The 72,089-nt window shown below is 39.6% G+C and overlaps 1 protein-coding gene across 1 annotated transcript; it reads right to left on the reverse strand.

Annotated features, from left to right (window-relative positions):
• Window positions 1-10,727: 10,727 nt before the first annotated feature.
• LOC128515567 (alpha-tectorin-like) lies at window positions 10,728-39,790 on the reverse strand. The gene is made up of 26 exons (XM_053489656.1): window positions 39,745-39,790; window positions 30,560-30,586; window positions 30,034-30,060; window positions 29,189-29,310; window positions 28,807-29,085; window positions 28,536-28,631; window positions 28,265-28,418; window positions 27,901-28,154; window positions 27,660-27,806; window positions 26,988-27,567; window positions 26,297-26,883; window positions 25,635-26,190; window positions 24,920-25,518; window positions 23,409-23,967; window positions 23,065-23,258; window positions 17,031-17,240; window positions 16,586-16,771; window positions 16,206-16,495; window positions 15,660-15,934; window positions 15,111-15,230; window positions 14,796-14,980; window positions 14,475-14,635; window positions 14,108-14,353; window positions 12,907-13,069; window positions 11,361-11,463; window positions 10,728-11,046 (listed from the first exon to the last, which is right to left on the reverse strand). The coding sequence occupies exons 1-26, from the start codon at window positions 39,788-39,790 to the stop codon at window positions 11,039-11,041; spliced, it is 6,174 nt and encodes a 2,057-aa protein (XP_053345631.1). The 3' UTR covers window positions 10,728-11,038.
• Window positions 39,791-72,089: the final 32,299 nt, after the last annotated feature.

Here is a 72,089-nt window from a genome sequence, read left to right on the forward strand (position 1 = left end):
CAGACTTGTAGAGCATTTTCAGAGTTTTACATCCAAAAGGCTTTGCTTGCCTATCAGGCAGTGCTGCTTTGTTAATTCGTTTGTTTTCTTTATTTAAACATCAGGGTTGATTTTGTTTGCATGATTCCAAGAAATTTGGATTGAGAGTGCAAAAAGTAACTACAAGCAAATGAGGAGAGTCTTCGCTGCGTTTAAGGGTTAATTGGGTTAGAAATATTGAGCAAGTGATATTTGTCCTTGAAAAGTGTTTGCCTGCAGAGTGCAAAGGAAACTACTGTATATGGATTCACAAAAAAAAAAAGAAAGTACATTTCCTCAAATTTGGCTTCAGAACTTGTATTTAAAAATCTCCAGCAGCAAACGTTCCTCTTAATTTCAGCCTGAACTGGGTTGCTTCTTATACTAACATATTTCTTTTCTTACTCTGTACCTGATAGTAATCTCAGGGCAGTAATGATTTTTAAGGCATCAGGAGAAGCTGCTCTTTTGTTTGTGATGGAGAGTTCAGGCATTGCCATATGTTTATTATTATTATTATTATTTTATATAATGAGTGGATGTTATTTTCCACTAGCACATATGAGGGATATACTCTGGATCCATTGCCACCTTGACCAGTAAGTGTTTCCTCAATGAATAGTGTCTGGATGTCTTCTGTTTGAGGTAGAATGATGTGAGAGATTAATACTCAGTCAGGTATTTTCTGTGCCACATCTGAAGTTTCACATCTGAGAATTAGGGGAAATAAGACAGGAATGAGGGGGAAATGCAGCACTAAAAGAACACACTCCTGATATTTTCCTGTGGTGATGTGTAATAAAACTCGCTCTGTCTCTCACACTGCATCTCACTCCACTGCTCACTCTCCAGTGCTATTTTAAGAAACAGTTCATTTCCACTGCGGAATCAGCTGCCAGGACAGATTTGCTAAAACGCCATTATGAGCTTTCCCCTCGGCAAGAAGCCGATTGTTCCCCTCTCTGACGCGAGAGATGCAGTCATGTGAGTCTGTTCCAGGTTTGGTCATGTGATTTAATTACCTCTACCCAGTGTGATCTTTTTCTCCATGGAGACACACTGCTGTGGATCTTCTTGTAGGACTCAGCAAGGACAAATATGGATGAAGATGCCATTTTATCTTTTAAAGCCATTCCCCCCCCCGATTTTCTCCCTAATTTAGTTGTGTCACTAGGGGGCTCCACATTAAGGCTACTACTACCACTTAGTCTGGAGGGTCAAAGACTATCATGTGTTTCCTCCGAACTGCGTGACGCCAGCCAACCACATCTTTTCAAACTGCTTGCTCACACACAGTTGGGAGTAACACACTCGGAGGACAGTGCTATCCGCTCCTTTCGCGTGCGTGAGCTCACAGACTGGCTGTGATGATTGGCTGTAGAGACGTGATTAATGTGGGAGCACGAAGTACCTCTCATCCCTCCCGTCTGAGAGAGCTCGGCCAATCAGCTCTCTCTAGACCTCCGGCTGTGAGAGGTTACAGCATCACCCGGGGATCAAACCAGAGATCTCCGGATGATAGGGCGAGGGCTTTACTACTGCGCCACTCAGAGGCCCTGTAGGGCCGCTTTTGTCCTTAAATAGCCATGTATGGGAAGTTAGGTCATGTTTGGAAAATTACAGACTTAATAATAAAATTTGCATCCTTAATAAGTTTTGTTTACACAGAATTACTGTGCATATTGTTGGCTGGATTCAACATAAAAGACTGGTGCAGTATGGTGAAGCTTACAGGCATGATATCTGCCTAAAAGTAACATCAACTTAGCATGCTAGCTATTTAACCATGATGTCTTCTGGGTATAAAAATTGTAAGTATGGACTTATATTTCAATATTAATGATTCATTGTTCCAAGGTCTTTCTAAAAATGTCTTTATTAATACATATCATAAAAGAAAAGTGCTTCCAGAATTTAAAATGAATTTTTGACCTGATGTCTTTCACATTTTAAAGATGTCTTGCCACGTTTAGAATTTGTGCTGCATGTAGCCAATGATGTTTTATATGTAATCATTTTAATAATTCCCTGTAAGTGTTCTTGTGTAGTGTATGTTTGATTGCTACTGTACTATTTTACCCTTTACCTGTAAATAATTGTGTAATTGTTTATATAATAAGGGCTTAGTAATCTGGGATAATCTGATTTTATATGAACTAACCAGCATGGAACTAAACTGCAGAAAGCCATGTTTATGTGTACGGGATAGACAGCATGCCGAAGCACTGACATTATCATCATTAATTACTTTTCAATCTCAATAGTTTGACATGAATTTTAATTAGATAAAGAGTGATGCAATGCATACTGTATAAATACTGGTCTACAGAAACACAGCAAAGTTTATGTATGCAACTTTCTATATTGTATCTACGAGCATGTGCATTTATTTAGCCTAGATTTGTGTGTGTGTGTGTGTGTGTGTGTTCCCCAGTATGGTGCAGATTCAAGTTTATGCTTCACATACTGGACAGTTTATCAGGTCACTCAGTGGGTGCCTAATGACTGCCTGCTTATTTAAACAGAGTTTCAAACTTTTGGAGTGATAATAATAATAATAATAATAATAACTGAACTAATAATTAAACAGCCAAAAAAAACTTTCCGTGTTAGAATCCTGTTAATGCTAATGCAAACCACTCACCATGAACTGCTAACACTGAGTGAGGTGTCTCTGTAGACTTTTCCAAAAGATCCTAAAATCAAATACATCATAAGACATACAGATTGTCAGTTCCGTCAGGGGTGTGTGTATGTGTATGTGCATTTGAAAAGTTACTGTGAAGTGCAACTTGTGCAACCTGTTTTTTAAGCATTTGGTAGCATATATTATTTCTATGTTTTCTGATGAATTTGATAAAAAGAATAAATTCACATTGATGTCACCCAGATATAGCATGTGTCGCTGAATCAGTTCTATAGCAGATTGTGATGATGTGTGTGAACAGCGTATGAAGATCAACTTGGTCCCATTTATATCACAAAGTAAGACGCTCAACACTCCTCACTTAACTGTCATGACCAGATCATGATATCCTGAGTGGATCATGTGATATGGAGCTCCTCCCACTAGAAGTCATGTACACTTCAGAATTGAACGAGGCTTGTGAGTGCTTCACAGCATGCTCCCTACATTTGAAATCATATTCACTACTGAATGCCATTAAATTCTTATGAAGAAAACCCCTGGCCTAGTAAGTACTATATTCTATACCATATCATGTATGTATGTTGCCCTTTTAGGAGTTGCCGCCCGTCCCCCAGTGTGTGTGCTGCGGAGGTGTGTGTGTGAGATGGAGAGAATAAAGTAAGAGCTCAGGTGTGCTGCTCACCCTCTAACGATTCATTCTTTTATGGCGTTATAATTCTGCCTTAATTCTGAGTGTGCGGTTTGACATTTTGAGAGCAGACCAAAAGCACTCTATGCAAGTCGAGCTATTGAGCATGCAGTGGAAACAATGCATGTGCATATAGTCTATGACACAGGTGACACAGAATAACGAGAATTTTATATATAAATTATATATATATATATATATATATATATATATATATATATATATAATAATTCAACCAAGAACCCTGGATGAGTCCATCAATGTTTTGTAAATGGCAAGTTTTAGGTTTCAATAACTATGAATAAAATTAATTTCTTTAATCACTTCTAGTTTTATTGGATTGTAAAAAAGTTTCATTTTTTCTTTCGTGTCACCTTGTATATATGTATTGTGTGCTTTCAAAATGTCAAACCGTGCGCTTAGAATTGTGGCAGGAACATAACACCATACACGCTCAACTTTCATCTGGATTCTGTGCGCGCTCGACTCCTCCTGTACGCTCGCTCAACATTGTCCAGCGTTACAACACTGTCAGAAAACCAGCCAATCACACTTAAAATACCGACGGTTATATACGCATGCACTTAAATAAAAGGCTATGTAGCTTATATAGTTTTATGTTGTTTTTTAACATTAATCTGGCAAACTTTTTCTGATGCACACCCAGAGTCTGTTTCCCGGCTATGCGCTTGTGTTACACATGATATAATCTAAAGGCTAGATATAAAGGTATACATTTACTTAAATTCTATGCAAATGTAGCAGGATGAGCTGTTTCATCATGTTGGTTATATTTATGTGGGTGCCTTATTCACAACCGGTTGTATTGTCTTATATACTGCCATACTCCTGGTTAGAGGACTTCTGGGGAGGGCGGGGGGCACAGTGTACAGTTCACTTTTCCCAAATGAAGCGGACAAGGAGGGACCGGGAATAAATTATGTCAGTGACAGCTGACTTTCTTACAAATAACGCAGATTTTATTCAAAATATTATAAACACAGACCAATAATTAGCACTTTTTTCCTTTATTTAATTCTGTGAAATGGCTAATAAAATAGTTAATAAAAAGGATTATAATGTGGAGGTGAATTGGTTTAGTCTTGACTTATGGTCGTGAGTGACAGCGTTGGGGGAAATCTGTTGATTGTCGAATCCTCGATTACAGAGTAAACACAGCGACGGAGAGAAAAAGGCCAAAGCTGTCAGGTGACCAAATTAGGAAAAAAAAAGAAAAGAAGATGAGGAGAAACGGGCAAAAGGTATACAACAATGTTCTCTCTGTATGATTAAGGTATTCATGTCATTATGGTAATTAGTGATATACCATATATAAGGTTTGTTAGACTTCTTGCTTATGATGCTTGCTATGCTTACCTTGCAAAAAAAAAAAAAACAATTAAAGCATAATATACAAACCATTACAGAAATTCTAATGGTTTCTATTAAAAACCATTATGAAGATTAACTTTTAGAACCAATAGAATTCATCATATACCAGCAGACATTGTTATACTTACCATTAAAACCAATACAATTCCCATTATAACCATTAAATCCATTACAATTTTTATTATTTTTAGGCAGGGTTCTATTGTTTTTTTTTCAGCAGTGTATACAACATGAGATCTAATTAAATTTAACCACACTCTAAAAAATAAAACTGTGCTGTACTCTTTTTTTGGTGAAACATTTTTACACTTAACAATATTGAGTAAATATAAAAAAATATAAAAATCATGTAAAATATACTTCATGAGTTGAGTACAAGTCAGTAAAAAAATTAAGTACAGTAGACCTGAATAACTATATTTAGTACAATGATGTACAAAATTAAGTAAACGTGATGAAAATCAGAAGTTAATGCAAAGTGAAAATGAGTAAAATAATTGAGTAGATATAATTGAAATGGAAGGTAGAAGATACTGAAAATTATACTATTATTTAACAAACAAATGTGCTACATTTACTAAATATTTTAACTGAATGAAAAACAACACACACATTACCATTTTAATTAAACATTTATTTGCCAAATTTGACAAGACATGAAGTCATGAAGTGCAAATGACATGTAACAAGATCATAAACAGAGAGCTGGATTTATCTTATTAGTAAACAGTCTCAGAATCAATACCTCTGCCACAAGTATTATACAGTTAACATGTGGAAAGTAGACTTTTGTATTAGAATCTAATGAGTCACATTTTACATCTGAAAGATTGCACACCTTCACACTTCAGTTTCCTGCAAACTGTGGGATCCATACAAATGTGTGTGCAGACCTTCTCAGGTCTTAAAGAAGCAATGACAGTCTAAATGAAGACAGGACACTAAATATCCATGACAACCGGACCATGCTTCACTCGGTAATGATCGAAATTCCTTTTGATGATGCGACAAATGCACACAGTTTACACCGCCATCCCATAATGCTGGCACCTAAAAAAAGAACAATAGTATACAAGTAAGTACAAGTGTGACTGTTAATATAAAGTCTACCAGACTGGTAAAATAGTACTTCTGTTCAAATACATACTTTTTGGACTAATATACATCATCACACTGATCTACGAGTGGTGTTTAAGTCAAAGCGGGACTTGTGATGAAAATTCTCTAAAACGCAGACGTAAAACTGATTTGATTTTACGTAGCCCATTGCTGGTAAAATTCCGGTGAACATTCCAGTGGAATGCTTTTACACAAAACGGACTGCTTTGATCACCAAAGGCATTTGGCTCTTACAGAACAATGCACAACCTCATACATAGAAAAAAATAGAGAGAGAAATAAAGGTGGTGTTCTGTTATTCTGCACAATCAATGGTCCCGCTTTGACTTGAACGTCCCTCGTACATGTTTTTGTCCCTTGTATAAAAATGATACCCAACTTTATTTATGCATGACTATCAACTATATCAATTTTTTACTTTGGTTAATGGAAAATCTAGTATACTCGAGTGGAAAACTTGTATAGTCCAGACTTATTATAGGTAAAGTGAAATATTTCAAGCCTTGTTTTAATTTCTATCTTTGATTCAATGGTTACACATTTAATACTTCTGTTACATTTAAAAAATTGACATTTACCTCCTGTTTTATCTCCATTTAACTTCTCTTCATTAGTGGTGTTGGTGCTGTGAAAGAGATATAGAAAATATATAACATGTTTCACACAAACACACAAAATCAATCAGTTTTAGTTTCTTTTACTTACATATCAGAACATACATAACATTTCACTTCAATATTTTAATTTCATATTACTTTCTCCCAATTCTAATTCTGAGAGAAATTTTGTATTTTCACTAAATCTTTATATTTCATAGCTTTAGTTATTAGTACAGTACTTAGCACATTTATTTTATAACATCTGCTGCTGCGTGCTCAGTGTTTAATCATGTTAAAAATACTCATATACAGTAACGGATAAAACAGTACCAGAACCCGGACACTGCACCTCATTTCTGCTGTTTAAACCGGATTTGTTCTGAGTTTCCTCCTTAAAGTGTCGGAGTGAAACGAGCAGACTCGCGGTTCAGTGTGTGAGGTGTGTAATGTTACACATGCGGTAATTATTTGAACATGTTAGTTTTATATCCTCGCCACAGTGGCGGTAGGCTGCGCAAAATCACCGCATTTGGCGGGAGAAATTCAAATATTGCGGCACAACCGCGGCCGTTTACACCGAGAAACCCGGAGGAAACCCGGACATGCACGCGCTGCTGCTCGGTGTTAAATCTCTCCTTTTACACCAGATTTTAAGTGTCTGTATTAACGCCGCTTTAGCTCAGCAGTTTGGTGGTTGGAACAAACAAGCTAAATCACACTGAACCCCAGGACTGGCCTGTTGCTAGCTATCGTTAGCTCTGGAGCTCGGCTGTGACAGGATTCAGAACAGTAACTCACACCCTATAAAGTTGTGTGTGCGGGCAGTCAGAGTCATTATTACAGTAACTTGTGTTAGCTGTTTACTCACCAGGATTTGTAAGGAATGTTCCAGAATGTTCCAGGTCTCTCTTCCCTCTATTAAAGACATCTACACCACACGCTGCTTCCGCAAAGGCACCAGCATTGTGGCTGATTGGACACACCCCTCTCACACACACCCCTCTCACACACACCCCACACTCTTGCCATCTGGAAAAAGGTACCAAAGCATTCGGGCACACACATCCAGACTTTTTTCCACAAGCCATCCGTCTTTTCAACAAAAAGGGACTGAACTGATAAACACACACACACACACACACACACAAACATTATCACTCAGCTTAACTCAACTACATCAAAATATTGGGACTGGACTGACTAATTAACACAAGCGCAGACACACTGACCTACACCACCAAACTCTCGCACACACCAACCTGTAAATGCTCTTTTACACAATATTCATTACTGGACTACTTTTTGTACTAACTTAATTCTTGCTGCTACGTTAAGTTAAGGAATGTTTACTGTTTCTCCACCACATCAACACCTTATGTTATGTTGTCGCACTGTCACTTTGTTTGCACCTTTGCACGTGCACTTTATGCTGTCCGTAAAACCTGTAGATAGTCTTAGTTTTTGTTAATTTATGTTGTAATTTATGTTAGGTCAATCTGTCCTGTCTCTGCTAGCCAGTTAACTAGGCCTCTTGGTTAGCTAGTTTAGTGTCTCTGTTAATTTATGTTGTAAGTTTATGTTGCATGTAGCACCTTGGTCCTGGAGGAACGTTGTTTCGTTTCACTGTGTACTATCTGTATATGGTTAAAGTGACAATAAAGCCTACTTGAACTTAAAGCCCTTGTTGCTCCTCCCACCATAGCACAGCAGTTAGCATTTACTTACATCTAAATAGAGTCGTTTACATAAATCAGTGATCAATACCTCATGATACATACATTTAAACAATTTATTCATACAGCTCCTGTTTTACAAATACATTTACAAGGTTGTCACTGCAATACTTTACCCTGACAAAGCGCCATATAAGAACAGTGTTGGCTGGCACACCTAAAAATTGATGCAGAATTATAAATAAAAACAATTCTAAACTTGGGCTATTGCTATTTACTTACAATATTTGTTCATTACATTTTAATTAAATGAGGTTTGGGCTCCAGGATATTGAGCAATCACGAGCCTCTCCTTTTATTTCCTATAGTCTAATCAGCATTTAACCACATGCATAAAGTTTTCCAGAGCGCACAGGCAGAAATAGACTAATGTTTATGAATGCGTCAGAGAAAACTCCACCCGTGAAAACTAAAATTAAGATTCCTTCAGTAGTTATTACGATGCTTGCACAAACCGGCAGACAAAAATTCCAAAATCTTGATGTGTCCCCCAAAATTATTTTTTACAAATATCTTCAATACATGTACAAACACATCAACTTATTTAAAATATTTAGAGAGTAAATGTTTGAAACAAAACAGTAGAACAGTGTTGGACTGTGGGCATGGTGTGGCAAGGCATAGATGCAGATGGGGATGAGGTGTAAACAAAGAGTCTTAATAAACAAACCAAACAAGAACAAAGGGAGTTGGCTTGAACTTGGAGCATACTATAACTAAAACCAATAAACAACTAATACACAGACAAGGGATCACACAACCTAATATACAGTACAAACATGGGACACAAACCAGACGAGACAAGATGCACCAAACAGACTAGAGGACTAAACATGCAAGGGGCCACACACACACACACACACACACGACAGGCTTGGCTAAAGGAAGTTACTCACATGAGAGTAAACACACAAGGCTAATTCTCCTAGAGGCTAATCCTGCTAGGAGACACAGAGACAAACTAAATAATGACAAATATAAACTTCAAGCTCCATAAACCAGATACCAATTAAACAAACTAAAACCAACTTAACAGAACTCACATTAATGCTCGACCCAGTTTCCTAGAACTAACAGCTATTTATAAGGAATCTAATGAGCATCCTCAGTTCAGGTGAGCATCCGCGTCACCTGACCGAGGTGCATTCTGGGAAACTGAGTCTACAAACAAAAACTACAAAAACAACATATTGCCCTCTAGTGGTGAACCCTTACAAACAGTTGGAGAGTTCAAGTTCATTTCCAAAGAGTTGCGGAATGGATGTCTTTTTCATTCTTTATTTTGAGGTTAAATTCAATTCAATTTTATTTGTATAGCGCTTTTAATAATTGTTATTATTGCAAAGCACCTTTCCAAAATCAAAGGGATTATGGACGTTTGTATGAACTGTGAATGTTTATGAATCAAGATGATAAGACAGTGGCAATAAAAAAAATCCCTGAAATGGCAATAGGAAGAAACCTTGAGAATTGTTGACCTTGAGAGTTAATTGTTGCTCACTGTTGTTGTGTTTTAATGATTGATTTATAGTTTGCAGTATGATTGATAACTAATTTATATTAGTTATGATGGATAAATATTGTGTTATACATAATATAATAATATAATATAATACACCACATATTTTGGAAAGCTTGAGTGAAACAGAATTTAAAGCTACCCTGGTAGTAGATATATTACCCCTCCAGTCACGACCTCTTCCCAGTCGTGTTGGACTAATGGCACTCAGTTATTACCCCAGTTAACCCAGTGTAAGTATGTATCCAGTGATGTAAACTTTAAAGCACTTTTTGTAAGTCGCTCTGGATAAGAGCGTCTGCCAAATGCCTTAATGTAAATGTAAATGTAAATGTGACTAGACTCTTTCTACCTTTTTTCCTTTATTTTTTTCCATTAAAGGATCAGCCTTTAAGCAAAGGTAACTGTTCTTGAGAAAAACATTCTTTACTATAACCAACAGGCATGATTGTGTGCAAGTCCATTGATTGTATGTTTGAAACTATAATTTAACTTACTGACGGTTCAAATACACACTTATTCTTTCACCAGTAGTGGTGTGATTGCAAATCAAAACTTTATGTTAGACAGGAGCACTGGGTCACATGTGTTAAAATGATGATGATAAAAATTATGCAGTGACAACCTGTCCTCCATGACAGAGATGAGACTAAAACTGCATTAAAAAGTAATATCCAAAAACAATAAAATATGACAATGTTTAACATTTTTGATTAGTGAATAAAAGCTAAACTATTTTAAATCAATATAATTCTTCCAAATATTCTGCACACATGTATTTTACAAACTGCAGTAGCATGAGTATGATTGGTGGTTTAAAAATAAAGTTTAAATAACACACACACTCACAACCCAAACCAAGAAATCTTTCAAAAACACACCACTCATCTTACTCCATAAGTAGTTTTAAAGGGCTAAATGCACTGAAGCTTACTTTGGTTGGGAAAAAATGTGAGAAATACTGCAAAAAAAAAAACAAAAAAACCCACAAAAACTAAACTCAATTTGCTGGAAATTTTTATTGAAACTGTAAACAGGCCAGACTGTAAAATGTTTTAAGAGTTTTAAGGATTTTCTGTCAATCATTTCATAGAGTAAAGTGTTTTATTTCATACAATTTAAACATCAGTAATGCTATTCATATTATTTACTTTGCGATTAATGTTGCTAATGTAATAAATTACATAAAAGATTAAGAAGAGGAAAGAGAAGAGTTAATGTAAATGTAGGTATAGAAACTCAGTAGAAGCAATAAAATCTCTAGAATAATCCAGATGGTCAGGAAATGCAAGTGAAAGTGCATTGTCATGTTCTCTTTGGCTACACACCTGTAAACAACAAAAACATTGCATTAGGAATAAGAGAACACAAAATAAATCAGATTCTATAACACTGGGGATAGAAATTGCACCATGTGGTCACTGCATTGTGAAGCTATAGAACTGATTTTTATTTTAGGTTTAGTGAAAATTCCAGCGTTATCCATTTCACTACTGCTAATCTAACTGAGTTGAATTATGACAATTTCCCCCTCAACTGGATTTTTATACAATGAAATAATGAAAAACTTTCATAAAATAAAACTTTAATTGAATACAATACAATCTCTCGTATAACCAGATTTACGTAAATCAAAGTGTACCTCTGCTTTTTGCAGTCCATATAAAGGGCCCCACAGAGATTGAGGCACTGTCATGGGCATCTGCAGATCTGCCTGAACGGTGGTGATATCCAGGAAAACAGCGCTGCACAGAAAATAATAATAAAGGCAAATGTTTAAATGTCATTAAATAATGTGACATCCAGGTGAATGTAAACGTAAAAGGGTTCAGGATGGATGTTGGGTCCTGGAAGCTTTTGCTGCCGTATCTTTAGGCTGCTCTGAGTTCTGTAATGTGTAGTCAGAGGTCATGTGTATAGGCTTCTCTTTCCTAGAGATTTGTAAACATGATGTGCAGTTTCTAGAGGAGGCTATTTAATGGCCAACTATCTATCTAGTATCCAGTGGAAATGTAGTGAGTTACTGTACATGTAGTCAACCTAGCTGAGACCCTGGATAATTGTAACATTAACATTGATGGTCCTTACATTTTAAACCTATGGAATTTATGGATGTAATTCTGCAAGTCATGGCTACTCTCACTATACATCATTAACACACTATAATTATAACCAGGAGATGTTCAGTGAGGAGATACATGTTCATTATGGGTCAGTGTAATATGGTGCAAGCTTTTGCTGCCATGTCTTTAGTGTACAGGCCTCTTTTTGTTACTAGGACTGGGAAGCAATGCCATTTTGGACAGTGATGAGACACTATTTTAATGGTGGTCTAAAATTTCTTTTCTTTTATTTGTAAACATGATGTGCAGTTTCTAGACTTCTATTTTAGTCCATTTTTGTTTAAATTCCCTATTATGCAGTGAAGCCATATAATAGTGTTTTCTTTTTTAATTATTATTTTAAAGTGTCCTGTTTTACAGAAATTTTACTTTAGAAAAACTAGAGAGATTAAGTGTTTTACCTAACTTTATTGACTAACTCTAACCTGCTATGTAATTATTCCTGGAGTTATATATATATATATATATATATATATATATATATATATATATATATATATGTTTCATATATGAAAAGCTGGCTATGTGACAATGGTGTTGAGCTTGAAGCCATGGCCTGGGTCATCTCCAGACCTAAAACCATAAAAAAAAGGCTGAATAATGGTGAAAAATGTTGTACATGATCTTCTGGAAGCAATTAAAAAGGCATGGACTGAGTGAATGACACTAGAGTAATTAAGACTCTTCCCGGATCCAGCAGGTTTTGCCAGTAAAATATGTCACATTTAATATTAATTCTTGCATAGCATATTAATTACATAAAATAACAAATTATCCCTATTATCATTGGGTTCAAAAAGCATTAAAACATTAAATTTCACTTTTGTCCGAATACTTTTACCAACATTGTATATTTTATGATATTTTTTTTATTATATTCAATTGTTAAGAAGGTGAATCCCTACCTAATTATCTGACTAGCTAGTTATCAGCCTGACCAGTGACCATATACATTTTTATAGGGTAAATATTACTGTCTGTAGTCAGTCAGACTTCATAGCGTGTATAAATAATCCTCATACATCTTTGGAGATAATTAATTAAAAGGTTTTTTTCATGACTCACCGTCGCACAGTTTTGATTTCTCAGAAGGCAAAGGTGAATGCTGCAGTGTAGGAAAACCCTGGATTCATCTGCATAAAACGAAAACATTTTGAAGGAGAATCGTCCAGTTGTGGAGATGCCATTCTCCAGAATCTCCACTGTGCCATCATTTGGATTAGGACACCTGAAATATTTCATATTACATCAGTTTCAATCAGGAAAAGGTAGGAAGGAAGGCTTTAAGAAAATTTATTAAGAGCAAAGGTGTTCTTCATCAACAAACATCATCTAACTGTTATCAAGATGCATCAGTAAAAGAACCATAAAGCTTCTAACATATGTGTATATTCCAATTTCATGATTAAACAAGCAATAAACACAACACGCCACTTAAAGCTGTATGTCAGCCAGAAGAGAGGGGGCAGTTGCAAATCAAACAGTTTTTTATCAGGCAAACAATTTCACAACATGTGACACATAAAAGAGAGACAACATGCAAACTGTGTTAACTGGGCAAAAGACAAAATCATATTTAATGTGACATCCAGGTGAATGTAAACATAAAAGGGTTCAGGATGGATGTTGGGTCCTGGAAGCTTTTGCTGCCGTATCTTTAGGCTGCTCTGAGTTCTGTAATGTGTAGTCAGAGGTCATGTGTATAGGCTTCTCTTTCCTAGAGATTTGTAAACATGATGTGCAGTTTCTAGAGGAGGCTATTTAATGGCCAACTATCTATCTAGTATCCAGTGGAAATGTAGTGAGTTACTGTACATGTAGTCAACCTAGCTGAGACCCTGGATAATTGTAACATTAACATTGATGGTCCTTACATTTTAAACCTATGGAATTTATGGATGTAATTCTGCAAGTCATGGCTACTCTCACTATACATCATTAACACACTATAATTATAACCTGGAGATGTTCAGTGAGGAGATACATGTTCATTATGGGTCAGTGTAATATGGTGGGAGATTCTATTATATAATCTAAACCTGGACAATAATAAAGCTAGCCAAAGCAAAATGAACCTGTACCAAGTTATTCATCTTTTCTCTGGACATATTTCATGTTAACACAAAATGATCCCTGAAAAACCCATTTAGTGCATCACTGCTGCTATGCTAGAACAAGTCGTTAAGGTTCATATTATTCTTATCTTTTTGATTAACAGTAATGTACATTGTATATGTTGTATATAGAAAGGGATGACATCACTTACTTTCTTGTGATAAGGTCCCAGCGGACTGTGTAGTTTCGCTCATTTGTAGGTGTAGCCCAACATGAATCTATCACTGTGGCGATCTGACGACTGTCTACACCTTGAACAAAGACTCCGATGTAGATTTTCTGACCCACCTCTACATGCGCTTTACCAGAGTAAGGGTGGGAGAACCCAGCATCCTCAAAGGGAATCATCCTGACCTGGTACATGCCCTGTCCATTTGGAAGATTCTTGTGCACAATGCTTTGAAAAAGTATAACCGTAGACAAATTAGATGCTAGCAGACAAGTCTGGTGCTGACAGACCATGCAAAGCCTAACCTACATCCCTTATTTAAAGGTTTATTAGTGAACTATACCCTTACCTCTGAAGGGGATTCAGCTCTGTGTCCATGCTAAATGTTTGGGTGAGCTGGTAGATGCAGGAGAAAACAAGTTCAAGTTTTTTCTTCCGGTGAATAGCACCATTTGGTGAGTCCACCTCCGCTTGGATTAGGTTTTCATAAATAAAATGAGTGCCATTGGCCTGTAAGAATCGTTGAGAATGAGGCTATTATTATTATTGTTATTATTATTATTATTATAAATATAATTATTATTAATCTATGATATATTATAAGTCTATGACTTTTTCATTTAAAGTTTTAGTTAAAATTTCAATCATTCTTATAAAAGAATTAGGGTACCATGAGATTTGTGCCACAGATGTGGTTATCATTATCAAAATGGAACACTACTCTGCCATCGTGGACAGTTCCATTGCAGTTAGGATCGTTTAAATGGATTCTGCTGGAAGAAAAACCAGCTTCAAACAGCTGACAGCGGGAAAGAGACATGTTGCCGGAGCTGCTTTCACATGTTTCAATAGAGTCTAGAAAATAAACAAGAAAACAAACAATCATATATCAATAATAACAAATAATAATAATAATAATAATAATAATAATAATAATAATAATACAGGTCTTAGACAGTTTGTGGAAATTAAGTAACTGATTTACCATAGAAATCAGGGTTTCGTCTGGGATAATTCTCATTACAGAAGCAGCCATAGATGCCATCTTTCTGCCCACACCACTCATCCTCATTACAGTTGAGCCCTTCACAGGGGTCCACTGTTGCTAAATACAGGAACGATACAAATGATCCATATTAGAATACTTTAATAGTATTATACCTATAATGATTTTCCTCAAATTATTACTATTGTGTGATCATTTATAATCATAAAATAATAAGTTTCAATAATTTGCCACATCTCCTTTACAGCACAGTTTTGTTTTGTTTCTTCGTTTTTTTCCCTGTATATCCCACTTAGGAACCTGGGATCAGAGTGCAGGTTCAGCCAGGAGCAAATAGGGTTAAGATCCTTGCACAAGATCTCAATAGTAGCAGCTTGGCCATGCTGGGACTTGAACCCCTGCCCTTCTGGAGCCACTTGTTTGAGAGCCATTTGTTTAAGCTAGGCCCAATTTAATTATTACAACTTTTTTTTTTCAAATTCTTTAAATGGTTAAACATTGAAGTGTGCATAAACATAATATACTTACAACAAGCTAGATCAGAGCGCCAGTCAGGGATCTGGAGCTCCAAACTGGTGCAAGCAGCATCGTAAGCCTCCACAGCTGAGCAGAGCAAGTCTTGTCCCAATGTCTGTGGGTAGGCACACAAATCATACACACAGGAACTGAAGTAAGATTCAGGGTTGATACGGAATTGGCAGTGTTGGAATGGTCCACTGGTATTAGTGATGATGCTACAGAGTTCAGAGTACTCGTCTCTGAAGGGGCAGTCATTATCATCAGGCTGGTCATTAGCACCGCATCTAGGTAGGACACAGATAATATGAAGATCTTTAAAAAAAAGTATATTTAAATACTTAGAATTAAAATGTAAATATTTCATTTTGCAAGGTATAGATTTTAAAGTATGATATCTAGATGTGATTTACATACAGTCTAGATGGTCAGTGGTTAAATGTTATTAAATTGGGATATTACAAATGTTGTTTATTGTAGAGACTGAGTTCATGTTAATCCATGAGTCATTCTTAATTTCACATAATTATTTTACTGTTATCTTATTAAAATAACTACCCTGGGCTACTGATGTTTGATTTCCAACTGTTGCCAAAAACAGCATCATTCATTGCAAGCGTTCCATTCGGCAGGGTCTTGTCATCTCTAGGATCTCCATTATTGTTACCACACATCCCACATACAGATCCACGGAAGCTTGGGCCCAATTTCACTAAAAGTGTAAATCGACCATCAAAGTAGACCAAGAGCTCATTAGATGCATTCACAACCACAAAATTCTGTTCATAATATATTTCTGCAAGGTGACTGATTTGATATGTAGATGCCTCCACTTCATTCCCATCAACCTGTAACAGCAAAAGAAAAAAAAGCATCTTAAGCATCCATGTCCCACACACATATACACCTGGATACAAGGGTATAGGTACATGTTTTACCTTTACTCTCCTGTTTTGTCCAATTGAAATGTTTGTTTGCTCCTCATCTTTAGTTAGCCACACATCCACTACTGATACAAAAGAAACCGCTGTGCTCCCACGATGCATGTTTGTTCCAACCACCCTAAACTGTAGACCATCAATGGCATTCCCACATGTCTGAGAAATCTCATATGAGCAAGTGCCCTGTAGAATGTTAAATTAAAAAACAAAAACAGCTTTAAGCGAAACATGATTTTACGTATGCAACTACTGTATGCAATTTTAAAATTAATTCTTGCTTAATCGTATTTAACGTCATAAAATATTACATTGCTTTTTTTTTTACTTTCTGCTTTCCCTATTCATAGATCTAGAACCTGTCCCAGAAACACTGTGTAAATACATCTTAAGTCTTGAAACATTACCATTGACAATTATAGGAAAGTTAATAAATATTTCTAACCTGGAAGTGTGCCACAGCTCCATCAAATGTATAATAATGGGGGTCACCTGACACCATGCAAGTTGACATAGGGCTGTAGCAGCCGAGTGCACCGTTCTTGACTACACATTCCTCAGTGGAAGAGCAGGAGGTAGAGATGCAACGCAGGTCTTCGGGAGCAAAACACTTACAGTGTTGTGAACATCCTTCATTCCAGAACTGTTCATCAATCTGCAAGAAAAAAATATCTTTATAAAGGGGGAAAAAGCAAGTTATAGTCATTCTAGCTATATACTTTACACGCATAAAATAATAAATGGTGTGACATTGCAACAATGAATACACCAACACCTGTTAGGTGAAAGCATCCACCATATTACAGTTAGTAAAATAGTGCAACATACACTTAATTCAGCATTATTAACTGTGTTTGGTAAATAAAGCATCATCATTAGCAGTGTAGAAAGCTGTTAAAAATCATGCGACTGTTATACTGCAGCCCATCTGCTGCCCATGTCTGCATTTTGGAATTCCCTGACTTAAAGAATGAAACACAGCAAACGATGGGATTTAGCTGGAAAAGCAAAACCAATGATTTCGCTCAATAACATACACAAACGCAGCCTAACCTTCCATTCACCAAACAGTTTTAAGATCCCTATTGGCAGGGAACAGCAGAGTGGCTTCAGTGCTACTGCCTTTAATATAATGTTATTCCAGGAGGCTTATCATAAACAAATTCTTCTTCTTTGTCTTTCGGCTAATGCCTTTCAGGGGTCGCTACACTGAATCATCTGCTTATCATTAACCAATTGCTGGGTATATAGGAAAAGACCATATCATGCCCAATTTTGGTGATCAGGCATAATCTTAGGATGGTGTGTTGCAGAGACACTCTTTCACATCTACCTATTTGTGATCCAAAATAGATCCTGCCTGATCAAGAAATGTCTTCTATGTCACATTCTCTTTGCAAACTGTATATACATGTAAACTGTACAGTGGTGTGAAAAACTATTTGCCCCCTTCCTGATTTCTTATTCTTTTGCATGTTTGTCACACTTAAATGTTTCTGCTCATCAAAAACCGTTAACTATTAGTCAAAGATAACATAATTGAACACAAAATGCAGTTTTTAAATGAAGATTATGTTATTAAGGGAGAAAAAAAACTCCAAATCTACATGGCCCTGTGTGAAAAAGTAATTGCCCCCCCTTGTTAAAAAATAACTTAACTGTGGTTTATCACAGTTAAAAGTTCAATTTCTGTAGTCACCCCCAGGCCTGATTACTGCCACACCTGTTTCAATCAAGAAATCACTTAAATAGGAGCTACCTGACACAGAGAAGTAGACCAAAAGCACCTCAAAAGCTAGACATTATGCCAAGATCCAAAGAAATTCAGAAAAAAATGAGAACAAAAGTAATTGAGATCTATCAGGCTGGTAAAGGTTATAAAGCCATTTCCAAAGCCTTGGGACTCCAGCGAACCACAGTGAGAGCCATTATCCACAAATGGCAAAAACATGGAACAGTGGTGAACCTTCCCAGGAGTGGCCGGCCGACCAAAATTACCCCAAGAGCGCAGAGACAACTCATCCGAGAGGCCACAAAAGACCCCAGGACAACAACTAAAGAACTGCAGGCCTCACTTGCCTCAATTAAGGTCAGTGTTCACGACTCCACCAAAAGAAAGAGACTGGGCAAAAACGGCCTGCATGGCAGATTTCCAAGGCGCAAACCACTTAAGCATAAAGAACATCAAGGCTCGTCTCAATTTTGCTAAAAAACATCTCAATGATTGCCAAGACTTTTGGGAAAATACCTTGTGGACCGACGAGACAAAATTTTAACTTTTTGGAAGGTGCGTGTCCCGTTACATCTGGCGTAAAAGTAACACAGCATTTCAGAAAAAGAACACCATACCAACAGTAAAATATGGGGGTGGTAGTGTGATGGTCTGGGGTTGTTTTGCTGCTTCAGGACCTGGAAGGCTTGCTGTGATAGATGGAACCATGAATTCTACTGTCTACCAAAAAATCCTGAAGGAGAATGTCCGGCCATCTGTTCGTCAACTCAAGCTGAAGCGATCTTGGGTGCTGCAGCAGGACAATGACCCAAAACACACCAGCAAATCCACCTCTGAATGGCTGAAGAAAAACAAAATGAAGACTTTGGAGTGGCCCAGTCAAAGTCCTGACCTGAATCCTATTGAGATGTTGTGGCATGACCTTAAAAAGGCGGTTCATGCTAGAAAACTCTCAAATAAAGCTGAATTACAACAATTCTGCAAAGATGAGTGGGCCAAAATTCCTCCAGAGCGCTGTAAAAGACTCGTTGCAAGTTATCGCAAACACTTGATTGCAGTTATTGCTGCTAAGGGTGGCCCAATCAGTTATTAGGTTCAGGGGGCAATTACTTTTTCACACAGGGCCATGTAGGTTTGGATTTTTTTTCTCCCTAAATAATAAAAAACATCATTTAAAAACTGCATTTTGTGTTTACTTGTGTTATCTTTGACTAATAGTTAAATGTGTTTGATGATCAGAAACATTTAAGTGTGACAAACATGCAAAAGAATAAGAAATCAGGAAGGGGGCAAATAGTTTTTCACACCACTGTATATACATGAATATATATATATATATATAAAGGGGACACTTTTGACATATTGGACTGAAATACAGACCAATTTATTGTTGGAGGTTTCATGGCTAAATTTGACCAGCCTGGTGGCCAATCTTCATTGATTGCACATGTAAGACACATTAAGACCCTGCTGCCCCCTCACTGGACCCACTGCAGTTTGCGTATCGTTCAAACCGTTCGACGGACGCCGCCGTCTCCACCACACTTCACCTGACACTGACTACCCTTGACAAGAAAGACACTTACGTCAGAATGCTGTACATAGATTCCAGTTCAGCATTCAATACAATCATCCCCCAGCACCTGATCAGGAAGCTGAGCCTGTTGGGTCTGAACACCTCCCTCTGTAACTGGATCCTGGACTTTCTGACCGAAAAACCCCAATCAGTGTGGATCAGGAACTGCACCTCCAGCACTACCACAATGAGGCCCCAAGGGCTGTGTGCTCAGTCCCCTGCTGTTTACACTGCTGACTTATGATTGTGTAGCGACACACAGTTCCAATCATATCATCAAGTTTGCTGATGACACAACCATGGTGGGTCTCATCAGCAAGAACAACGAGTCAGCATACAGAGAGGAAGTGCAGAGGCTAACGGACTGGCGTAAGGACAACAACCTGTCTCTGAACGTCGATAAAACAAAAGAGATGGTTGTTGACTTCAGGAGTGATCACTCTCCGCTCAACATCGACAGCTCCTCTATGGAGATTGTCGAGAGCACAAAATTCCTGGGTGTCCATCTGGAGGAGAACCTCACCTGGTCCCTCAACACCAGCTTTCTGCACAAGAAAGCCCAAACGTCCTTTCTTCCTGAGGAAGGCCGAGCTTCTACCACCAATCACTACCTTCTATAGGGAGACAATCGAGAGCATCTTGAGCAGCTGCATCACTGTCTGGTTTGGGAATTGTGCCATATTGGACCGCAAGACTCTACAGCGGATAGTGAGGACAGTTGAGAAGATCATTGGGGTCTCTCTCCCCTCTATTGAAGACATCTACACCACACGCTACATCCGCAAAGCCACCAGGATTGTGGCTGATCAGACACATCATTTAAGCACACTCTTTACCCTCCTGCTATCTGGAAAAAATTACCGAAGCATTCGGCCACTCACATTCAGACTATGTAACAGTTTTTACCCATAATCCATCCATCTCCTCAATACAAAGGGACTGGACTAATAAACACACACACACAGAAATCACTCAGACAATCTAACTAACATCGGTAATAAAGTGGTTAGCTGTGTTATTTTTGGCATAATTAATTAATGAAACATTATGAAATAAAGTAAAAACTTGCACACGCATCCTGTTCTTGGTTTGAGTCGGTAAAACTTCATTTCCATTGTAATTAACCCAGAATGCGCAAAAGGTTTGTAAAGCTGAGCTACTTGAGTGCTGCGCTCCTGGAGGGCTGTGATTGGTCAAATGGTGAGGTCTCATCTGATTGGCGTATATATTGGACATATATATATATATATACGCCAATCAGATGAGATGTATATGTATTTTGTGCACGAGTTGTTTTTTTGTGTATAGATTTTTTTTCGTGCACATGAATTTGGTTTCACGCATGTGAATTGGGATACACCTGTGTGCATCGTGTCTTTGGTGTGAATTATTAATGAGATTATGTTGCTTCCATACACTCTCCCTTCCCTCCGGTATATTTACAACACCCACCTCACATGCTAAGCTCTCAGCATCGCCTGTGACCCTACCCACCCAACTCAGAGCTTCTCCAGGACCAGCAGACTGAAGGACAGCGTCATCTATCAGGCGGTCAGGAAACTCAACTCCCTCCCAGCTCTGCCTCCCCTTTGCTCTTCGGCCTCTCCCACTCTTGAACTCTGACCCCTCCATTTCACACACACTCACCTGCACCTGTCACTTTGTGCAGCATTGGACTGTCCACTACTTCAGCCCAGCGATAAAGAACTGAACACATATGTCACTTGAAACAAACTGAAAGCTCCTTTGCACTACACTTTATTCATGTTTCCACTTTGCACCATATCGACCTTCTGTCATGTGTTATCTGTCCTTTTTTGCAGATAAAGTAACTCTTAGCTACTGATAATCTTAGTTTGTGTTATTTAAGTGTTTTTTTAATTAATATATCTTTTTACTATTTTGCTCTTTTACATTGAACGTTTTGTACTTAGTGTTGTTTTTAAAGGACTGAGAGTAATGTCCTTTAAATTCTCTATATGTATGTATTGTACACCTAGCAGAATCGACAATATATACTGAACAAAAATATAAACGCAACACTTTTGTTTTTGCTCCCATTTTTAATGAGATGAACTCAAAGATCTGAAACGTTTTCTACATAAACAAAATAACCATATCTTTCATATATTGTTCACAAATCTGTCAAAATCCGTTACGATGAAAAACTGGAGTCAAGTCGAGACCCCGATGAGGATGACGAGCATGCAGATAAGCTTCCCTGAGACTGTTTCTGACAGTTTGTGCAGAAATTCTTTGGTTATGCACTCCGATTGTTTCAGCAGCTGTCCGAGTGGCTGGTCTCAGACGATCATGGAGGTGAACCTGCTGGATGTGGAGGTCCTGGGCTGGTGTGGTTACACGTTGTTTGCGGTTGTGAGGCCGGTTGGATGTACTGTCAAATCCTCTGAAACACCTTTGGAGACGGCTTATGGTAGAGAAATGAACATTCAATTCACGATCAGCATCTTGATATGGCACACCTGTGAGGTGGGATGGATTATCTCGGCAAAGGAGAAGTGCTCACTATCACAGATTTTGACAGATTTGTGAACAATATATGAAAGATATGGTTATTTTGTGTATGTAGAAAATGTTTCAGATCTTTGAGTTCATCTCATAAAAATGGGAGCAAAAACAAAAGTGTTGCGTTTATATTTTTGTTCAGTATAGTTGCCTTTGACTTCGTCTTTGACAGGACTAAATGATTGGACTCACTTAGTTTCCTTCTGATTCTTGTGTCTTTTTCTTCCTTATCGCTTAGTTTCAATCACTGTGTTGAAGCGCATCACACACACACACATACACACACCTCATTTCACACTTCATGGGCACCCGTACCACTGCTGGCATATCAATATGCCATCTTTCCCTTTTCACATTCCATAAAATGTATACAATTTACACTTTTAAACTTACATTTTATACATATCTCTATTTTATATTTTATTTTATTTTAACTGTATATTGTATATTTGTAAATATTATATTTAGCATTCTGTACTAGTGGAATTTGCCTCTTCTTACCTTCTAAAAATTTCACTGCATATCATACTGTGTGTGGTTGTTTATGTGACAAAAAATCTTTAATTAAAAAAAAATTTTCTAGATACATGTCAGAAAATGTGCAGAAAATGTGCACTATCCAAGTCAATGATGTCAGAAATATACCTGGACGTAGAACCCATTGTATGAGCATCCACACTGGTGAGCAGGCACACAGTTTCCTCCACTCCTCACAAAGCCTTCATTACAGAAGCAGCCCTCTCTGCATGCACATGAGTCATTTACACTGCTGGTACAGGTGTGTCCACAGTCTGAGCCACACAGCTCATAGTGACTGTTCACATCAGTACAGTTCAATGCTGGGGAATTAACACACATATACACAATAAACATGTACTTATATTGTAAATGACTTATAACTTGTTGTTATTATTAAGGAGAAAATACTGGTTTCCACATATTTTGGTAAACTAATGCAAACTATTTACATTTTCTTTAAATTCACTTACGACATGTTGTATTCTCTCTCCAAGGATAAATCCTAACATTGGCAGACTGGCAGGCACTGACATAAGTTTCAATTGAGCGGCACAGTACGTCATTTCTGTGCTCAGAGAGGCATAGATCAAAGACGCACGCATCAAAATAGGCCTGTGGATTAACATAGGCATGACAGAAACTCAAAGGACCCTGATTGTCCGTTATGATTGCACACAGACCCTGTGCTCTAGATGGGTCTTGGCAGGATGAGCAATCTTCATCTCCACATCCATGATTACATTCCGTATCATTTCCCACTTTCCAGCCAGCTCCAAACTCCGAAGCAGAAAGAGTCAGTGCGCCAGATTGCAGACGGAAATCATCACTGCTGTCACCATTAAAGTTACCACAAAGGCCACATGTGGCTCCACTGTAATTCCCTGGAACTGTGACCTCCGCCACCCAAGAGCCATCATAACTCACACGTAGGCCAAAATCAGTTGTAATATATGTGTTCCTTCCACTGGAGTAAACCGACACATTGCCAGAGTCCAGGACAGCAGGAAGGGTCCTGGTTTGACTGTCAATCTGGTGCAAAGAAAGGGAAATCATAAATCACTTACTACTGTATTTCAGTATTTATACAACTGTTATTGTCTTTCCTCCTTGTACAATCACGTTTATATTTATTAGAGTTATTATCACACCTATTGTCTTATTTATAATGTTTCAGGGTTTTAAGCTTATGGAACTTTTATCATGTTATTTTTCTGTTTGTTTGGTTGTTGTTCTTGTGCCTTTCTCATCTCTGAATTTTGCCTCAGCCTTACTTACATAAGCCCCGTTTACACTGCAGGTGTTTACACTCGCCATACCATCTGAAACATCGCACATACTTAAAGGGAGGTTCCTGCACTACACACTAGCCAAGATAGATGAAGGTAAAGTATGCTTGACGCTCTGCGATATATGCAAAGTTTGCGAAACGTCACCATGGTTTTGAAATAGAGGAGGAGAAAAAAACATAATTGCAGCCTGTACATATGCTTCATTCACCAAATACTGATTTCTAAATGTTATTTAGCCTAATTAAGTATTAACACAAGCCGGGGGACCTTTTCCTCTTCCATGTCACCTGCGATGTCATCATTCCATACACGCTTCCACCAGAGAATAACATTACGTCATTAAAGCACGAAGTGATCTGTCTGTTTACACAACAATCACATTAACACATATTTGATATAATCTGATATTTCCACATATGAAGGAGGCCTGAAACCGATCTCGAAATATCGGAATGCATGCGTTTTTTTCCTGTTTACATGGACATAGAACATATCTGATATGTGTCACATATGAGCAAAAAAAATCAGAATTGGGTCACATTTCCCCGACAGTGTAAACGTAGCCTTAGACTCTTGTGTTTGACATGTTTGCCCTGCCTTTTTTTTGTTGTAAAAATGCTTTAAAGCCTGTGCATGTATCCTCCTCAATTTTATTTACCATGTGTTTCATGCAGAAAAGTATTTTATCTCACCTCTGCTGTGCCATACATGTTGTGTGAAACACGAACCAGGTGTCCTGACACATTGACTTGAACTTCAACAGTGATCGACACCGAGAGTCCATTCCATGGTTCATTTCGTGCAATGACATGGAAATATGGTAGCTGTCCAGTCTCATTACATACAGTGGCCAGTGTATAGTAGCATGTGCCCTGGAAGTCAAATCTATGTCCATCAAAAGAGGTGTAATGGGGGTCTCCTGAGGCTGAGCATGTGGCACTGGGTCGAGAATGGCAGCCATATTCTCCTGCAGTAACAGTGCATATTTCCTGTGCTTGGCAAGATGATGAGGTACATTGGACATTACCTGATGTCCCATCACAGACACAATAGAACTGGCACCGCTCTCCATACCAGAACTGCTCTCCACTCTGCCTGTAGCGGCCTTCATGAAAACAGCCGCAACCCGTAGGTGGAACACACTGGTCTCCACTTAGGAGCAGCCCATTATCACACTGGCATCCCTCCTGGCATTGTTGAGTACAAGGGAATGGAAAAGACAGACTTGGACATGCTGCGGGACAAGAAGTGCCACATCTTTCATAGTGGCTGTGGGCTGGGCATGTGAAATCTGAAAAACAGCAAATATTCCTTTATAGCTGATTGATGTGTGATCATTGAATACTTTCAATAAAATAATTTGAGTAAACAATAGCCTCGTTTTGAGCTACAATTTCAAGTACTCACGACAGTTGGTGATATTTCTCCATTCTCCCACACTGATACCATTTTGCTGACAAAGTAGGGAGTAGGATTGTAGAGCCTCACACATGGCCTCTCTGGCACCATTGGTCTGTTCCAAATTGTGTCTGCAATCTGCTAACCATATTCGCGGGTCCAGGCTGCTGTGGCACTGGGCAAAAGGCCCATCTTGACTGGTGATGATATTGCAGTATTCACTAAAGTCACTTTCGTTCTGTCCTTGTCGGATGACATTTGAATCTATGCAGAAGGCTGAAAGAGACCCAGTCCTCCAACTATCCCCGAACTCCTGTGCAGTATTTAACAAGACTCCATCAGGGCTGTAAAATTCATCTTCTCTGTTTTCATTGAAATTCCCACACAGACCAGCAAGTGTGCCATTATAAGTGTTTGGTGCTTTAATTCTAATTAGTTGTGACCAGTCAGATCTCACAGTTACACCAAATGATGTTTCCAGGATTATACTGTTCACACTGCCGTAGTAGATACGAATTTGACCATTGTTCACATTGTATGGTAGAGCAACCAGGTGTCCATCAACCTGAATGGGGAAAACAATTGCTTCACAAATTAAGCAGCTACTTATTTAGATTTTCTACATCAGATTCCATAATTAATATTTAATGTATTGTATTAAATATGTTTACCTGTACATTTCTTCCTTCCCCGATGTCTATAGAGATCTGAGATCCTCCTGCTTCAAAATTCAAGATTTTGGAAAAGCCCAAGGAACCTGTGGGGACTCTCTGCAGCTTTACTGTAAAATGAGGTAAGGTAGGTGATCCCCTTACTTGAGTGAGTGTAAGTTCACAGGCTCCTTGATAGCTGAAAGACACTTGATCAAAGGTGTGATAAAAGCCTAGATGGTCAACTGAACAGGTGGCATAACTGGTAGGTCTGCAGCCTCTTACACCATTATTTATGCCACATACCTCTTGTGGACCACATTGATATTGGTGACACGTCATTACTCTGTTGCTGCAGGTGCATTGCCTTCCACAGTCGCTGTCCAATACCACTGATTGACCCTCAGTATAGTAAAGTCCTTCAAAAGTGCAGCCACAGTTACTTTGATTAACACATTCACCACCACTTAGGACATAGCCATTATTACAGATACAGCTTTCCTGGGTTGGTAAGGTGCAGTTCAAAGGTGAAAAGGGGTCACTGCATGTTGCTGGGCAGCCTGTTCCCTGGAACTCATAGTGACTGTTTGGCACAGTGCATATAGTTTCTGGGAATTAATTGTAGCAGAATGGTATGATTAGATTTTAAGCCTAAACATAAGCTAAAGGGCATGGTAGACTTTTTACACTACAAAATTTTATTTTTACTTACCACAGAATCCTGTTCTTCTCCATTGGCCTAGCTGTACACCTAGCTGCTGGCACTGAGTAGCATAAACACTTATTGCATGACACAGAATGGGTTGATATCCACCTCCTACACATAGATCATAGACACAGCTGTCTATAAAAGTTTGTGGTGACAGAACTGAGTGACAATTGGCAAAGGGACCACTAGCATCTGACAGGATGCCACAGTTGTTTGAGTTATGAAAACGATCCCTCTGATAGGTGGTACAACGTGCACATTGGAAACCTGAGCATGAGCGATCCTCACAGCCAGGATCCGTGTCTCCATATGCTTTCCAGGAGTCTCCAAATCCTACGTCTGAGCTCAGGATTTCTCCTGAAGGTGTGCGAAAGTCATCATCTGGATGGTAGTTGAAGTTACCACACAGACCACATGTGGCATTTTGGTAGTCATAAGGTACATTGATGGTTACATAGGAATATGCATCATATGAAACGACCAGTCCAAAAGCTGTACTGATTACAACGGAAAAGCCTGACCGATAGACTTGAATAGAACCATTGTGAAGACTGAATGGTGTTGCTGTGAAGGTTCCATTTACCTGAAGACACAATTAAATTTAAAAGCTAAATTAAAGGCACACAAACAAAAAATAGAAGAAAACTTTCATTGCAGAAAAGCAGCCCCACTGACCTTGGCCTCATATGGATGATCTTTAACTAATTCCACTTCCTGATCATAGACAAATACCTTGACCAGCCGTGTCCATGATACATATGTACTACCTCGATGCTCGTTTTTTCCTTCTACACGATAGTATGGCACGTCATTGCTACAAGCCTGCAAAGAAAATTGTTTAGATATTTACATAACCTATTTTTGTGACAGCGAATGACCCAAAAATATATTCCAACAACAACATCAAAAATTCAACCTCAGATAGGATGTAGGTGCAGGTTCCTTGAAAGTGAAAGAGTTTATTATCAAAGGTGTAGAAGTGGGGGTCACCAGCAATAGTGCAGGTTCGGCGTGGTACATTTTGGCAGCTATACTGTAAAGCAGCTGGACGGCAAGCTTGAGAAAATGTGCATGGTTGTGAGGTGCACTGGAGACCGCTCCGTGTGCAAGTGCACTTCTGCTGGCAGGAGCTATCTGTCCAGAATGTGGCGCCTTTTGGTACAAATTGATCTGAAACATTAAGGCAGTTAGATTAATTCTAGATTCTAAAAATAAATCTTTACTATGTGACAAGTGATTTGTCAAGAGTATTCATTAGGCGTATACTGCATTTGCTTTACCATTAAACTGACAGGTGTTTGTGCCATTATCTACACGAAAAGCCCATCTGCCTGGGACATTCACATTGCTGCTATAAGTGAAACTTGTGTAGTTGTATTGAAAAGACCCAGGAATTGAGAAATAATAGCTGGAGTCAAAGGTGTCATATCCAGCCTAGAAATAATAATTAAGTAGAGAAATGTATTAACTAATGAAATAAATGTATTCACTTGAATTTTAAACATAAGAGCTTACAATATGCGAATGGATATTCCCACTAAAAATGCATACCTGAACAATCCGGTTTGTTGGAGCAATCACACCATAGTTCATAAGAATAAATGACAAATGGCCATTGGAAATCAAAACCACTTGGAAAGATGTTTCCTGGAACATGAAGGACAAACATCAAAACACTCAATAAAATATTTCTTTATTTCATAGATTAAAGTTTTCGCAAAATGTTCGCAAAAAAAAAAAAAATTAATTGATAGTTGGTAAAAATTCACACATGGTGTTCATTCTAATCATGAGAAGATATTTTTTAAAAAAATCATCTTACTGTTCCAGTGTAAGAAAAGTATGCTACTCGGTCCCAAGTTGCAACAAAGACCCAAGTAGCACTGAATCTCACTTGAGGAAAATATTGATTAATGTCGTGAGTAGCTTGAGATAATACACTGCCGGAAGTGTACTGTTGATAAGAAATGATACCATTTCCACGATTATCAATATCTGTCCAAAATGGAGCAATGATGTCCCGTCCACCAGCCAAAGGGAACTGGTAGGGACTGTAACTATACCATGGTTGATCAAAGGTTAGGTCTCCATTGTTGTTTACCTAAAGGAAAAAAAAACATATTTATTATGTTGCTTTTTTGCTCTGTGGGCTGTATTTTGATCCTCCCTGGTCTTTTTCAAATATTTAAACAAGTTTTACTTACATACATGTGGTTATATGATGTTCCAAAATATAAAAATGGTTGCTGAAGAGTGATAAGAGATGAACTTCCATCATCTGACCGTGCGTTTACTACGTCTCCAGCTCCAAATGGGTAGAAGTGTCCTAAGACATAGAAGATCATATATACTGTTATATAGTTTTAGCATGTGTGTGAATTTAAAAATAAATATAACTTAAAGAGGTTTTTGTTTTAAGAATATGTAAGGTTTTTAAAGCAATTGGATCATGCAAAGCTACTGCTAATCTGAACATGTTTAAAAAAAATTATTAACTCAAGCAAACAGGGAAAATATATATAATAATTATTGATTAAGAATCTCTAAGTTTAAAGGAAATATATAAACACCACTATTGAGTAATTATATTTATAATACCCCTAATATATTTCTTTATTTAAAAAACATTTTAGTTTCTAGCATACATACTGTATAATTGAAATGTATTTATTTATTTTACTCTTCAAAAGCATATTAATGGAATGTGACTGCCTAATGTTTTTCATAACATTTTCTACATACATACAATATGACTATATGAAGTTTACATTTAACTAATTTCCTTGTAATACTTTCATTAGTAACATCTGACTGCATTAACGCAATGTGAGTATATAAAAAGAATATATATTCATATAGCTGTGAAATTTGCTTTAATTTATTTTTAACAAATTAAATTGACTGTTTAAACATAGTTTCCTGCATTGAGTCAATTAATCCATCAATTAATCAAATAATAATTAATTCATGAGATTATATATTACTTGACTAGAAAAATCTATTCTTTACTATTTGTTAATAGATAAAATTGGAGTTAAAGTTAATTCACCTGGCGGGTGGCTCGTAGTACGGCCAACTGCAAGAAATAAAACATAAAAAACTCATATTAGGGAAATACGATTGCATCCAGTTTAAAATAACACAGTGTGTTTATTAAGGCTATAATGACTTCAATGTTACTAAAGGGGTTTTATGGAAGGTGTTGTGGTATTTGTGATTCAATGTGTGTTTGGCTCTGGGGGCATTCATGGTTTAGCGTGCATTTACCTCTCGAGGTACTTGTAGTTTATTATGTGTTGAGCTGTGGGGTGTTTGTGGCTAAGCAGGCGTTTGGTTTTGGGGATATTTGTGCTCGGGTGTGTGTTAATCAAGTAATAATTAATCAGTTTATGAGTTTATATTTACATTTGGCAGATGCTCTTATCCAGAGTATACCCAAATAACTAAAGTTTTTATTTAACTATTAAATTTAATTAAAAATGCAATAATTAATTAATAAGTTTATACGTCTTACTTTAAAAATTTTATTGTTTACCATTTGTTTATAGATACAATTGGAATAAAAATAAATGTACCTGTTGATTGGGTCGTAGTATACACCGCTGCAAGGAATAAGACAAAATAATTGGACGTTACTGAAATGGGATTAATTAAGGCCATATTGAATGCAATGAGTCTGAATGTGGTTTACAATATCAAATAGTGTCTGCTAAGTTTAACATTAACACAATCTACTCTGTACATACTTATGCTGAAGGGTGTGTTTAGATATGGATTCATTTGGCTAATTATTAGGTAGTTGTGTGTTAGTTTGTGATTTTGTGACACACTGTATTTGTGTTTGAGCTTGTGTTCATCCCTGGGGTACAGTATCACCCAGATGGGGATGGGTTCCCTCTTGGGTCTGGTTCCTCTCAAAGTTTCTTCCTATTATCATCTCAGAAAGTTGTGCCTAAAGGGCCTCCGAGTGGCGCAGTGGTAAAGCGCTCGCCCTATCATCCGGGGAGCGCTGGTTTGAACCCCGGGTGATGCTGTTTTCCTCTCACAGCTGGAGGCACAGAGAGAGCTGATTGGCCGAGCTCTCTCAGGGGGGAGGGATGAGAGGTACTTGCGCTCCCACATTAATCACGGCTCTACAGCCAATCAGGGGCGTCTGTGAGCTCGCGCACGCGGAAGGAGCGGCTAGCGCTTTCCTCCGAGTGTGTTACTCCGCCCCTAATGGTACGTGAGCAAGCAGTTCAAAAGATGCGGTCGGCTGACGTCACGTGGTTCGGAGGAAACACGGGATAGTCTTCGCCCTCCCGACTGAGTGGTAGTAGTAGCCTTAATGTGGGAGCCCCCTAGTGACGGGGAGGAATTGGCTACGACTAATATTGGGGAGAAAATTGGAAAAAACCAAAAAAAATATATAAAAAAATAAAAAATAAGTTGTGCCTAATAACACATGCTCATAACTGTAAGGGCCATATTTCATTCTTGTGATTTGTTGTTGTGTTTATTTCATTTCAGTTTATTAGTTTAAGCATTTAGTATTATACTCGTAAGTTGTATTGTGACATCATTTCATAAGTTGTTCTGTGACATCATCTTACAGTTGTGTAGCTGCATGTCTATCATGCACGTTAGTTGTTCAGTTGTTGTTAAGACACGGAAGAATACAGAAAGGTGTGGAGAACACAAGCTTTTGACCGTGATACTGAGAGCTAAAGGATACAGTGAGATAAGTTGTTGTAACTGTAATCCACCGAAGCTACAGAACACAGCAAACGACTTGTCGTGACTACAGTGGATTTATGCAAGAAACTGTAACAACTGTTGTACTTTGATGTTGAAAATAAAACAAGAGACAAAGAAATCAACAACGTCTGGAGTCATGAGTGACACTGTGTAACAATAAAGACATGCGTCAGAACTTGTGAATAACATGCACATACATGTAAAGTCAAAAGCTTACTCCGCTGCAAAAATGAAGACAAGTGAATTAAGAGTGTGAAAGTGGAGTGAAGAGCGCTCGTGCGATCTCAAAAACGCACATCGACTGTCGACAAGTAACCGAAACCGAAAGCGATAAGAGGACTTGCCTGCTTTAAATTTCACCATGTCAGACGGCGAGGACAATGCCGCTATCGTCGAATCTGAGCGGATGATGGTGCTCGACAAAAACGATTCTCCAGACAAGCTTTACAAACTGTATTATACAACGAACTAGAGACGCTTATGGACAATGCTTGTAATTTGAATGATGTTAAAGCCAAGCGCCGCGAATATAAAGGGCTGCTAAATGACTTTATTGGAAGCAATGTAAAAGTGCGAGTGTGCGCAAAGGATGAAGAGCGTGAAACCGATCAGCACCACTGGTATCACCCTAAATTGACGCGCTGCACAGAATTCATGGTAAGAGTGAAGTCGTGGATTGCGGAAACTAGTAATCGCTTTAAGTTGTCCCAAACAGTTGACGATGGAGTTTCGCCAAACGACAGCGTGTCAATGTTGGAGCTCAAGACGCCCGCCCCTAAAAGGCACGGAAGCGTAACGTCAGCGGCATCCAAGAGGTCCTCAACATCTACAGCATCCTCAGCTCGACTAAAAAAGGCAGAAGCTAACAGAGCAGCTTTGCTGGCTAAAGCAGCAACCTTAGGAGATCGGCAGGCGCTAGAACTAGAGGAAGCACAATTAAAGGCTAAACAAGCACAATTAAAGGCACAAAAGGAAAGGCTGGAAATGGAAACGGCGCTTGCAATGGCCGATGCTGAAATGAAATTGTACCAGGACTGTAAAAAAAACATCCTGCGAGACGGAGTGTGGTCATCGAAACGAGTGGTGCATGCCCCCCGAACTGGAATACAATGAACACCACGACCACAGTTCGGCAACGGAATACCTCGAACTGCCATCACACCTCTGAGCAACCCACTTAAGCATGCCCGTAAGTGCCAAACCCATAATGTCAAGCACCTTAATGGAACGGCCTACCCAAGGTAACGAACACTCACTTTACAGTACTGATACAGTAGAGTCTCAGGGTAGGATGCCACTTCAGGCAGATACAGAAATGTTTGCGAAGAGTCAAAGGCAATCTTCCTTACCTCCGCGCGACGTTTCTTTGTTCGATGGTGACCCTCTTGAGTTCACGTCCTTTGTAAGAGCCTTTAAACACGTCATTGAAACTAGAACTGATAGCAATGCGGATAGGCTGTACTATCTTGAGCAGTATACTAGAGGACAGCCTAGGGACCTTGTGAAAAGCTGCCAGCTCATGCCAGAACATCGCGGTTATGCAGAAGCTATGAGACTGTTACATGATAAGTTTGGAAATAGACAAATAATCGCTACAACGCTAATGCAAAAGGCACTCAACTGGCCGGAAATAAAGTCAGAGGACGGAAAGTCGCTGACCACATTCTCCCTGTTCCTGGTAAACTGTCACAATACTATGTCAAGCATCGATTACATGGATGAGCTAGATAATGCTACCAACTTGAGGACTATTGTCTCAAAACTGCCTTACAAATTGCGTGAAAGATGAAGGAACCATGCATACTGTACATGCACGAAAGGTGCACCCAAACAAGAGCCAAGTTTGTGCAGTTGATGGAGTTCGTAGAGCAAGAATCAACGGCAATATCCAACCCACTTTTCGGCGACATGAACGTTTCAACTAGTGATAAAAAACACTGCAACAAATCTCCGTCAGGACTCAAGCAAAAAATGGAAGGAAAAAGAGGTAGCAGCTTTGCAACCGGTGTAAAACAGGTTGGTAAAAATCATAAAGACTTGATTGTAAAGAGTAGTGGTGCATCAGTTATCAGTGCCTTTACTAAACCTTGCGCATTCTGTGTGAAAGATCATACCCTAGACGAATGCTACCAGTTTAACGATGAGACATATAGGGACAAATTGGACTTTTTGAAAAGGAATGGATTTTGCTTTAGATGTTTAGTAAAAGGACACTTAAGCAAAGACTGCACAAAGAAAATTACATGTCAGTTGTGCTCAAAGAAACATCCTCGCATGCTACACATTGTAGCACAAGACACAGCTCAAGCGATCATAAAGGCTGACGAAACTGAACCAGTTAAAACACTGCCTGTTACAGTGAGTCATGAAACAAGCGTATGCACTGGGGCTGGAGATGATTGTATTCTCTCCATAGTACCTGTTAAAATAAAGTCTAAGAAAGGTAATAAGACAGTAGAAGTGTACGCCTTTATGGACCCAGGTAGTTCTGCTACTTTTTGTACCGAGTCATTAGCAAGGCAATTAAACGTACAAGGTAAAAAAAACTGACATCATGTTAAGCACCATGAACACGAGGAAACAAGTAGAAAAGTTATGTGCTTACTGACTTGAAGGTTAGTGGTCTGGAAGAAAACACTTTTGTTGAACTCCCCAAAGTGTTCACACAAAAGAGCATCCCAGTCTCAGTGGAAAACATTCCACAACAGCACGACATTGATAAGTGGTCATATCTCAGAGAAGTAAAATTGCCTCAGATTAATGCTAGAGTTGAAATTGTCATAGGTAACAAAGAGCATAGGCTCCTAGAACCATGGCGAGTAATTAACAGCAAGCACAATGGGCCATATGCAGTAAAGACTGCTCTCGGATGGACCATAAATGGACCTCTTCGAGAGCCGGTCGAGGAAGGCACGTGTGACAATAAGCAAGCGAGCGTTGCAGTCAACAGAGTCTCCATCGAAAGTGTAGAACAAATGCTGATACAACAGTACAACCATGATTTTCCTGAACGGAATTATGATGACAAAGCTGAGTTGTCACAAGAGGACTATCAGTTTTTAGACTCTGTAACTAACTCTCTGCAGTTTACCGATAATCACTTCTACATTGGCCTTCCATTTAAGAAAGCAGCTATTCAAATGCCCAATAACCGAAGTGCAGCCATGCAGCACGCACTGAACCTCAAAAGGAAGTTTAAGAATAACCGCTCTTTTCATGAAGAGTATTCAAGCTTCATGAACGACATGTTTGAAAAGGGTCATGCGGTCAAGGTCCCCACACCCCACCTAAGTCGACAAGACGGGCAGGTGTGGTACATACCTCACCATGGTGTATATCATCCTCAAAAGAAAAAGCTAAGAGTAGTCTTCGACTGTGCGGCTAGCTATCAGGGAGTATCATTAAATAGCGAGCTCCTACAGGGACCCGACCTGACAAACTCACTCATTGGAGTGCTTACACGCTTTAGACAAGAGGAAGTTGCCATGATGGCAGATGTGGAAGCCATGTACTATCAGGTTAGAGTTCCGGAAAAGGACACAGACTTGTTGCGTTTCCTGTGGTGGCCGAATGGAGATGTGAGTCAGGACTTGGTCGAGTATAAAATGGTAGTTCATTTGTTTGGTGCAAAATCATCCCCAAGTGTAGCTAACTTCGCCCTTAGGAAAACAGCAGAAGAAAACCGCAGCAATGCATCTGCTGAGGCAGTCAACACAGTACTTAAAAACTTTTATGTAGACGACTGCTTAAGATCTGTTTCTAGTCATAATCAAGCAGTTGCGTTATATAACAATCTCACCAAACTTTGCGCAAGTGGAGGGTTTCACCTCACCAAGTGGGCAAGTAATAGTCGTACATTACTAACTTCGATTCCTGAGAGTGAAAGAATCAAAGACATGAGGGACTTAGACTTGAGTAAAGACGCACTCCCTGTCGAGAGAGCTCTAGGGGTGCTGTGGTGTATCAATTCAGACATGCTCAAGTTTAAGATTAGTTTAAAAGAGCGGCCTGTGACTACAGTAGAAGAGGAATCTTGTCAGTCACTAGTTCAATTTATGACCCCTTAGGCTTCCTTGCACCAGTCATACTGCCAGCTAAGATCTTAATGCAGCAGCTATGTAAAGAAAAACTCGCTTGGGATGATGACATTCCCGAACAGTTCACAAAAAGATGGAAGGCCTGGCTACAAGAGTTGCATCAATTGTCTGAGTTTAGTGTGGCAAGATGCGTAAAACCAGTTGACTTTGGAGCTACAACTACAGCACAACTTCACCACTTTTCAGATGCAAGTGAGATGGGATATGGAGTTGTCTCATACATTAAGTTAGTAAATGCTGATGGACTCACACACTGTGCATTCATGATGGGGAATTCTCGCGTAGCGCCTCTGAAACAAACTACTATCCCCCGAATGGAATTGACAGCGGCAGTGGTTGCTATGAACAACGACAAAATGTTGAAAGGTCAACTGAAAATAGAATTGCAGGACTCTATGTTTTGGACCGACAGTACAACTGTCCTGAGATACATTGATAATGAAAAACTTCGTTTTAAAACCTTTGTTGCTAACAGAATTGCCATTATATGAGAGTCAACCAAGCCACAGCAGTGGAGGTATGTCAACACTTCAAAAAACCCAGCTGACGCTGCATCCAGAGGAGTTTCCTGCAAAAAATTCATAAAAAAACAACAATTGGATCCATGGTCCCTCCTTTCTCAAAGAACCAGAGTGTAAATGGCCTGAGAACATTCATGGTCTGTCAATAAAAGAGGATGACATTGAGATTAAACATTCAGCTTCAGTGAATCTCGTAAAGACTACAGAGAGCACAGATGCCGTGAGTAAATTGATTAACTATCACTCTGACTGGTACAAGTTAAAAAGATCCGTTGCCTGGATTCTTCGTATCAAGGACATGCTTAAACAGAGAACAAAAAAGGCTAGAAAATGCACAGATGAACCAATAACAGAAAACCATAAGTCTCTAACAATTAAGGACTTAACAAGAGCAGAAAACGAGGTTATTAAGTTCGTTCAAAACCAAAAATTCAAAGATGAAATTTCCATGTTACAAAAGGGTAATGCATCCGTAAAAGGAAACAGTTGTCTCTCCAAACTAGATCCAGTGCTGCAGGATGGAGTGCTAAGAGTTGGAGGACGTCTGGGTAGGTCTGCAATGCCCGAGCATGTAAAACACCCAGTCATTATACTCAAAGACTCACACATCACAACTTTAATCTTAAGAGACATTCACGAAGAGGTTGGACATTGTGGAAGGAATTACATGCTTTCAAAATTGCGGCAGAAATACTGGATTCCGACAGCAAATTCCCTGGTAAGAAAACTTCTTTCCAGTTGTGTGACATGTAGAAAGATCAGAGCAAAGACTAGCGAACAAAAAATGTCAGGACTGCCTTGTGATAGAATAACACCAGATCACCCACCGTTCACTAACGTAGGGGTAGACTATTTTGGACCCTTCGAGGTCAAACGAGGTAGAAGTAATGTTAAAAGATATGGCATATTGTTTACTTGTCTGACGACAAGAGCCGTGCACATTGAAGTTGTGCAGTCATTAGATACAGACTCCTGCTTAAATGCTATTCGACGATTTGTGTGCAGAAGAGGCCAGGTGTCAGTCATGAGAAGTGACAATGGAACAAACTTTATAGGTGCTGAGATTGAATTGCGTAAAGCTATCCAACAGTGGAATCAGTCAAAAAGGCGTCCTCATGCAAAAGGGGATACAATGGATATTTAATCCTCCTGCTGGGTCTCATTTCGGTGGAATATGGGAAAGGCAGATAAGGTCAGTTAAAAAAATCTTGAGGTCTGTACTAAAAGAACAAACACTAAACGATGAGAGCTTGCATACATTCCTGTATGAGGTGGAAGCAATAATGAACGACCGTCCCCTTACCACTGCTACGGATGATCCCACAGACCTGGAGCCCCTGACACCTAACCACCTGCTGCTGATGAAAAAACAGCCAAACTTGCCTCCTGGACTTTTCAAAAAAGAGGACATTTACGCACGTCGCAAGTGGAAGCAAATTCAATACCTTGCTGACTTATTCTGGAAGCGATGGGTGCGTGAATATTTGCCCTTGCTTCAGGAGCGCCAAAAATGGTTTCAAGTGAGAAAAAACCTCTCGATTGGAGATGTAGTTTTAATAATTGATGAGTCTTCTCCAAGAAATTCATGGGTCATCGGACGGATCACGAAAGTGTTCCCTGATAAAAAAGGACTTGTGAGACGTGTACTGGTCAAAACTAAAACCAGCACCCTGGAAAGACCCATCGATAAGCTGTGCCTCATATGTGAAATGGACTGTTAATTACCTTATAAAGTAGTTACGTTCCTTTCATTTGGTACGCAACGATATGAATACCATAAGTTAAACCATAAACAAAATGTTTAAAACGTTAAGAAAGTTAATTTTTGTGGCCCTATTGTTAAAAAAAAATAAATAAAATGTGTGTAATTGTCAGTCTTCCTGCCTGTCAATTAGGGGCTGGAAATGTAAGGGTCATATTTCATTCTTGTGATTTGTTGTTGTGTTTATTTCATTTCAGTTTATTAGTTTAAGCATTTAGTATTATACTCGTAAGTTGTATTGTGACATCATTTCATAGGTTGTTCTGTGACATCATCTTACAGTTATGTAGCTGCATGTCTATCACGCATGTTAGTTGTTCTGTTGTTGTTAAGACACGGAAGAATACAGAAAGGTGTGGAGAACACAAGCTTTTGACCGTGATACTGAGAGCTAAAGGATACAGTAAGATAAGTTGTTGTAACTGTAATCTACCGAAGCTACAGAACACAGCAAATGACATGTCGTGACTACAGTGGATTTATGCAAGAAACTGTAACAACCGTTGTACTTTGATTTTGAAAATAAAACAAGAGACAAAGAAATCAACAACGTCTGGAGTCGTGAGTGACACTGTGTAACAATAAAGACACGCGTCAGAACTTGTGAATAACATACACGTACAATAACAATAACATAGTCCTCATACTTGTTGAATTAATTTCCATATATATATATTTTATTCTAATAAGCTGTTTGTCAAAATTACCACTGGTAAAAGTGCTATATGAAAAAAAAAAAAAAAAAAAGGATTTAACTTAAATGTGGTTAAGTGTGCATTTAGCTGTGGGATATTTGAGTTGTGGGTGTATTTATGAGTGTGTGTTGTGGTGTGTGGGTAAAGTACTGTAACCTGAACCTGTAGCACTCCTGGACTTACCTCATTGTAAGGTTTAGCACTTAAATGTTATCTGAATTTCACAATCAATATCTAGAGTTAAAGAAGATTTTTTTCTAGGATAAGAAAAGTTTTAAACCAATTGGATCATGTAAAGCTACTGATAAACCAAACAAGTTTACTTTAAAAAATGACCAGCATAACAATGTGAACTGTGCTAAGTGCAACAGCTTCATCTTTAAAAAAAATATTTAAGATTACTTAACAGTTAAAACATATAGTTTTATCATAGAATCAGTCAATTAATTAATGTATCAAATAACCATCATTTATTAATTTATTATAGTTATACTAAGTTTTTATTTCTTTCTTTGAAAAATGTATTGTCTATTATTTGTTTATAAATTCAATTGGAATTAAAATGAATGTAGCTGCTAATTGGGTTGGATTCAGTTTCACTCCAAGAAATAAAACCTGAAGAATTAACATTAAGGAAATTGCATCTAGTTTTTAGGATTTGGGGCTGAGCATTGATTCTGGGGTATTTGTGTATGATCACGATGTGTTTGAAGTAGATCAGAGCTACTGTTAAACTGAACATGTTTGTACCAACAGTAATATAACAGAGTGAAATGTGCTGTGTTAAAAATCTTTATCTTAAATTGCTTAAGTGAAATTGATTGTTAAAACTTATAGTTTTATCATCAAATCAATCAAATAACCAAACATCATTGATTCATGAGTTTATATTTCTTAATTTAAAAAGTGTATTGTTAAGAGATCAAATTGGAATTCAAATTTATTTACCTCTTGATTGGGTTGCTGTGTGCTCCACTGTAAGAAATAAAAACATAAGTAATTGATTAAAGAAAATTGGTTTGCATGAAGTTCAAAATGTTAAGTAAAGTAAAATGTCCTTACATGTGTTAAAGTGTTATATTTAACCAACTATTTACACTAAAAAAATTGATAAAACTTTAGTGTTTATAAACATATTAATCAACTGATGAATTAAAAAATCATTTAACTGATATTGTTTCTTGAAAAAGTCTATTGTTTATAATAAATGAAGTTTAATAAATGAAGAAGAGCCCACTGCAATTAAAAGTAATCAATTAATGAAAAAATAAAAGTAAGGAAATTGGAATGCATCCAGTTTAAAATAACATATTGTGACTTAATTAAGTCTGTTATGTATGCAGTGTGACTGAATTGGGTTTTTGGGAGATGTGGTGGCATTTGTGGTTCAGCATGCATTTGGCTCTCCGGGGATTAACTAATCAATCAATCAAAACTAATCAATCAATCAATCAATCTATTAATCTAATTTGGGGGGTAAACTAATCAATCAATCAATCAATCAATCTATTAATCAATCACCCAATCACTCAATCAAATAATAATTATAAGCAAATTAATGCATGAGGTTATGTTTTCTATATTGAAAAAAAAAATTGATTATCTTACCTCACTCAATCTCTCATTGTTTATTATTTGTTTACAGGTAAAATTTTAATTAAAATTGATTTACCTGTGGATCGGGTCGTTGTGTGCTCCACTGGAAGAAATAAAACATAAAGAATTGACATTGATGAAATGGGATTGCATGAGGTTTAAAGTGTTAAGTAAAGTAAAATGTTTTAAGCTGTGGTAAAACACTTTTATATTTAACAAATTTGTATATTTACATTAGATTAAACTTTAGTTTCATAAACAACTAAATCAACTGATGAATCAAAAATTGTAAATTATATTGTTTCTTGGAAATATCTATTATTTATTATTTGCTAATAGATGAAGTTGAAAGTAAAATGTATTTACGTGGAGGCTGGCTTATAGGAGGGCCCACTGCAAGAAAAGAAAAAGGAATTAACATTAATGGGAAATGGGATTGCATCCAGTTTAACATAACACAATGGGATTTTATTAAGGCTATAATCAATGCAATGAGACTAAAAAGGGTTACAATATCTAATAGTGCTTGATTTAATTTATTATTAAAATAATACACTCTGTCTGTATTTATAATGGAGGTTGTGTTGAGCTATGAAATGTTGTGATTAGTTATTAGATACCTTTTTTTTAGATACCCTTTTGTTTATTATTGTTTGAGTGTGTGTCTTACGGCTATTTGTATTTATGCGTATTTGTAGCTGTGTTCAAGCAGAGTTTTGTAATACAGTTTTTGGGAGTTGTGACGATATTTATGGTCCAATTTGCAGTTGGTTCTGCGGTATTTGTGGCTGAGCATTTGTTTAAAGTACATCATTCAGAGCTACTGTTAAACTGAACATGTTTACTTTATACCACCAACAATACAACAGTGTGAAATCTGCTGTGTTAAAAAGCTTTATCTATGGTAGTTCAAACATATAGTTTTATCATTGAAACAATCAACCAGAGAATCAAATAACAAAAATTGAGACTTAAGGCATGAGGCGGGTTTTTTTTATTTTTTTTTATCTTATGAGCCCTTTTGGAAAGTCGACACACAGGTTGGTATCTGCTGCCATTAGGAGGCCTGTGAGCTCTGAGAGTGGCTCAGTGTCCAGTATGTATATTAGTACATACACAATCATATACTTTATGTGTACTACGTATAATTGAAGTTGTTCCACTTTTTTACATAAAAATACATCTTAATTAGTGCTTTTGAATAATGTAATTATAACTTACAAATTCTTATTACAAATTGGTTGTTTCAAAATAAAATAAGTCTGGCTGCAAATACACTTGGTAAGCAAACACAGCATGGTTTGGCATGATAGAAATTAATACAAGTAAAATTACACCAACAATATCCTGAATTAAACAGTGGATTTTAAGATCCTAGCATATATGTATAATCTAAATTGAAATTCATTTACCTGTTGGTGTTCATCAATACAAAAACAATTTAATGTAATGGAAACACTAATATATTCTGATTGCATTAAATTTACACAAACAGTATAACAGTGTGAAATGTGATGTTTTTGTCAAGCTTTATTTAAGTCATTGTTATAACTTAATAGTTTTATCATTAAATCAATCAATCAATCAAATAATAAAAATGTATGTATTAATGAGTTTATATTTCTTGCTATGAAATATGTATTGTTTATTATTTGTTCATGAATAAAATGGAATTGAAATTAATTTACCTGTTGTTTCAATTGTAGTAGGCACCACTGCAGAAAAATACACCATAAATAATTGACATTAAGTAAATGGAAACATAACACATTGTGAGTGTATTATGGCTATAAAGAATGCACTGTGTTAACTGAACAGAGTTTATAACACCAAATAGTGTCTGCTTAAGTTTCACATTAATATAATATACTCTGTGAACTCAGTAGAGCTCACACATTGTGTCAAACTTCGTAAACTTCTAGATCTCATTGAGCTGAACAATTTTCATCCTGCATGCAATGGGCTCAACTCAACACGAGGTCAGATATTTTGGGTCATTTGCAAAACACACATTTATGACATCAGCACTAATAAATACACACACTACACATCCTACACACACACTATACACAGACTACACAGACATACTACACAAACACTACACTCATTACACACACTAGACACACGCATACTACACACATATACTACACATCCCAAACACACACTCACCACATCCTACACACACTACACACACACTCTAAAGACATCCTACACACACATATTCTACACACACACACACATACACATACACACTACACACCATACACGTGCGTGCGCGCATGCACACACACTACACACACACACTCTAAACACATCTTACACAAACACTAGTTATCCTACATACACACAAAAACACACAGACACACACTACACATCGTGCACACGCTTGCACACACACACACACACACACACACACACGCACCTGCGCCATCGCCACCCTGGCGCACCTGAAAGCCGCGTCCAGCTTTGACAATGCCTTTATCTTATGTTATATACAGTGACATCAGCGTCCGGGTCTCAATGTGCTCAGAGGTCACACAGGTCATGTGGTGCGCCCGGGTGTGATGGCACAGGTACTCATCAGTGCTTGCAACTATCTTTATCATTATTGTTATTTTAAAACATTGTGCAAATAAATCTGTTGAAGTTATGAATGACATCTGCCTCGTCATTACTGCTGTAAGATGTTTCAACTGTCTTTGATTAAATTTTTTTAAAAACATGCTATAATGTAGAAAATGCATTCAGCATTTGTAAAAGGTCCTAAAACCCTTTAATGTACTGGTAACATTTGCTGTACAGTATTTTAAAATATTGTATGTACTATATGATACACCAAGTATATTTTTATTAACTAAAATGTTTTTTTTTTTTTTGTTTTTTTTTTTGGTAATTGGATTCCTTCAGAGGTATAACAGCATGCTACTTATGCAATAAGAATATATTTGTGGTATATTACCTGTTTATTTTTAACACAACAAAATTCATTATATATACTTTAATTTAATTAATCAGTGTCCAGTATGTATATCAGTCCATACACAGCCATATACTTTAAGTGTACTAAGTATAATTGAAGTTGTTCCACTTTTTCACATAAAAATACATCTTAATTAGTGCTTTTGAATAATGTAATTATAACTTACAAATGCTTATTACAAATTAGTTGTTTCAAAATAGCAAACAGGTCTGGCTGCAAATACACTTAAGCATGGTTTGGCATGATAGGAATTAATACAAGTGGCATATAGTAAGTGCATTTTACCTGAGTAGCTCTTGGGGTACTCGTGGTTTGTAAGGAACCGCCCCTAGAGGGCACTGTGGCTATGATCATGATTTAGTTTGTGTAGTTCTGTTTGTAGACTCAGTTTCCCAGAAGGCACCTCGGTCAGATGATGATGGAGCTCACCTGAACCGAGGAGGTTTATTAGAGGGTTATAAAAAGCTGTTAGTTCTGGGAAACTGGGTCGAGCATTAATACTGTCTAGTGGGCTTTTGTTTTGTTTAAATTGGGTTTTGTGTTAAGCTGGCCCTGAAGGCTTGTTTGTGTTGTATGTAGTTAAGTGTATCTTTAGTTTGACCTTAATATTATGTGAGTATTGTTTAGTGTGTCTCTTGTCCTCTTGTTCCAAGTTACTCATGTTTTTTGTTTCTTCCTCTTGGTTCTAGGTTCCCTCTAGTCTTTAGAGGTTCTCCCCTATTTCTAGTGGTTCTCTTTGTCTTTAGTCTAGGCTCTAAGCCTGTGTATGCTCTAAACCTGGGTATGCCCTAAGAGTGAGTGGAAGTGGGTGTGTGTGTCGCTCGTAGGAGCGACACAAGTGGGTGTGAGAAGTGGGTGTAAGGTATACTGCTCGTAGGAGCACAAGGCTGTGTGCCAGGTTTAGAAGATCTGGAGTGTCATGCTTAAAAGAGTCTGTATGTCGGTTATGTTTAAAGAGCCAGTGTGTTTTATTTAGTTTTGTTTGTTTTGTTCCGAATAAAAGACTTTTGTTGTTTTAAAAACCCTCTGCGTCCATGCCTGCCCTTCTTAAGCCCTCAGCGTTAACAACAGCCAGTAACACCTGAATCATGACATGGTTAAGCGTGTTTTGAGCTGTAAAATCTCAATGTTTAACCACAAACACCCCCACAGCTCAACAAAGATTACACCAACAATATCCTAAATTAATATAATCAAATAATAAAAATGTATGTATTAATGAGTTTATATTTCTTGCTATGAAATATGTATTGTTTATTATTTGTTCATGAATAAAATGGAATTGAAATTAATTTACCTGTTGTTTCAATTGTAGTAGGCACCACTGCAGAAAAATACACCATAAATAATTGACATTAAGTAAATGGAAACATAACACATTGTGAGTGTATTATGGCTATAAAGAATGCACTGTGTTAACTGAACAGAGTTTATAACACCAAATAGTGTCTGCTTAAGTTTCACATTAATATAATATACTCTGTGAATTCAGTAGAGCTCACACATTGTGTCAAACTTCGTAAACTTCTAGATCTCATTGAGCTGAACAATTTTCATCCTGCATGCAATGGGCTCAACTCAACACGAGGTCAGATATTTTGGGTCATTTGCAAAACACACATTTATGACATCAGCACTAATAAATACACACACTACACATCCTACACACACACTATACACAGACTACACAGACATACTACACAAACACTACACTCATTACACACACTAGACACATGCGTTGTGTGGCGTGCCCGGGTGTGATGGCACAGGTACTCATCGGTGCTTGCAACTATCTTTATTATTATTGTTCTTTTAAAACATTGTGCAAATAAATCTGTTGACGTCATGCGCACTCGGAAGTACCCGGAAGTAGTACGGTCGCATCACATCGCTCAGTCATTGAGTTTGCCCATGCTGGTTCCGACGCCTCACATCCTATTCGTGAGTACTCACTTATTTTGGGTTTATCTTCCTGACAAGTGTGTGTTGTTAGAACGCGGGTTTATTTGTGTAAACTCTTGCTCTTGCTCGGAGAGAGTTCTAATAATAATATGCATGGTTATCCTGCCGACTTGCACTTCTTTAACGTTTGGGTTCCAACTAAAGCTTACTTTTGAACATTCTGCCGGCGAGGTGGAAACTGACACCAAAGTGTCCTTCCGCAGCAGGGAGGGTCGTCCGTGAGCCGTTACAACGCAGATTTCCGTACCCTCTTGCAATTCAGACCACCTGGGGTGAGTCCCCCCTCCGGACGACCTCCTACAAGGGACTGGCTTCCCGCATTAAGGATGAACTCGCCGGACAAGAACTGCCCGCGACGCTGGAGGGTCTCATCCAACCGGCCTTTTGAATAGACCAACGCCTGCTTTCTTGTCTGAAGCCAGCCCCTCGGACCCTGCCGCCCACCCTGCCATCGCTATCATATACCATGCCCCGTTCCTCCACTTTCTTCACCCACGCCCCGGTTCCTGACGCCCGACCTACCTTCACCCCCACAGTCACCGGACCTGTTGGATCTCCACCTCCCGTCGTGGTTGACACGGGAGCCGCGGAACCCATGCAATTAGGACGTGCCTCCTTGACTGCTGCAGAACGGGAGCGGCGATTTAAAGAAGGGCACTGCACCTATTGTGGATCAGCGGCGCACCACCGAGCTATTTGTCCACTCCGGCCGGGAAAAGCAACTTCAACAGTTTCTCCGCTCGTAGGAGCATGAGTGTGTGGTATGCCGCCCGTAGGAGCATGAGTGTGTGGTATGCCGCTCATAGGAGCATGAGTGTGTGGTATGCCGCTCGTAGGAGCGCCAGTGTGTGGTATGCTGCTCGTAGGAGCGCAAGTGAGTGTGTGTGTCGCTTGTAGGAGCGAGGATCCTCAGCGATACAGAGTAAGGGACCGCAAGCTGCTGGTCATAAAGTGGGCTTTGAAGGAATGGCGTCACTGTCTCCAGGGCGCCAGGGATCCATTCATCATCTGGACCAATCACCAAAACCTCATCACCATCCTAAACCTGAAACAGCTTAACCCAATGCAGGCGCGGTGGGCTGTTTTTTGAACATTACAATTTCCACCTCTTGTACCGCTCAGGGTCCAAAAACACCAAAGCAGACGCCCTCTCCCGTCAATATGAGGAAGACGTCCCCCGGGCGGACCCCGCACCTGTCCTTCCAACCTTACAGATTATCGCCCCACTTCAGTTGGACCTGACCACAGAGACCGAACCGGCAGGTGTGACACCTTGATGACTCTACGAGTCCAACTCCATGATAGCAGAAGGTCTCCAGTGGGGCCACTCGTCTCCCATTTCGGGACATCTGGGCCCACAACGTACCCTACAATTTCTTCAACATGATTTCTGGTGGCCTTCCATCGCGAGGGATGTCAATGAGTTTGTCCGGGCATGTCCAGTGTGCGCCAGGGCTAAAGATACTAACCAACCAACATCAGGAGAACTCCAACCACTTCCGGTTCCTCATCAGCCCTGGACGCACATTGCTGCGCGCACTGGGCTCGCTACCACATCTGGGCCGAGCTCTCACACCACCTCCATGTTTCGTCTGCCACGAGGCTAAGCCCATTTGAGGTATGCCACACTTTTCAACTTTTGATGTTCAATCACCAAGAACCGGAGGTTGATGTATCGTCAGCCCAACAGTTGGTCCACAGCTGTCGACGGCTGTTGAATCAAGCAAATCAGGCTATCCAACAAGCTAACATCCGCTACACCACCCAACATCGCTGTCGACACACTTCGGGACGATTGTTCCATGTAGGTGACAAAGTATGGCTTTTAAGAAGAAATCTTCACCTTCACACAGAGTCACGAAAAACTATCACCCAGATTCATCGGACCCTAACGCATCACCCTCCGGATAAACCCTGTCACCTACTGGCTCCAGCTCCCTGCGGCGCTCCAAATCCATCCGGTATTTCACATTTCTCAACTTAAACCCTTCACGCATGCTATTTGTGAGTCCTCACTTATTTTGGGTTTATTTTTCTGACAAGTGTGTGTTGTTAGACCGCGGGTTTATTTGTGTAATCTCTTGCTCTCGCTCGGAGAGAGTTCTAATAATAATACGCGTGGTTTTCCTGACGAGTCGCGCTACTTCTGCGTTTGGGTTTACACAGACTAACTGCCAAGTCTTCTGCTTTACCTCTGGTTAGTTTGTGATAGTTGAAGTTATGAATGACATCTGCCTCGTCATAACATTATATAGTTTTATCAATCAATCAAATAACAAAAATGTATTTATTAATGAGTTTATATTTCTTGTTATGTAATACGTAGTGTTTATTATTTGTTCATGAATAAAATGGAATTGAAATTAATTTACCTGTTTCAGTCGGCACCACTGCAGAAAAATACATCATAAATAATTGACATTAAGGAAATGAAAACATAAGACATTGTGAGTGTATGATGGCTATAAAGAATGCACTGTGTTAACAGGGTTTATAATACCAAATAGTGTCTGCTTAAGTTTCACATTAATATAATATACTCTGTGTTTAGCTCTGGGTTTTTGTGGTTAATTTAAAGGGAGCTGTTCCTTTATTTGTATCCGAGGCTGTAGGGTATTAGTAACTGAGTGTGTGTTGAGCTGCGGGGTATCTGTGGCTGAGTGTGTTGAGCTGCAGGGGTAAAGAAACCTGAATAGTAAAAAATAATATAAATGTACCTGTTGTTTGAGCCGTAGTACCCTCCACTGCTAGAAAAAAAAAAAACCAAAGAATTCTCATTAAGGAAATTGGATTAGATCCAGGTTAAAATAACACAATGTGAATGTATTAAAGTTATAATAAATGAAATGTGGAGGAATGAGGTTTATAATACCACCTTAACATGTGCATGATCGTGCTGGATGGTGTGTTTAGCTTTGGATTCTTGTCTCTAATCTTTGGTATCAGTCTGTTCATTTGGTTATTTCTCATGACCACCACTGTAGTGCAGCTTTATCACTGTTAATGCAGCTCTTTGCCTTCACCAGTTCATGCAGTTTGGTGTATTTTTGTTTTGCTTTGCCCTTTTAGCTCTCCTGCTTGACTGTGATTTTTCCATTTCTTCTTTTTGCCAATGCCTGGTGCAGAGCATGTTGGAAACACCTTGCAGGGGGGATAGGTTCCAACTGATTAAGAGTTAAAGTAGTTTAAGGTGTCAATCATATCTACACCTCTTTCACAGATACTGTACAGCCCAATCCTGTTCATCTCACCTGGGTGTTTCTCTGTTTTTAATGTCTGTTCACTGTGGTAGTCCTGACCAAGTTCACACCGAACATGCTGGACCCCCTCTGAACATAACAAATTAATCTTGGTCTCGTCTGAATAAATAATGTGATCATAATATTCATCAGGCTTCTTTTCCTTTTCTTTAGCAGAGTTAGTGATAAGGAACAAGAGATTTCCCCCCCTTAAGAACTATAGATATCGTTTGATGATATGTAATATCCTTTACACTGCATGAGATGCCACAGAAATTCTGATTAGAAATTGATTTAGTGCCTCCGAGTGGCGCAGTGGTAAAGCGCTCGCCCTATCATCCGGAGGTCGCTGGTTCGAACCCTGGGTGATGCTGTTTTCCTCTCACAGCCGGAGGCACAGAGAGAGCTGATTGGCCGAGCTCTCTCAGGGGGGAGGGATGAGAGGTACTTGCGCTCCCACATTAGTCACGGCGCTACAGCCAATCAGGGGCGTCTGTGAGCTCGCGCACACGGAAGGAGCGGCTAGCGCTTTCCTCCGAGTGTGTTACTCCGCCCCTAACGGTGCGTGAGCGAGCAGTTCGAAAAGATGCGGTCGGCTGACGTCACGCGGTTCGGAGGAAACACGGGATAGCTTTCGTCCTCCCGACTGAGTGGTTGTAGTAGCCTTGATGTGTGTGGGAGCCCCCTAGTGACGGGGAGGAATTGGCCACGACTAGATTAGGGAGAAAATCGGGGAAAAAAGAATTGGACAGGACTAAATTTATAAAAAAAAAAAGAAAAAAAAAAGAAATTGATTTAGTTAGTAGTGAACTGGCTGTTGTGTCATTCTGGTTAGTGACCTATGCCACATTCTGTACCTCCTTCTTACTTCTGTGTGTGTGTGTGTGTGTGTGTGTGTGTGTGTGTGTGTGTGTGTGTGTGTGTGTGTGACAGAGAGAGAGAGAACCTTACCGTATATTAACAGTATAACCAATAGTATTAGACCCCTCATTGTGTATGACTCTGTCAACAAAAAAAGGTTTAAGCACACACACACACACACACACACACACATGCAGGGCCCAGACTATGTAAGCACACATTTTGTTTATTATGCCCTTTTTTAAAACTCCAATTGAATTATGGCGACAATGTGTAGTATTATGCTTCCTCTATAGATGTCAGTAGTCACACAGTGGTTGATGTTGATCATGTGACTGTCAGAGGAGAAGCGTATACTGTAGATTGAAGTATAAACATTATTGGACCCCTCTGTATATATATATATATATATATCTATACAATATCTTCTCCACAACCTGCTCCAAATGCTTCTGTAGGGGAATATATATATATATATTTACGGGGATCTTCCTCTCTGATATTGCATTATGAATGTAGACATGTGTCTATAGTTAATAGCCAAACTGTTGAATCTAATAAGCCACCATGACTGCACATTAATTAAAAGAGTTTCTACACAGGAAACTTTTTTTTTTTGCTTTATTTTCTTCTCTTTTTTTTATTTATATTACAACTTATTTATATATTCAATGTGCACATTAAGATGTGCCAGTAATTTAATGTTATTACCCACTTAGATAAGATAATTAAACTTTTTTTTTATTAAAAAAGTCAAGAAAAAGAAAAAAGGATCTGTGTTCTTACCTCCTTGCCTGCACAGCACACTCAGGATGGCCGTCTCTCTCTCTCTCTCTCTGTATATTTTATTGACTCTAAGTTTAGAGGTACATGTGAGTACTGATGCTACTCCTACTCTTCCTGTACCCTAAGCGGCTTTCCCGTACTCAGCATCTTTTATGGTTTGTGTAAGTGGGAGGGCCCTGAATTGTTTCTGAAACAATGTGCAAAACCAGTTTTAGGTGAATCATTCACACCTTCCGTGTATCATTGCCAATTTTAAACTAAATACTTTAAATACATGTTGCGCTGGACAAGTTTTGACATTTAATTTAAATGTTTTTTTATTAAACTAATGCTCAATTATTCTTATATGTATATGTATAATTCGGGGTCACTTCACAAAAAGAAAAAGGTAGAAAAACAATGTTCTTTCTCAATAGAACAAATATTGGGTCATGTAAAAATCTTCAGTGTAACATATCTGCTAGTTGCAAAACTTAAACATTAGTAATTTATTAGGTAAAGGATTTTACTCAGTTTAACTGTTATTAATTAAATAAAATGATTTGTCCTAATCCCAAATAATCTCATTATTCTCCGTGGCAGACATTTTAATCACACCTGTGTTGTAGTTCTCTCTGGTTCTTTAAATACCCCCAGGACTTCTGGGGGTGTGCTCTGGTGTCTGGCACCAATATGTCAAGATCCTTTGGGTGCTGTGGGATGTGGGGTGGTGCCTCTGTGGAATTGACATGTTTGACTTGCACATCTTATGGGTGCTCGGTCAGGTTAACACCTGGGGAGTGTGGAGGACAAATCAACGACCTTGGGTCCTTTGCCGGCTAAGCGCCAAACATGGTGGATTGTGATGCATTAGCTTTTCTAGTGGTCATGATGTTATGGCTAATAAGTGTATACTGTATAGATGGATAATGTAAATGATGACTGGTTATCTGTATTATTGGGTAACATAGTTGATAATGTTCTTTTTTGACCCATAATATCAGCAGTGTGACTGTTTAATATTATATTTGAACAAATAACTTAATTACAATTTAATTAAAAGAATCTGTAACAGTGTACATAAAATAGTTGATGGTAACTTAATGAAGATGAATGAAGCTATTATTTATGAAATATTTTTGTTAAATGAAAGTCCTCATCATTTCTGTTAGTAATGAAAAAGACAGAAATGTTGTGGTCATTAATAAATTGATATTTCAATTATTTAAAAGAGAAATTTACTTGCTTACTCAGTCATTATCTAGATTGAAGCTTGAAATGTGCTTTATTGGTAAGACAAACATTTACATTCATATTACCAAAGCTTAGAAATAATAAACATTTCTATATCACTTATCCTTCCTATGTGGTGTCCTACCATAAACAACCTGTTCAGAGTTTTTGTACTGTAGACTGTAGAACACAGATGTCAGCCAGTTCCAGTGATGCCTTCAAATTTTTGGATGTCACTCTCAATTGTTTCTTTTCTCCTTATTAATAAGTTAGCCAAGCATTTTTATAAATAGATTATCCTTAGGTAAAGGAGCAGATCTGGGGGACTCATGGACGTAGAGTATTATGGTGAACTGGTATGTTTGGATGCTGTCTTCCTCACTCTCATTGATCACTCAGGTTTGCTGACGGTGAGGTGATTGGTCGCTTTACATGTCAGTTCCCCCTCATGTTTGTGTTTCCTTCTGGCTCCTCCCTTTTAGTTATGATGTCATAGTTAGTCCTGCCGGAGTCTCTGCTTGGACTCTACAGTTAATATACATTTACATTATACATTGTGTGACTCTGACCATACCTAACTATCAACTCTCCTCCTCTTCTCCCTATCTCGCTCTCTTTCCCTCTCCCTGTCTCTCTTTCTTTCACTATACATGTCTCTCGTGAGCTGCCAGTGATCCCCCTCTGCCCTCTGGACCTGTCTGACTCGTCCTGGTGTCCCACTTCAAGCTGGAGATCTCATCACATGGACGCCCCGTGTGGTCTGCTTGGGATGCATGTAGTGACTGGGGACGGTTCCACTTTACCATGAAGACGGTCCTGTCCTCGGGCTGATGCAGACAGCTGTTCTCTGAGGACGTGTGACTGCAGTCACTTGATAGTTCATGACTGGAATTCCCTATAGTTTTGTCCCTGAGCCTTTAATGACAAAACACCATATCTTAAACACGTTTAAACAATCCTGTTATACTGAATTTCCAGCCTCCTAACACACGGTATGACTGAAGATCAATCCCGGCTATCCGTTATCACCCAAATGAGGATGGGTTCCCTCTCAAGGTTTCTTTCTATTGACATCTCAGGGAGTTTTTCCCTCAGCACCGTCGCCCTCGGCTTGTTCATCCGGGACGGACTGATCATTCTGATTCATGTATATTCTCACACATTTCATACAAATTTCCATAATTTTCATTTGATTATGTAAAGCTGATTTGTGACAATGACCATTTTCAAAAGTGTCAAAAACAAATAAAGGTCCACCTGATTAAACTCCTAGAATATTTAATGCTTGTCCGCTTTCTTTCTCTCTTTTATCTTATTCCTCCTGCAACACCTCTACCTCCTTTCGGTTTTCTTATTCCCTTGTCTTCCATCATGTCAGGGAAGGGTTTTTAAGGACAGCAAAATAATGAGCATTTAAGATCAATTACAGTTTTTCTCGATTGCTAAAACACATTTCTTGGAACTATGCCTCATATTCTCACAACAGTAAACACAAATCCATAACATCTCACTCAATTTCCCAAACATCCTATTTTCAGGTCAAAATGAAGCTCTACACTCAAAACTATTCACTCTTGCTGAAAAACCAAACTTTGCCCTCAGACATCAAACACAAGCCCTCAAAAGCACACACACTACAACAGAGTTTTGCCCACTGGTACAATTAATTCAAAACAATAGTTCCAAAACAATTAGGTTGCTTATGGTTCTCCCCTTCAAAAACCTTTTCACATGATGAACACAAAAGACGCAACCAATGTATGTACAGTGGCACATTTTTATTCATGTACTATACAGTACAACACACACCAAAAAACATTATTCCACCTCAGCATCTTGTCTTTGGTCTGGGTCAGGCCAGAGAATCTCATCCACATCACAGGCTATATTGGCCCTAGCCAGGCAGCGGGGGTAAAATCCTCTTGCATGCCTGATACACCCCTGGCATGCATCTACTGATATGTCTAGGCAGGCTTCTTCCATGGCCTGAAGGAGGTGAACACGGACATAAGGTTCTCGGTCATACACTTTCCACCGCCATGCCGAAAATAACTCCTCTATTGGGTTTAGAAAGGGAGAGTATGCAGGCAGAAAGATATTAGAAAACCTTGGGTTATTGGTAAACCAGTCACGAACCAGAGCAGCGCCATGGAAGCTGACGTTATCCCACACAACAACGTAGTGAGGCTGCTCTGGCTGTGCTGGTTCCCTGTAGTCCAGCTGGAACATCAAGAAAAGCAAGGAGAAGCATAGTGTTATAGGGTCCTAGTACGGCATGGCGGTGGAGTACCCCTCGTTGGCTGATGGCTGCGCACATAGTGACATTCCCTCCACGCTGACCAGGGACATTTACAACAGCCCGATGGCCAATTATGTTCCTCCCCCTTTTCCTTCTTTTGGTCAGGTTAAAACCTGCCTCATCCACAAAGATTATTTCATGGGGAACAGGCCGTCCTTCAATCTCAAAGATTCTCTGCAAAACACATAACACAGTAGAGTCAATCGGTACCCTGAACCACAGTTTAAGAGTGCTGAAACTGCCATGCTGTGATGGTACACAATACTTTATACAATATCAAAACTCATACCTGAACATATTCCACACGTTGGTTTTTCACTCTGTCAGAGTTTCGTTCGAAAGGGACTCGGTATGCCTGTTTCATCCGGAATTAATTCTTTCGGAGGATGCGGTCAATTGTGGAGAGGCTGATGGCATTTATGCCTCGAAAAAGATGATCATCCTCAATCACTCTCCTTTGAATCTCTTGCAGGCGGATTACATTATTTGCAATTACCATGTTTACAAGTTCCCTCTCTTGCTCCTCCGACAAAAGCCTTAACCTGCCTCCACCAGGTGGTTGTCTCTGTGTCCTACAAAAATAGAAGCACTCATTACTGTAACTGTCACACATTCTTTTTACAGGAAAATAATGGAAACATACTGAAACTCAAAAAACATAAGTTCAGTAACTTAAAAGTTACTGTACAAAGCAGTCTTACTGCAAGTACTCCTACCTGTTTTCCTCCCTGAAGGTTCTGATGATGGAGGCAACAGTGAAGCGACTCAAATTTGGTTGTACTCGTTGCCCAGCCTCCCTCATAGTCATCCCATGGACAAGGACATGGTCAACTAAAGTGGCTCGAATTTCATCCGAGACTGACTGTCTTCTTGCCCTTGCTCTTCCCCTTCCTTGTCGCCATCGTTCTCCACCTCCACCTCCTTCACCACGTCCTCCTCCTCCTCCACCTCTCCCTCCTCCTCCACCACCTTCCTGTTGTCCTAGACCACCTCCTCCTCCTCTTTCACCACATCCTCTTCCTCCACCACGTCCTCTTCCTCCACCACGTCCTCCTCCTCCACCACGTCCTCTTTCTCCACCACGTCCTCTTCCTTTGCATCTCTTTGGATCCATTGTTTCAAACCTGAATGAGCTGACTTTGGCCCTTTTATCTATCCATCGAAGGTTCTGATTGGTGTGTGATAAATTTTGACTCCTAGTGTTTCCACCTGGTTAATTGTGTGCTAATTGAGCTCAAGCTATGCTGACTTAAGTTAACATTATTGAATGCTGACCTAAAATGTATTGAATATATGCTGTGTGAATTTGGCAAGGTGACAAATTTAAAGGACAGTTGTAATTGTAATATATCTTTTCTTTGGGAAACAATTCCGCGACCCTAAATACAGGATAAAGGGGTATAGACGATAAGTGAGTGAGTGAGTGAGTGAGTGAGGGGAAACAATTGTCTAATTTGCCTTGCATGATAAGAGGTTAGATTTTTGAAAGCATTGTAGGCACTTCTGAGTACATTTATAGAGACTCAGAAACACGATAGCGCCTTAGTGTTTTTCAGCAGCTTCTTGCTTCCTGTGAGTAACCAGCATTGTTGTGTCCCTTGCAAGTTTTTTAAATGAGTTTTTTTTTCTTTCCCTCTCTTCGATCATACCACTTTGTCTAACTTAATTCATGACGGGCAAGCTCTCCTTGATATCTGAGCCTCTGTTGCAGGAGTGTGCAGGTTTAATTGTGGGGTACAGAGTCCCTTCAGTTCTTCCTGCCATTACCCGCTGGCATTGTAGGCCAAATTGCTGCAATTCCTCCATAAATCCCCAACACCTCCCAAGGTCCTGGTGTCCTTCTAATGAGACTGCACATCTGTAGAAGGGAATTTATTATCAGAATCTCGACTTAATGACGTTTTAGCCCTCACCAGCTGTAAGTTTTCCTCAGTGAGGATAACTCTTATCAACACATGATTGAACTCAATCCAATTCACTTTTGTTTTGACTTTTTGTTTGTAACTTAAACCTCGCCTACCCCAAAGGATTTTAACCTGCTTTCTGAACTTTCTTCTTCAGATTCTCAAGTTGTCATCTCTTTGAGAAAATTTAAAAGGGGTGGAGGTCTGGTAAACATTCTTAGATGTCAGGTTAAATGCCTGTTATCGGAAACATACCCGAGCTTTGCATTCCAGTTATTTATAGTGAAAATGTTTAGGTTAACTTACTTGTTGGAGATTATTTCTTCACATCATAAAATTTGGGTTTTATGCTGTTTGTGTGCCAATGTTGTCAACATCATTAACTGTAGCATCACCAGGGGATCTGTCCCTTTTTTGTGATTTATTCTATTAAACCACTTATTAAAAAGCCTAAACTGGACCAGGCCTTTTGAATTATTACAGTCCAATCTTAAAACTGCTGTTCTTGTCTATTCCCAATGTGAAAATTACATTCTGGATAAGTTCCAGTCAGGCTTTAGTATGCATAACAACACAGAGGTGCTCTTCTTAAACTGAATGATGACCTATTGCTTTCACCTAATTTGGTTTACTGTGAAATTTAATTATTCTTGACCTTACCACTGCCTTTAATATAACCAATGACAATATCCTTAATCATGGGACAGAATGGTAAGCCCATTCCTTTTTCCCATGGATTTTAAATTTTATGCCCTGTCCTGTTTTTCTTTGTTGCCAAGTCAATGGTAACAAACAGCTTATTCCAGCTATATGAGAACTAGTCTGATGTAGTTTTCTTTGGGTTAGGGTTTTTCTCTCTTTCATGTATAATGGCTCAAAAATATTTTACATTTGAAATAGAAAATTGCGTTTCCCTTTATATCTGAGAATTAGTCTGTCATCCCCTTCTCATCCCGACCTTATCCAGAATGGTGCTAGATTTCTTACAGGTAAAAGAATAAGAGTCAGTATTTCACCAGTCACCTCTGCAATGGCTTTAAAACAAATATAGACTAAACATTTGTACTGTTTAAGTCACTATATTGTCTGATTCCACAGTTCATCAGCCACATGTTAAGCACTTACACTTCAGGCAGGGATCTTCTACTAATAAATGACTGCTATGGCTGTAGTGGAGGCTAAGCACACATAAAAACGAAATTTTTAAAATATCGTTTACCAACGTTTTTGTTACAAGAAAGTTTCTTAATATATTTAATCTTTAGAGTAGATCTAAACTTTTCCTAACTTCCCCCGTTTGGATGTGAGTATGACTAATAAATGTCACATGTCTTTAATTGTTCTCTTGTGCAGTATCTAGTCAGTGGTGTAGAAAAAACCTCCATTTTGTTGATTTGAAAAAATAAAATATTGCTTCATATTGTTTAATTCTTCTCAGCTTCATATGTTCTTACATGTGACATAGTGCAAAGCAAAAGATAAATTTTATTCTGGGTTGCTCATTGTTTGAGAAAGCGATATATATGTGCATTAATTTTTCACCTCTTTACATTAACCTTCAAACACCCATTTACTGTAACTTATCCTTTAAACCCCAAAATAACAGTGAGGGTCAGGTCGCCACGTGCTTTTGGTGTATATTTAATAATATAAAAAAACTTTTAAAGTTTCTTCATGAGAACGTCAGTCTTTTGTTGAGTGACTTCATCACCTAATTAAACAATTTGTTACTATTCCTCAAACATCAGCCTTGATCTGGAACCACCGCTCCAGCAGGTTTGGTTACATATTTTAAAATACATGACTACGATCTTAACCGGGGTTGTGTGTCAAAGTGAAAGATTGAAACACCCGGACAGGCAATGCAGGATGACTCAGGGGCAGATATAGAGGAAATAAAATGTTTTTCACGATGACATCATTAACAAATCTGATACAACTGAATATTTTAGTGAGACACGGTCTCAGACTGTACCTACTTATTTTACTCACACTAAGGGGATTTATGTTTTGCATTATCTTTTAGAGAGTTTTGCTTTATGTGACCCTGTTTTGTGCTGTTGTAATGTTGAATGTGCTGTTGTTTTGTAATTTTGTACTTTTTTATTTCTTTTTTTTCCTCTTAGCTGTTCAACTTTGGAGAGCTACAGCTTTTAAATGTGCTCTAGAAATACAAATTAATTGACTTTTAATTGACTTTCAATGGGCACACACAGTGTGTGAGTGTGTGTGTGCGTGCGTGCGTGCGTGCGTGCGTGCGTGTGTGTGTGTGCGTGCGTGCATGTGTCATAGATGTTTTTAGATTTTTTACTAGTTGGATATTCTGTTGCACTCATTGTTTGACAAAGAAATGTACAGTTAGTCCATTTACTTTTCACCGATCTAGTGAATCTTATCCTTTAAACCCCAAAATAATGGTAAGGGTCAGGTTTCCACATGCATTTTGTGTATAAGAAATAAAAGAGAAAGAAATAAAGAAAGAGTAGTTTGTTCGTAAGATGTGTAGAAATAATATTAATCTGTTCTTGATCAGACTGAATTCATTCATCACCAGATTAAAACGATTTTAACTCACACATCAGGCTCGCTCAGGAACCACTGCTCCAGCAGGTTTGGTGACATATTTCACATACAAGAAGGAATTTGTGACTATTATTCTAACTCATTTGTTCCCTATTCACCTCTACACTTCTTGTAACTGCACTTAAATTTTTAAACATCAAAATAATGTGTTTGAATCCAGCTTACAACTTGTAAACACCAAGCTGTAAAAATTAATATATGATAGATAGATAGATAGATAGATAGATAGATAGATAGATAGATAGATAGATAGATAGATATAGGTATATAGATATAGAAATACAGATGTAGATGTACAAATAAAGCAACAAAAAAAAGGCCTTTCTTGACATCATTTTGATAAGCATAAGCAATGTCAAAACAGTTTTTCTATCCAGAGTCATCATTAATTTCTCTCTGAGGTCTAATACTGATAATGGGAGACTCGGACCACTGTGTAAAGCCTTTGTTCTGAATGGGGTCTGGACTTAATATCATACTATGTATGAATGTGTTTGTGACAATCTGGTCCCATTGTGGACCCTCCCTGCTGCATTCTGGACTAATTGAAGCTTATTTATGCACCTAGTTGAACAACCAGACAGTAAGGCATTACAATAGTCCAACCTAGAGGTGATAAAAGCATGAACATGCATGGTTTAGTGACAATATATTTCTTATCCTGGCAATATTTCTGAGGTGAAAGAATGCTATCCTGGTAATATTATCTACATGAGCTTCAAATGAAAGGCTAGAATCTATAATCACATCGAGGTCTTTCACTGTTGCACCTGATGGAACAGAAAGGCCATCTAAGGCAAGGCAAGTTTATTTGTATAGCACATTCCATACACAATGGTAATTCAAAGTGCTTTACATAAAAGAAAAGAAAATCATAAAGTGAAATAGAAAATAATAGCAATTAAAACTTTTTGACAATTTTGTAAATTTAAAGTTACAGAGTGATCTAGAATCTTACTTCTAGCTGTATGCGGTCCTATGACCAGAACTTCTGTGTGGTTAGGATTGAGAAGAAGGAAGATAATTAACATCCAGTCTCTTATGTCCTGCACACATTGCTCAACTTTTTTGAGTTGTTTTTTTTTTCATCTGTTTTTGCTGAGACATATAAAGTTAATTAACTTTCTTCTGCATCCAGTCTCTTATGTCCTTCACACATTGCTCAATTTATTTAACTTCCTTTGGCTTAATCCTGATAAGACAGAAGTTCTAGTCATAGGACCACATGCATGGTAAAGGAGCAGATCTGGGGGACTCATGGACGTAGAGTATTATGGTGAACTGGTATGTTTGGATGCTGTCTTCCTCATTCTCATTGATCACTCAGGTTTGCTGACGGTGAGGTGATTGTTTGCTTTACATCTCAGTTTCCCCTCATGTCTGTGTTTCCTTCTTGCTCCTCCCATTTTAGTTATGATGTCATTGTTAGTCCTGCCGGAGTCTCTGCCTGCGCTCTACAGTTAATATACATTCACATTATACATTGTGTGACTGTGACCATACCTAACTGTTATCTCTCCTTCTCTTCTGTTCTCTCCTCTTCTCTCTCTCTATTTTCCTCTCCCTTTCTTGCTGTCGAGCTGTACATGTTGCTCCTGAGCTGCAGGTCATCAAGACCCTCTCTGACCCTCTACATTCTACCTGAGACTCTAATAACAAACTGGACATATTAACTTAAACACTTCTCCTGTTATATTGAACTTCCAGCCTTCACAATGCAGGGAGTTTTTCCCTCAGCACCATCGCCTTTGGCTTGTTCTTTAGGGACAATCTGATCATTCTGATTCCTACACATTTTTTTATTTCATACAAACCTTTATAATTCCTTTTGATTGTGTAAAGCTTCTCTGCAACAATGACAGTTGTTTAAATCAATATGCAAATAAAATGTAATTTAATTTGTTGAATAATATATTAATTTACATTTTCTTCTGTCTTCCATTTCAGTTATACATACTAATTCATTTACTCATTTCAACTCACCTAGGGTAATTATTGCATTAAACTTGTGATTTTTATTACATTTACTCAATTTTGTACATTATTGTACTAAATGGAGTTATTCAGACGTACTTATTTTTTTCTACTGACTTTTACTCAATTCATAAAGTATATATATATAATTTAGCAATTTTTATATTTACTCAATATTTTTAGGTGTAAAAATGTTTAAGACATAAAGCTGCTTTACGACAATGTTAATTGTTAAAAGCGCTATACAAATGAAATAAATTAAATAAAATCCATATATAACAATATACAACTATAAAAAGTTCATCCTTATTGTATAAAATAAGCAAATAAAGCAGTAAAACAATAAATAAATAATAAATAAAAATGTTTTTTTTTTTTTTTACCTTTATTTAACCAGGCAAGACAGATTAAGAACAGGTTTCTTATTTACAACTGTGGCCTGTCAAAGGCTGAGCCTTTTGGGGGGAAAAGGGGAACTAATAAGAATAAAACATTTTAAGAAAAATACATATATACAATATAAACGAAATTACGAGAAAAAGAAAAGCAAAAACAGTAAATAAGTTACTGTCAAAAACTAACCTGAGATGACCAGAAGACGTAGCTTTAGCGGTTAGCCCTTTGTAGCGTGAATGGTAAACCCAAACGCAGAAGAACACGAGTAGGCAGGATAATCACGCTTTTAATCTAAGGACTCTCACAAATGGGGAGTAAGGGAAAGACACAATCTAACCCGCGTCCTATAGATACACACTCGATCAGGAACTGAAACCAAAAAGGTGAGTACTCACAGTTAGATGTAGGATTCTGACGTGGCATCGGCAAAACTCAATGACTGAGCGAGGAGCTATGGTTTGTTTACCTCTTTTATACTTCCTGGTTTGCGACCGCTTAACTTCCGGGTCCTAGTGCCGGTCGCGTTCCGAGTGTGCATGACAGTACCCCCCTGTCCAGGACCGGATCCAGACGGTGTTGGCTCGCTGGATGGCGCGATTCGCTTGGTTCCATATCCGCCGACACCTACGGACCAACTGTTGGGCCGATGGTACGTCAACCTCTGGTTCTTGATGGTTGAACATGGGAGGATGGAAACCATGGCACACCTCAAATGGGCTTAGGTTGGTGGCTGAGGAGACGTGGAGGTTGTGGGACAGTTCGGCCCATTTGAGGTAGCGGGCCCAGGAGCGCTGGCGATCGGAAACGAAACATCTTAGGTAGCGCTCTAGTTGTTGGTTGGTCCGTTCCGTCTGACCATTAGTCTGGGGGTGGTAACCGGATGACAAACTACAGGTGGAATTGATCAGACGGCAGAAGGCCTTCCAGAACCGGGCTGTAAACTGGGGCCCCCTGTCCGAGACGATGTCCTTTGGGAACCCATGCAGTCGGACTACGTGTTCCAAAATCAATTCCGCTGTGTTCCTTGCTGAGGGGAGTCCGGCTAGAGCCACCAGGTGCACGGCCTTGGAGAACCGATCAACGATGGTTAATATGGTGTCCTTACCCTCAGAAACCGGCAGGCCCGTGATGAAATCCAGGGCGATGTGCGTCCAGGGCCGTCGAGGAACAGGGAGTGGTTGGAGTTCTCCTGGAGCTGGTTGATTTGTGTCCTTTGCCCTGGCGCACACGGGGCACGCCTGAACGAACTCGCGGACGTCTCTCCTCAGGGAGGGCCACCAGAATACCTGTTGAATAAACGATAGGGTTCGTCGGGCCCCAGAATGTCCGGCGATGATGGACGAATGGCCCCATTGGAGAACCTCCGCTCGTAGATGTTGGGGCACGTGGAGTCGTCCAGGCGGCACACCTGCCGGTTCGGTCTCCGCCGCCTGTGCCTGGCGGACCCTGGTCTCCAAATCCCAGTGGAGGGGTGCGAGGATTCGAGATGGATGGATGACAGGCACGGGTTCCGCCCGGGGGAGATCGTCCTCATGCTGGCGTGATAGGGCGTCGGCTTTGGTGTTCTTCGACCCCGGGCGGTAAGAAAGATGAAAATTATATTGGTCAAAAAATAGCGCCCACCGTGCCTGCCGTGGATTGAGCTGTTTGAGGTTCTTGATGGTGATCAGGTTTTGGTGATCGGTCCAGACGATGAATGGCTCACTGGCGCCCTGGAGCCAGTGACGCCACTCCTCCAAAGCCCACTTTATGCCCAACAGCTCGCGGTCCCCTACCCCGTATTGCTGCTGAGTGGGGTAAAATTTTTTGGAGAAGAAACTGCAGGGATGCAGTTTCTGGTCTGGACCTCGCTGGGAGAGAACTGCGCCGGCGCCCATATCCGACGCGTCCACCTCCACAACGAAGGGTTTGTTGGCATCGGGATGAAGAAGAATCTGGGCGGTGGTGAAGCGATGACAGAGTTCCTTGAAGGCTGATATGGCAGTTGGATTGAGCTGAAAGGGGTGAGATGAGGGCCTGGTCAATGTGGTTAATGGTGCTGCAACTGTACTGTAGCCCCGGATAAAGCGACGAAAGAAATTCGCAAACCCGAGAAACCGCTGAAGCTGCTTGAGTGTCCTGGGTAGGGGCCAGTGACGTACAGCTTCAAGCTTCTGCGGGTCCATGGCCACACCCTTGGGCGAGATGACAAAACCCAGGAACGTGGTGGAGTGCTGGTGAAAAGCACATTTTTCCAGCTTGCAGTACAGTTGGTGAGCGAGCAATCTCTTTAAAACAGCACGTACGTGTTGGATATGTTCTTCCAGGTGGCGGGAGTAAATGAGAATGTCGTCCAGGTAGACGAACACCCATCGGCCCAGCATGTCTCGGAGGACGTCATTTATGAATTGTTGGAAGGCCGAGGGTGCGTTGCAGAGTCCAAATGGTATGACCAGGCTCTCATAATGTCCGGTGGGTGTGATGAATGCAGTCTTCCACCCATCACCCTCTCTGATGCGCACCAAGTTGTAGGCGCTCCAGAGGTCCAACTTGGTGAACACGGTGGCACCAGAGAGGGCGTCCAGGGCTGAGTTGGTGAGTGGCAGTGGATGTCTGTTCTTGATGGTGATGTTGTTTAGCCCCCGATAGTCGACACATGGGCGAAGTTCGCCCCCTTTTTTCTTGACGAAGAAGAACCCCGCGGCGGCAGGCGAGGTGGAGGGCCGGATGGTTCCCTGATGGAGGGCGTTGGTGACGTATTCCTCCATCGCCTGCGTCTCCGAGGTGGATAACGAATAGAGATGGCCGCGGGGAGGGACGGAACCCGGCTGAAGTTCTATCGCCAGGTCGTATGGGCGATGAGGTGGGAGGTGGGTAGCTCGTCTCTTGCAGAAAACTTCAGCCAAGTCCCGATAGGCGACAGGAATGGCGTTGGTGTCGACGTCGGGGGCCTCGGACTCCCTGGAACACGTCCCAGTCCGTGCCTGTAGGCAGAGTTCGGCGCAGGTCGGCCCCCACTGGAGAATCCGGTTCTGGGTCCACGAAATGATCGGGTCGTGTTGTAGCAGCCAGGGATAGCCGAGGATGATGGGCGGTGATGAGATGGATGTTAGGTGGAATTGGATCTGCTCCTGGTGCAGGTCTATGGCGAGCGTGATGGGTTGGGTCTGATGGGTGATAGGGCTGGATGATAAGGGCCGACCGTCGACCGAAGTGATTTTAACCGGCTGGGATAACGCCTCAGTCCTCACCCCCAAATCTTTGGCATAATTAGAGTCAATGAAGTTGCCCGCGGCACCGGAATCAATGAACGCGGTGCTTCGAACTCGTTTGTGGCCAATTTGGAGGTTTACCTGAACCGTGAAGCGTGAGATGGTGGCGTCGATTGTGGAGGAGAGGTGGAGGGGGCCCGGTGAGTCTCCTCTTTCACTCACCGGGGCTGCGCGTTTCCCGGGCGAATCGGACAGATAGCTCGGTGGTGCGCCGCCGACCCACAGTAAGCACACAGCCCCTCTCGATTCCGTCGTTCGCGTTCCGCCACAGTCAGGGAGGCGCGTCCTAATTGCATGGGTTCCCCGGCTCCGGTGTCAACCACGGCAGGAGGTGGAGATCCGACTGGTCCAGTAGTGGAAGTGGTGAGAGCAGTAGATGGTCGTGGTGAGGTGTAGGAGAAGGCGGGCGGCAGGGTCCTAGGGGCTGGCTTCGGGCGAGAGAGGATGCGTTGATCAATATGGAGGGCGAGCTGGATCAACCCCTCCAGGGTAGCAGGAAGCTCTCGCCCGGCGAGCTCGTCCTTGATGTGTGGAGCCAGTCCCTCGTAGAAGGATGTCCGGAGCGCGGCATCTCCCCAGTCGGTCTGTACGGCGAGGGTCCGGAACTCAGCAGCGTACCGGCTCACGGACGATCCTCCCTGCCGCAGATGATAGAGTTTGGTGTCGGTCTCCACCTCGCCCGCTGGGTGTTCGAACGTGAGTCTGAGTTGGCGGGTGAACTCATTGTATGAGTGCGCGGTATCTGAATCCGCCCGGAGAACTGCCGTGGCCCACTCAGCTGCCTGCCCGGATAGCAATGAGGCCAGAAGTGCGATGCGTAGCCGATCGGTGGAGTACCTGGTGGCATTAAACTCAAACACCAGATCAAGCGCTGTTAAAAAAACACATTACACTTCCCGTCCGTGCCGTCCCATTTATCCGAGAGTGCCAAAAATACGTCAGAAGGAGGAGGGGGGGGTTGGTGCGGCGCCGCGGCCGCCGCGACGGGAGACCGGCTAGCCGCGCTATCCACAGCCGCCCGGAGATCCGCGTTCTCCCGCCGGAGCTCCGCGACCTTGCGGCGCAGGGCCGCAACGTCTTGGAGGTCCCGGCGCAGATTAGCGATCTCCCCGGTTAGCGTGTTGATAAGCTTGGCGTGCTGATCAACCACATCGCAGAGGTGCGCGTAATCCGCTGGGTTCACCGCGGTAGGCTTAGTCATTCTGTCAAGAACTAACCTGAGATGACCAGAAGACGTAGCTTTAGCGGTTAGCCCTTTGTAGCGTGAATGGTAAACCCAAACGCGGAAGAACACGAGTAGGCAGGATAATCACGCTTTTAATCTAAGGACTCTCACAAATGGGGAGCAAGGGAAAGACACAATCTAACCCGCGTCCTATAGATACACACTCGATCAGGAATTGAAACCAAAAAGGTGAGTACTCACAGTTAGATGTAGGATTCCGACGTGGCATCGGCAAAACTCAATGACTGAGCGAGGAGCTATGGTTTGTTTACCTCTTTTATACTTCCTGGTTTGCGACCGCTTAACTTCCGGGTCCTAGTGCCGGTCGCGTTCCGAGTGTGCATGACAGTTACATATTAAAAAATAATAATAAAAGATTATATATACATGTATATATATATATATATATATATATATATATATATATATATATATGTATATATATCCACTCACCTAAAGGATTGTTAGGAACACCTGTTCAATTTCTCATTAATGCAATTATTTAATCAACCAATTACATGGCAGTTGCTTTAATGCATTTAGGGGTGTGGTCCTGGTCAAGACAATCTCCTGAACTCCGAACTGAAGGTCAGAATTGGAAAGAAAAGTGACTTAAGCAATTTTGAGCGTGGCATGGTTGTTGGTGCCAGACGGGCCAGTCTGAGTATTTCACAATCTGCTCAGTTACTGGGATTTTCACACACAACCATTTCTAGGGTTTACAAAGAATGGTGTGAAAAGGGAAAAACATCCAGTATGCGGCAGTCCTGTGGGCGAAAATGCCTTGTTGATGCTAGAGGTCAGAGGAGAATGGGCCGACTGATTCAAGCTGATAGAAGAGCAACTTTAACTGAAATAACCACTCGTTACAACCAAGGTATGCAGCAAAGCATTTGTGAAGCCACAACACGCACAACCTTGAGGCGGATGGGCTACAACAACAGAAGACCCCACCGGGTACCACTCATCTCCACTACAAATAGGAAAAAGAGGCTACAATTTGCACGAGCTCACCAAAATTGGACAGTTGAAGACTGGAAAAATGTTGCCTGGTCTGATGAGTCTCGATTTCTGTTGAGACATTCAAATGGTAGAGTCAGAATTTGGCGTAAACAGAATGAGAACATGGATCCATCATGCCTTGTTACCACTGTGCAGGCTGGTGGTGGTGGTGTAATGGTGTGGGGGATGTTTTCTTGGCACACTTTAGGCCCCTTAGTGCCAATTGGGCATCGTTTAAATGCCACGGGCTACCTGAGCATTGTTTCTGACCATGTCCATCCCTTTATGACCACCATGTACCCATCCTCTGATGGCTACTTCCAGCAGGATAATGCACCATGTCACAAAGCTCGAATCATTTCAAATTGGTTTCTTGAACATGACAATGAGTTCACTGTACTAAAATGGCCCCCACAGTCACCAGATCTCAACCCAATAGAGCATCTTTGGGATGTGGTGGAATGGAACCTTCGTGCCCTGGATGTGCATCCCACAAATCTCCATCAACTGCAAGATGCTATCCTATTAGTATGGGCCAACATTTCTAAAGGATGCTTTCAGCACCTTGTTGAATCAATGCCACGTAGAATTAAGGCAGAAGGCGAAAATACACCGTATTAGTATGGTGTTCCTAATAATCCTTTAGGTGAGTGTATATATATATATAAACACACATATTTACATTTACATTTACATTTAGGCATTTGGCAGACGCTCTTATCCAGAGCGACTTACAAAAAGTGCTTTAATGTTTACAACATTGGATACATACTTACACATACATACACATACGACCAAAGTAAACAATGGAGCAGCAATGAATAAGAGCAGCTAGTCTAAATAACAGCAACACACGTCTTTAAATTGAGCTGAGATCCGAGATTGAAAAAACGGACTTAGGAATGAGATTGTCCAGTTTTACCATTTTGAATGGTCATTTGCACCAGAGTTTTCCTAGCAGATAATGTAAATGCAGAACGCATTTTATAAAGGAACCCAAGTTTTGATTTGATCTTATACTTCAAATTATTAATGTGTTTTGAAAAAGACGGAGTGTTATCTAGCCAAATACTCATATATTTATATTCAGTAGTCTCATCCAATAATGTCCCATCAAGGGAGCAGATACTTGGAAAGCTTGATAGAATGTGACCTTTTTTTCCAAACCACATGACTTTACTTTTGGAAGTATTTAGCTGAAGATGCAAATCGGAAAAGTTGCAATCTATTAAAACTGAGTTGAAGTTGCTGCAAAACTGCAGCAGGGGAAGGACCTGTAGGGTAAAGAATTGTATCATTGGGGCAAAGTTGGATAAATGAATCTGTAACAGAATTAGCTACAGTATTAATATAAATAGAAAAAAAGTGTAGGTCCAATTATTGATCCCCGTGGGACGCCATTGGTGACTGAGAGAGGCTGGGAAAGAAGTTGTTCAGATTTCACAGACTGCACTCTATCACTTAGATAATTAGAAAACCAAGACAAGGATTTGGCGGAGAAGCCAGTATCATAAAGCCTATCAGTAAGACGTTTGTGATTGACAGAGTCAAACGCCTTGGCCAAGTCAATAAAAATAGAAGCACAGTACAATTTAGAGTCCAATGCAGAATAGATATAATTTAAGACTTTAACAGTTGCTGTTAAACACCTAAACTCAGTTCTAAATCCTGATTGAGCAGGTTATAAGATGTTGTGTGCTCCCAAGTATTCAGTGAGTTGACCGTTTACAAGTTTTTCCAAAACCTTAGAGATACATGGCAAAACAGAAATGGGCCTGTAACAATTGGGATCTGACCAATCACCACCCTTAAAAGAGGAAACACTAACGCTGACTTCCAAGCACGAGGGATTTGCCCTGTGTCCAAAGATAAATTGAATATATCTGTGATGGGAACAGCATTAATAGAGGCAGAAATAAAAAAAAAGACAAGATCCACCTCATCAGACCCAGCAGATTTTTTGGAATCTAGCCTGAGCAATTCCTCCAGAACCTCCTCCTCTGAAAAGGACCGCAAAATGAAACTATGGGAGGAGGAGGTAAGTAGTGTAGGATGAGGGAAAGTTGGAGGAGATGCAGTAGAGCAATTAATAGGATTTATAGGTGATGAAGCAGAATTAGATGATTCAAGGGTTAAACCAGAAGTTATAAAATGCTTATTGAGAAGCTCCAACATATGCTTCTTGTCTGATATTACAGTGTTCTCTAAGGAGAGTGAAGGAGGTAGCTTACAAGATGGTTTATTTTCCATCTTCTTTACCTTATCCCAGAATTTTTTAGGATCAGAGCTACTACGAGAGAACTGCTTCTTAAAATAGTCTGTTTTAGCCTTGCGAACGGCTTGTAAAGATTTATTTCTAAGTTGCTTGAAAACCAAAATATCTGCTGGGGATCTAGAGTGTCGAGCCTTGCGCCAAAGAGTATTTTTTTGATGTAAAAGCACAATAAGCTTCGGGGTAAACCATGGACTATGTCGATCCTTTACTCTGAGTCTTTTCATTGGGGCATGTTTATCAACAACAGCCCTAAAAAACTTATAAAATAAATACCAAGCCTCGTCTACATTTGGAACCAAGTCGTGTAGAAAAGCTGGATGATCAAAAATTTTAAAAGCACGTTTACAACAGAATCGAGTCGGTTTCTTGATGGAGCAGCCATTTCGAACACATGCAGTAAAACAGTGATCACTAATATCAGAACAAAATACCCCAGAATAATACTTATGAGGAGAGTTTGTTAAAATGATATCAATCAATGTAGCCTTGTCTATAGATTTAGTGTCATACCTAGTGAGGAAGCAGATAATTTGATGTAAATTTAGTGCATCAAATTGTTGAATGACTTTATGGTTGGTTTAGTCATATCCCAGTTTAGATCACCAAGAAGCACAAATTCAGTTTTGATCAATGGGGCCAATGAATAAAAACAGGAAGAAGAATACCTTGTCACTTTGTATTAAATGCCAATGTGTTTAAAACGTCTTAAGGTGAGATTTAAAAAATAGGAAGAGTCGGGCCTGTGTGATGTACAGGGGCAACTTATGCCAGAGTTTAGGGCTTGCTACTGAAAGCCTAGATTTAGGAACTGTGAGAAAAAGCTGCTCACTGGACCTGAGAGACTGTGCTGGACTGTGTGGCATTAAAAGGTCAGAAATATATTGAGGTGCTAGATTATTCAGGGCTTTGTAAGCTATTAGCAATACTTTAAACTTGACTCTGCACTGCACAGGGAGTCAGTGTAAGGATGCCAAGACTGGCGTTATGTATTCCCATTTATGTGTTCCCATTAAAAAATGGGGGCCAGGGGTAGCTCAGTGGTTAAGGCATTGGACTACGGTTCGGAAGATCCCAGGTTCAAACCCCACAACCACCAAGTTGCCACTGTTGGGCCCTTAAGCAAGGCCTTTAACCCTCAACTGCTCAGATGTATAATGAGATTAAAATGTAAGTCGCTCTGGATAAGAGCGTCTGCCAAATGCCTAAATGTAAATGTGCAGCAGTGTTTTGGACCAATTTCAAATGTACAGTCGAGGCCTGGCCAACATCAACATAGAGGCATTACAATCATAAAGCCAACTGGAAATAAAAACGTTACTAAACTTTGCAGGATCTTTTTTGTTAAAAACATCTTGACCTTGGACAAGATCCTAAGCTGAAAAAAGCTAGCTTTGACAACAGAGTTAATTTGCTTATTCAGTTTAAAATCACTGTCCAATAAAGCACCCAGGTTTCTAGTAGATGGTTTTACCTAAGATTTAAGGGAACACATCACAGTGAAAGGATCAACACAGGCTTTACTAGGTCCTAATACCAGCTCTTCACATCAACTCTTTAAAAATGTATAGCCATCCATGCTTTAACATCCTCTAGGCATTCCGAAAGTGGTGTTAAAATGTTTGTACTTGTATGTTTGGATAGACCCTAATGGGACCCCGCATGTGAGGACTGCTGATGAGAATACAGAGTCCAACCAGATACAGTACTAAGACCAGCAGAAAAACTTCTGTCCGTCAGATAGAATCTGAACCAGTCCAGGGCAGAACCAGTAATGCCCACACTGTGCTGAATTTTCCTGAAAAAAAAATCTCTTGATCAGTAGTTATTAAGAGATCTTTAAAAACATTTCAGAGGGCAGATTTCAAACCAGACTGCAACACCTCAGGAATGCCACGTGCATCTAAGTGAGACTTGAGCTCTACAGAGACCATTTTCTTCAGTACTTTTGGAAGAAATGGGAACAGGATGAAAATTTTCATACGGCGAATGATCTCCTCTAAAAAGGAAAGTGAAACAGGTTGAAACAGGTTAAAAGCAGCAGAGCATGAGAGCAAGTAGAACTTATGGAAGGAGCACAAGATGGAAGTGCTTTTAAATTCCCAATCCTAAAAATAATATTTTGAGAAGAATTAGAGAAGAATGTGTAGTGTTCCCAATGCATTTGTGTGTATGGGAATAAAAGCTATTATAAGGGTTTTGAGCTTTACTCATTGTTTCTACACACTCCTATTATTTTGAATACAACTGTATATGATCCCCTGATTTTTCTTTGTTCTTCTCTCCTCTTTTTCTTTGGGTTTAAAATATCCTCCATTCTCCCAGAGACTTTTTTTTTATCAATAAATGTAGTCTTTACAGATGTTTATTTAACTGTTAAAACACTTCAGTTCACACTAACAGGACACGGCTTGGCAACAAAAAACATATCAGTCACGTGTTCCATGTCAGTCATGTGTGTTTAATAGGGAGTTTTATGAGTATAGATGTACATATCAGGAATCGATGGTTGATATTCTGATTAATTATTTTATATTCATCTTAAATACAAGAGTCATCAGTCTGATGGAAACTAAAGGGTTGGCCTTCGGCCACGGGACCACATGCCACACTGACCCGTTTGGTTACATACTTTACACATGAGAGGGGAATAGTTACTCCAGTTACTCCCTTTACAAAAACTCAGCTAATATTCAAATGAGCTTGCAAAGCTAAACATGTGATAAGCAGGAATCAGAGGCTTTGTGTTTTTCCCTCTTTCTCTTTCTTTTTCTTTCTCTTTCTTTCTCTCTCTCTCTCTATATATATATATATATATATATATATATATATTGTAGCAAACATTTATGAAAAAATTTTTTTGTGATTGGTCGCTTGACATCTCAAGCTCCTCTAGACCCTCATGTTTGTGTTTCCTTCTGGCTCTCCCTTTTAGTTAAGATGTCATAGTTAATCCTGCCTTACTAGTATAACTAGTCCCTATTTGCACTCTGCAGTAAATATACATTTACCTTATACATTGTTCGACTGTGACCAGACCTAACTGCCATTTCTCCTTCTCTTTTGCTCTCTCCTCTTCTGCTCTCTCCTCTCTCTCTCTCCCTCTCTCCTTGTTCCTCTACCTATCTCTCTCTCACTATACATGTCACTCCTGAGCTGCCAGTGATCCAGACCTCCCCTCCCCTCTGGACCTGTCTAACTCATCCTGGAGTCCTGCTTCTGGTTGGAGATCTCGCACATGAATGCCCCGTGTGGTCTGCCTGAGATGCATGTGGTGACTGGGGACGGTTCCACTTTTCCATGAAGACGGTCCTGTCCTGTGACTTCAGTCGCTCAATAGTTCAGGACTGGAATTTCCTACAGTCTACCTGAGCCTCCAGTAACAAACTAGACTAAATTTTAACTTAAACACATCTCCTGTTATACTGAACTTCCAGTCTCACACAGTATGAGTGCAGATCAATCCCTGCTATCTGTTATCACCCAGATGAGGATGGGTTCCCTGTTGAGTCTGGTTCCTCTCAAGGTTTCTTCCTACTATTTTTTCAATTCAATTCAATTTTATTTATATAGCGCTTTTAACAATGGTCATTGTCTCAAAGCAGCTTCACAAAAATGAAAGAATTTTTTAGAAAAGAAAATATTTGGAAGTGTGTATGTGTGAGAAAAATGTGTCTAGATAATAATGAGATGAATGAATGATGAATGAAATGTCTCTGATGAGCAAGCCAAGGGTGACGGCGACAGTGGC

This window comes from Clarias gariepinus, chromosome 28 (genome assembly GCF_024256425.1).
Source record: "Clarias gariepinus isolate MV-2021 ecotype Netherlands chromosome 28, CGAR_prim_01v2, whole genome shotgun sequence".
NCBI lineage: Eukaryota > Metazoa > Chordata > Actinopteri > Siluriformes > Clariidae > Clarias > Clarias gariepinus.

Coding starts and splice junctions, on each gene's coding strand:
- LOC128515567 (XM_053489656.1), bottom strand. CDS start 39,790: ATGTTTTTATTTCTTACAGTGGAGCACACAGCAACCCAATCAAGAG. Junction 27,568..27,659: donor ATCATCCATATGAGGCCAAG/GTCAGTGGGGCT, acceptor TTGTGTCTTCAG/GTAAATGGAACCTTCACAGC. Junction 15,935..16,205: donor TCAAACATCAGTAGCCCAGG/GTAGTTATTTTA, acceptor TGTCCTACCTAG/ATGCGGTGCTAATGACCAGC.